The sequence below is a fragment of the Chaetodon trifascialis genome, chromosome 3, assembly GCF_039877785.1.
Source record: "Chaetodon trifascialis isolate fChaTrf1 chromosome 3, fChaTrf1.hap1, whole genome shotgun sequence".
Taxonomy (NCBI): domain Eukaryota; kingdom Metazoa; phylum Chordata; class Actinopteri; order Chaetodontiformes; family Chaetodontidae; genus Chaetodon; species Chaetodon trifascialis.
In genome coordinates this window covers 16,488,980-16,545,437 of record NC_092058.1, presented here as the reverse complement: position 1 = coordinate 16,545,437, position 56,458 = coordinate 16,488,980, and the positions used below count along the sequence as shown (strand labels likewise).

At 42.5% G+C, this 56,458-nt stretch overlaps 5 protein-coding genes across 5 annotated transcripts; all 5 read right to left on the bottom strand.

Annotated features, from left to right (window-relative positions):
- Positions 1-1,915: 1,915 nt before the first annotated feature.
- On the bottom strand, positions 1,916-12,860 carry LOC139329213 (MAP kinase-activated protein kinase 2-like). Its single transcript, XM_070959398.1, has 16 exons — positions 12,204-12,860; positions 10,847-10,986; positions 9,459-9,523; positions 9,288-9,367; positions 9,066-9,192; positions 8,781-8,856; positions 8,515-8,639; positions 7,609-7,694; positions 7,448-7,528; positions 7,185-7,349; positions 3,611-3,723; positions 3,309-3,390; positions 3,128-3,212; positions 2,781-3,042; positions 2,227-2,645; positions 1,916-2,131 (listed from the first exon to the last, which is right to left on the bottom strand). Exons 1-12 carry the CDS (start codon positions 12,465-12,467, stop codon positions 3,387-3,389), a joined length of 1,326 nt encoding a protein of 441 aa, XP_070815499.1. The 5' UTR covers positions 12,468-12,860; the 3' UTR covers positions 1,916-2,131; positions 2,227-2,645; positions 2,781-3,042; positions 3,128-3,212; positions 3,309-3,386.
- Positions 12,861-13,919: 1,059 nt separating this feature from the next.
- Positions 13,920-20,098, bottom strand: uroc1 (urocanate hydratase 1). Its single transcript, XM_070959467.1, has 19 exons — positions 19,952-20,098; positions 19,166-19,296; positions 18,462-18,555; positions 18,290-18,349; positions 17,958-18,086; positions 17,796-17,857; positions 17,601-17,667; positions 17,100-17,243; positions 16,912-17,000; positions 16,434-16,496; positions 16,139-16,318; positions 15,952-16,049; positions 15,783-15,855; positions 15,455-15,644; positions 15,244-15,342; positions 15,055-15,154; positions 14,583-14,664; positions 14,353-14,452; positions 13,920-14,248 (listed from the first exon to the last, which is right to left on the bottom strand). Exons 1-19 carry the CDS (start codon positions 20,075-20,077, stop codon positions 14,108-14,110), a joined length of 2,028 nt encoding a protein of 675 aa, XP_070815568.1. The 5' UTR covers positions 20,078-20,098; the 3' UTR covers positions 13,920-14,107.
- A 994-nt stretch (positions 20,099-21,092) lies between these two features.
- Positions 21,093-23,778, bottom strand: LOC139328937 (mitochondrial intermembrane space import and assembly protein 40-like). Its single transcript, XM_070959021.1, has 3 exons — positions 23,586-23,778; positions 22,835-22,933; positions 21,093-22,725 (listed from the first exon to the last, which is right to left on the bottom strand). Exons 1-3 carry the CDS (start codon positions 23,605-23,607, stop codon positions 22,367-22,369), a joined length of 480 nt encoding a protein of 159 aa, XP_070815122.1. The 5' UTR covers positions 23,608-23,778; the 3' UTR covers positions 21,093-22,366.
- A 1,161-nt stretch (positions 23,779-24,939) lies between these two features.
- Positions 24,940-31,864, bottom strand: sec61a1a (SEC61 translocon subunit alpha 1a). The gene is made up of 12 exons (XM_070959223.1): positions 31,770-31,864; positions 31,062-31,129; positions 30,884-30,949; positions 29,895-29,973; positions 29,682-29,813; positions 29,477-29,586; positions 28,750-28,903; positions 28,468-28,628; positions 28,173-28,370; positions 27,850-28,041; positions 27,683-27,759; positions 24,940-26,091 (listed from the first exon to the last, which is right to left on the bottom strand). The coding sequence occupies exons 1-12, from the start codon at positions 31,774-31,776 to the stop codon at positions 25,905-25,907; spliced, it is 1,431 nt and encodes a 476-aa protein (XP_070815324.1). The 5' UTR covers positions 31,777-31,864; the 3' UTR covers positions 24,940-25,904.
- A 12,957-nt stretch (positions 31,865-44,821) lies between these two features.
- On the bottom strand, positions 44,822-50,928 carry ip6k2b (inositol hexakisphosphate kinase 2b). Its single transcript, XM_070958860.1, has 5 exons — positions 49,932-50,928; positions 47,244-47,475; positions 46,967-47,133; positions 46,652-46,827; positions 44,822-46,555 (listed from the first exon to the last, which is right to left on the bottom strand). Exons 1-5 carry the CDS (start codon positions 50,143-50,145, stop codon positions 45,953-45,955), a joined length of 1,392 nt encoding a protein of 463 aa, XP_070814961.1. The 5' UTR covers positions 50,146-50,928; the 3' UTR covers positions 44,822-45,952.
- Between the last annotated feature and the right edge of the window lie 5,530 nt (positions 50,929-56,458).

Sequence of the window (56,458 nt, the reverse complement as noted above, 5' to 3'; positions counted from 1 at the left end):
ATGAATGTAGCTGAACTCCTGAATGAACTTTGAACTCTGTGTGTGTATGTTTGAACTCTGTGTGTGTATGTTTGAACTAACCTGGCCATAGAACATTAGCCAGCTTATCACAGGTCAGTCCATCCCTGCCTACATATATCTGCACCTTGCGCACTTCAGGGGTGAGACACTGAGATGAGACACCTTATTAATACATATCATACCCATATAGTCATCATCACCCCTGACAAATGTTTTTAAAACTATAATAATAATAATAACAACAACCTGATGATAATAATAATGATGATAACAGCTAGGTCGAGTCAGTTTGAATTAAAGGCATGAATCAGTTTTTCAGCATCCGACCCGGGATCCGACCGGGTACCTACCCGGGTCCGACCCGGAACTTTCCCGGGTCAGTCCCGCGTAAGTTCCGGGTCGGTCCCGGCAATGTCCCGGGAAATTTCCGGGTCGGTCCCGGGTAAGTTCCGGGTCGGTCCCGGTAAAGTCCCGGGAAATTTCCGGGTCGGTTCCGGATAAGTTCCAGGTTAAATTCCCGGGACTTACCCGGATCCGACCCGGGACCAGACCCGGGACCAGACCCGGATCCGACCCAGACACGCACACACTAATAATGATAATAACGACAATCCGGGCCGGGATCCGACCGGACACACACACACACACACACACACACACACACACACACACACACACACACACACACACCAATAATATTACTACTACTACTACTACTACTACTTCTACTACTACTACTACTACTACTACTACTACTACTACTAATAATAATAATAATAATAATAATAATAATAATAATAATTACCCGGGAAGGGATCCGACCCGGGACACACACTAATATTATTATTATTATTATTATTATTAATAATAATAATAATAATAATAATAATAATAATAATAATAATAATAATAATAATAGTAACAACAACAACAACAACCTGACAAAGAAAGGAGTAAAGGAGTCCAGCTTAACGCAGGTTTTACTCCATGTCGTATGTCCCTGTTCAATGTCGCCATCCACCACTGTCATCGGCCACGGGAGCTGACGAAGCCCTGACGTGGCAAACATAGCAGAAATTTTGCGCATCTGGCAGCGTTGGCTTCTTTTTGTCTCTCAGTTTCTTTACACCTCCTTTTCGTTTTCTCTCCATTTTCGAAGATCCTAACAGATTGCGTTACCGACGTAAAAGAGGGGAAGTGTTTCATGATATGATTGGGCGAGATGAGTCCCGTCAAATGTCAGTGAAGAAAATAACCTATAGGCCGCAGACCAGCGTGTCGAGGGCCGGTCGGTGGTTATGAACAAACTCTTGCTCTGACTATTTTTTATTTTATTTTATTTTATTTTATTTTATTTTATTTTATTTTATTTTATTTTATTTTATTTTACCAAAGCGAAAGCGGTTGGTGTTTAACGATGTGATTGGGCCAGCCCAATGTCAATCGGGCCGCTGATCGATTGTCTGGTATTATGGGCTAGTCAGACCAATATTTAAAATAAAAAAGTGGCCGACTATCGGGCCAAATAGCACGTCGGCCCACCGGGAAAATGCCCGCTATGCCAGATGGTCAGTCCGTCCCTGACCCCTGTCACATATGCTTAAAGGCATTCTGTGCATGAAACATAGTTTATCATACATGCACCGGACAGTGCACGCGACTGCACACGAAGGATCCCCAAAAGCCTGAGGTTCACCATGTGTCAGCTGGTTTTTGGTCATGCTTGAGTACAGTATCACCTAAGGTGGGTCCTGCATTAACACATAATCTGGAGACCTTATCTTGGTGGGGTGGTGTCCATAGGGGTCCAGCACTAACTTTTGTCCCAAGGGGGTCATAACAGCTTCATCTGGCCATGGCCTGGTGTGAGAGTCTGAGACAAAAAGCAGCATCTCAGCTGGATCACAACTTTTTAATCAATGTATCACAAACAAGACACAAACACACACATATTTAAAGGTGCATATCGTTGCATGTCAGTGCCCGCCCCTGTTTGACTCCCATCTGCTCTTGTGCTTTGCTGGAGCAGCTTCTTTTGACTGAACGTTTCTCTCTCTGCAGTCAGGATGAGATCACTTCTATCTGCAGCTGTTGAGGATTCCACCTAATACTGCAAAGAAAAGTTAAGCTTGTTCATTCCACACATTTGACATAATCAAGTGGATGTTTACAGAACTGTAACAGCATGTGTTTTATTCCTCTTACATGTTTGAAACTTGCACTCTTTTGAATCAACCCAGTGGGTGGAGGAGGAGGAATCCAGGGAGGGATGGGACTCCGGTGTAGTGTGTCTGTGCCCTGCGGTGTGTGTTGGGAGGTGGTGCTGCCTTTGATGGAGGGGACCAGTGGCAGAGGCCCTTTCCTCAGAGCAAGGGAGATGGAGCCTCCTGCAGCTCTTGAAGCATGAGATACATTTATGATAAAATAAGATAAAACGAACATACACTGCAGAACAGGGTTCAAGATAAAGTACCCGTTTTCCTCAGCTCTCTCTTCACAGCCTTAACTTCTCCAAATTGGTTGATGATACAGTCGACAGCTTCAGCAGCGTCTTTGTCTTTCAGGTCTTCCTCAGTGAATGCCTGCATCAACAGCCTCCTCATAGAGGGGTCTTGATCCTTAAGCTTCTCCAAGAAGGCACAGTTGGGAAAGGACTGATTCAGCATGTTATTTTCGCACGCATTAAATACGAAGTGACAGTGTCATGATGTCTGTGGCTCATGTGGGCTGTTAGTGTGTCACTGTATAATTCGACTTACTGAGCTGGTGGTTGGTGTAACTTTTGTGGATGATGCATCCACGGGGAAATGTTGCCCCCCGTCCAAATGGACCAAATGGTCAAGCAGTTTAATTCTACAGAGACCAGACACAAAAAGTGGATCGTCGCTTTAATCTTCTGCTCTCTTCTCATCTTTACATCTGTAGGGTTGTAACATTTTTGTCATCCTGAGTCAGACAGGCCACTTGTTGAGCTGTCCTCTTTGTCAGCGTTTGCTATTCCAGCCATCCTGGTCATCTTTTCTGCAATACAGAGACAGTGCAATGAGAAGAAAGGAGAGACTGATGTGTTGTTACATATGAGCCAGCTACTTGTTGTTATTCCAACCTTGGTCTATTTGGACAGCCTCCACTACAAGATAAAATTCCTCTGCCTCAGTCTCGTTTGCAAAGTTAAGGCCCACCTGGTGGTCCTGTGCAAAGACAGTAAATCCACCTTAAACGAACTGAAAACTAATATTATGACAAGCATGTTGCACACACTGATGCTTTCAAACAGTGTTGCTTACATCTGCAGGGAAAGTGTGGAAGAACGTGACAGTTGCAGCGTACTTGAATGGGATGTACAGCTCCTGCTCCCACCTTTGCTAGCTGTGTTCAAGGAAAGATGAGGGAAGGATGAAAGGAAAGGAAGAAAGGAAAGGCGTTCACAGTATTACAGTAGGTGAGAGGCAGCACAGACACACCCGTGAAACCACAAATTGAAGGAAATGCTACAAGCTGTCCCATGTGTTACTTCATTAAAGGAAGTGGCGAGTTAGTAAATGTGAGTGGGTGGAGGATCTCTCATCAGCTCTGCAGTTCCTCTTACTTTGACGCAGTACAGACGCAGGAAGTAGGAGCGAATGGACTCATCCTTAATGAGACACACGGCACCACAACCCAAGCAGCTCCAGCCTGGACCCTCACCCTGGGTTTGATCAGCTGAAACACACACAAAAAAAAAATCATACAAAAAAAATACACTTGTTCAAACTTGTGCATGTGTACAACCCCAGTTCCTAAAAGCTGGGACAATGTGACATCCTAACTTTTTTTAAATACAACCTTGTAGGAGCCTCGAATCAGCAGCCCCAAATGTTTGAATAAAGTACAAACGTGAAGGAAACTGACTCCCCACTACTTGTTTTTGTAACTATTAAAATGCAGGTTAATTAATATTATGACTAGAAAAAAAAAAATCATTGGATTTTACACATTTTTCCATTACTAAAACAGACTACAGGGATTCTGCTGTGTTGAGCTGTTTAAAGGGGACTTTAAAGTCCCAGAAAACATTCATGTTGATTCTCTTCATTTTGGCCACAGGTAAGTTATTTTCCTTTTCATCTCATTTTCTTCTTTTGTGACTCAGAGTGCCATTTGAGATGTTCTGGTTTGAGCTTCAGAAGATTACATAGCAGAGAGGCTGCTCCTCAGAGAGACCCTGACCTCTTTTAGGAGGCTGATGATGCTGGGAAATGATCCATTTAACTTCTTTTATGTCTTGTGTGAGCTTCAGGAGATCAAGCCTCTTTATTCCATCCTGCCCTGACATAATCTCGGTTTACCTCTACTCATTCAGGTCCTACATCACCATGGTTTCAGTAACCACAGGCAAATCATCATCATCCATGGTACAAAAGACATGTGCGCTGACAGGATTAAGGTCTCATCTTTTCTTTCTCAATGATTTCATTTGATCTCTGATTTTCACTGCTGTCCTGATGACACGCTGTTGTACTTAGCTATAAAACCAACAACAATCTCTTCATTCAGTTTGGAGCATTTTCAGATAGTTTTTCTTTAAAGTGGGTTTATCTTTTCTATCCAGCTTTCTTCTATCAAATTAGTGCAACTCTCTGTAGACCACGATATTCAACATTTCTATGTCATCTCTAACCTTTATCAAAGACAGGTTTTCTGAAGTCTACATTGCTTTTCATATAAGAAAATGAACATCTTCCTGTTAACTGTGATGCTCTCTTTCATATTTTCCTCATTTATGTTTTACATTCATTGCTTTTTTTCTCATTATTCTCCCTTTAACTGCTTTAAAAAGTGTCAGATGAAAAAGACGTTGTAGTCGTTGTACATGTTTACAGCTTGCAGCACCTGCTCTGGTAACGTGGTGATGTAGTGCCAGGCAATGCAAACAGAAGATACTAACTAAATAAAACAGTCCTCACAGAAAGGCCATTCATCCACCAGGCCTCCTCTGAGAGATGTTCCTGATAACATGGAAACAGCTCCCAGAAATAAAGGAATTAAAGTCGCAGTGTTAGAATACACAAGGTAATTTTTCAGAGACAGGCATCAGATTTTACAAAAGATTGCAGAGTAAAACAAAACTGTGTTCAACTTAGGGATGAAATATTACTTTTGAAATATTTTACCTGTATGACACACATTAACTTCCATTAGGTCCATTAATCAATAAACATGAAATTCTAATTTAGGGCAGGAATAATGTAACATCCATTTAACTTGGCTGTTTCACTGGTTCAAATGTTTATACATACAGAGAAAGGTGGTAGTAAATTTTTGTCTAGTTGTACATTATGGACAGTGACCTGACCTTCCAGTGAGGTTCAAGCAGAGTGCAGAGGACACCTTTCTCACGGATAGTCAGGAGGTCACTCATTGCAAGACATCCAGGAACCAGACTTGATGCCATCACAAGACTCTTGTTTTCACCTTCCACTCACTACGGCTGCCATGACCTCAGCTTTTACCATGCCATCTAATCCAACGAACCCAGTGGATACTGTCAGTAACTGTAACTGGTTTGAAGGGCAATATTTCCAGTGCAGCTGGTAACCATGCAAATGTATTTGACTTGCTGTACACTGTGTGTGCACTGTTCCTTCAGTAACAAAACAACAGTTAATGGCAAAGGATGGCAAGAGCACATTTGTAAAGGCATCAAAATTTGTTAAAGGTACAACGTGTCACCTTTTAAGTGTTTATGAGTCCACTTAGTTTCTCTGGTGTCTCTCAGTTAGAGATGAACTGTGAGTAAATAGCTATAAGTTATAATCACATACAGTACTTCACTCTGTCACTGTTTGGTCCAAGTATGGAACTCTTAAAGATGAACAGACATAATCTACAACCAGTGGTGGAGAATAACTACAAAAAGCATAAATACAACCCTGATTCCAAATAAGTTGTGATGTGCAAAACGTAAATAAAAACAGAGATTAATCATTTGCAAACAATGTTTTACAAACGACTGATTCTTTCCAGGATGCCCCTTTCATACCCAATCATGATACTATCACCTGTTACCAATGAACCTGTTTACCTGTGGAACGTTCCAAACAGGTATTTTTGGAGCATTCCACAACTTTCCCAGTCTTTAGCTGCTCCTGTCCCAACATGTTTGAAATGTGTTGCTACATCAAACTCAGAATAAGCAGATATTTACAAAAATCAATGAAGTTTAGGAGGTCAAAAATTAAATATATTGTCTTTAGTTTGGGTTGTATGTATTTACTTTTGCTCAAGTAAAATTGCAACTGCAAGATTTCTATTTTTAATGGAGTCTCTTGTCACTGGAGTATTTATTCCGTCTCTGGCTACACCTGCTATTATGATCCAGTACGCATTAAAAATTAACAGAGGGTGTTAGGTTTGAAGGCTGAACACCTTACGTCCTGCTCACTGAGGTCTTTGTTTCCATTTTCCTCAGTTAACTCATTATGTACTGAAAAAGTGGGCATTTATCTTGGAGCCAAAAACAGAAAGATTTATCAGCAGACAGCAGGGAGCATTAATGGTTTGGCAGAGGCTCTCGGAGGAAGAAATTTCAAGTGTGCGGAAATGTCTGGATAAGGTTGATAGATCACGCTGTGCAAGAGCATGATAACACCTTCAACTCTCGTAGTGAAATGTCCTTTGATTGCACGTGTTACAATACAGACACAATTAACCATTAGGAAAGTCTTCTTTAGGGCTTATTGGTAGGATGTGATCTTGCCTAATAAATATCTTTTATGACTTCCACATACAGCCTTTCTTTGTTTACAGCAAGAAGAACTAATTTGTCACACTGCCACAAAATCAGATTTTTTCAATAATAACACATTTTATAATTCTCTCGGTATCAAACTGTAAAATGATGGTTCCTGTACAAGTGACACCATACAGTTGTATAAACATAAAAAAAACACAATTTTATTTCACATGTTAGACTACTAACATTCAAAATAAATGCCATGTATTGGACGTTTGAGTGCGGTGATACAAAGAACAGTAAAAAGTGAATAAAATACAATAAGTGACATGTAGATTGGAAAATATTGCTCACTCTGCTTCACTTTCATACTTTTACAGTACTTCACTCAAATGATCATTTTCCCATGCTCTTCAGAAAATGTGACCTCTCGGTGACTATTACACACCACTCCTCCGTCTCCTCCATCACCGTCTCCTCCTGTGTCAGCTCCTCCGGGCACGGGCCTCTTCCGCCTCTTATTGAGGAGAGGGTTGTTGGACATGTCCAGGTCTTTGATCTTCACCTGGTCGTAGTCAACACGCATGGTAGCCAGGGCGCTGGTCATTTCCTCCTGGTGGAGGACACAGACATTTTGTGCTGTAAGTCTGGTGCTTCACTGCCACCCCGTGGTCATATTCTGAAAATACACAGATCTAGACCAAGTCCCACCTTCACATCGTCCCACAGCTCCTTGTCCTCTGTCAAGACACGGGAAGTGTGGAGTGGTGTTGGTGGGACCACCATGGACTGCTGCAGTATAAGAAATCATTTAAATAACAGGGGGTGACATGCAGGTCTATAGACATAGTGCTTACAAAGTGATAACTTACACTAATCCAGGGATGATTCACAAACTGTCCGATAGTCATCCTCTCATTGGGCTCTGTCTTCAGTAACTGAATGATGAGCTGTTTGGCTACAGAGGACAGAAAATAAAACACAGAAAATCATCAAACATTTAACCAAAGAAGTCTGAAATGCAATATGGACCGACAGACTGTAGATGCTGTTGTGACTGGGTCGATGCACAACACTACATTTAAACCTGAATGAATACTCTTTTTTTTGTCATTTTGGGGTCATTGGAAAGAAGCTGTAAACACTGTCATATTATTCCTTTTAAGTTCTTAAGGGGAACTTTTTAGCAAGCAGTTGCTTACTTACACACCATGCAGTTATGGAGCAACATTATCATTCATTTGTATAGTTGTGTTTCTGGTCAACTGATGAGTATACTTTTAATATTCACTTTTATCTCTATTTTTGATTTCTACCACATCATGGCTCTTCAACTGCTAAATGTTGTTAAGCAGCTAGTCGCTACCTTTGCCTGCCTGTCATCTGGCGTTGAGTTGGTAGTGTACTGGTGATTTATCAGCACTGTTTTTGCTGTAAACAGCTGCTTGTGGCAGAAAATAAGGTGAACGAGAGTGATCAACTGAAACAAAACATTAGAGTTGAGGGCCAGAAAACCAAAACTATGAGCTGAAAGTTACTAAAATGCTCTGTTAAACTGCAGTGGGGTGATAATTCTCTGTGGGTTCGTCACACAGTTCACAGTTCAGTCATTTATAGTCATTTGCTCCATTGTTAATATAAACATATTGACTATAGCAGCTTTATTTGTTTATTTATTTATTACTTATTGTATTTATGGATTCATCCCTCTTTGTGCTGATTTAACAGTTTTGACATCTTTCTCTTGTGATTTATGAATTTTATGGCCACAGCCTGACCTTCCTCTGAAACATCAGCCCACTCAGGGTTTGGGAACTCATACTGGCCCATCCTGATCCTCTGCTTCATGCCTGGAGAGATGGCCTGACCTGTGTTTGAGTAGAACGGAGGAAACCCACACAGACTAGAAACACAAGAGAAGAAAAGAGAAGAAGAGACTGTTTTTCTTTGCTCTCTTCTTTAACCAGAAACACAGGCTTGGACATCAACATACAGTATGCCACAATAACTATAAACGTTTCATTAGGTTGCACATGATACTCACAGAATGTACATGATTACGCCCAGAGACCACATGTCACATGACTTGTCATATTTCTCTGGCCCAAGCACCTCTGGGGCTGAATGGACAAATAGATACAGAAAAAAAAGACAACACAATGATGTGGAGACTGAAATACACACTCGCAGGACAATATGCAGACACACATGGACAACATGAGAGTGAATGACAGCAACTACGTCCACAAACTACGCCTGTAATAGCACATTCATTATACCTGCTGATTTCACTGCAACTCCTACTAAGGTTAGGACAGCAAACACTCACCGACGTAATATGGAGTGTAGCAGGGAGTCTGCAGAGAGTTGTGCAGTGTCGTCTCCTTAGCAAAGCCAAAGTCAGTCAGTTTAAGGGTAGCGTTACTCTCCCTGGTGGTGTAGAGCAGGTTTTCGGGCTGTAGTGTGCAGGACAATGAGAGATTAAAACATGTATTTAACTAGAAATTCTTTCTTAATTCTCTGTGAAGACTTACTTTGACAGCAGCAGTACCTTCAAATCCCTATGAGCAATGTCCATGTGGTGGAGGTACTCTATGGCCGTGCCGATGTCATGCATGATCTCTGACGCCTCTGATGGACAGACATGACACAGATGTAACATGGACAGGGCATAATATAGAAACCCATGAATCTAAACGGTTGAATGTGAACTCTAACCAACCTCTCTCTGTGAAGGCCTGGTCCCCTCTGGCCTGAATGCGGCTGAACAGCTCCCCTCCCTCCATACTGAGACAAGGTTAACAAAGAGATGAGAACTGGGGCAGCGAGGGGACTCTTGGCAAACAACAAACACAGTTCTCCACTGCAATCATGGCTTGACAACAAAGCGACTCATTGTGCCTCACAATTTACTGTTCAGATGAGTCCAGTCTTCTGAGCCACAGCAGACTCAGATGACTCAAGCTATAAGGACGCATTTAAAGGGAAAAACCACCCAAAGGCAGAAACTACAGCAAACTATTATGTTATTTTCATACCACGAAGTGAAACAAACACAGAAGATATAAATGACAGTGCTCCCAGGTGACACTTGATTCCAAAGCGCATCTTATAATGTAGCTGTACATGTGTAAAGTGTTCAAATATTCCAGTAAATATGGCCTCTGTCGAAGCCATGCTGGTGCTTAGCATAAAATATAGATATAAAATATTAAAATGTTCTGTGTGTTTGAATTGCATGTGAATTGCAGGTGTGAAGACAGCACAGCAAAACACAGTGTGTTTACAGCAGCATCCAGTCATTCAAGCCACATTAACATGTGGTCAGTGATTCAGATGAATCCCGTCAAGTCTATTCTGCGGTGAACAAAGAGGAAAACAACACTCCCAAACAGTCTGTGTCAGATTACCATCCTGTCCGTGTGTTGTTCTGTTGCACCGTGATGTCTCACTTTCATTTTCATCTTCAGTCTGAGTTTAATTATTTGCTCAAGTTGAATTTAAACAAAATAACAATGGAAACTACTGTGCACAGACAGGAAAAGAAGTAAGAATGTAAGAAGGAAAAAGAGGAAAATGATTTTTTAAAGTACATACAAAGGTGAAATTCTTTTTTAGCATTCTCTGTGGGACTTTAAGAAGGATGTAGGATCATTTTAACAAAATGAGAAAAAGATTTCCATAACTTAGGACACTGGTTCATTATTTAAAAGCACAAGCTGTGGTGTGGAAGAAGGCAGGGTGTGAACAAAAGCAGAAACAAAAAGGACAGGAGAGTACAGGTGTGCACTTCTTTTCTGTGCAGCAGTGGTGTAGTTTTCCCCGAAATCCCAAATCAAATGCAAGACAAGTGCAGGCTGAAGTGAAGTGAAGCTGGATCTCGATACCATGCAGATGCTTTGAGTTACTGTGGCTCTGAAGTGGCCATCACAGGAGCTGTTCCATTATTCACACATTAGGCTAATTGAGAATGTATGGCTTCAGCTTAAAGAGACACTTTTTAAAGTCAGAAATGAGCACAGAGCTGTGCTACTTTACAGACAACACACAAATCTGGCTTAGCATTGGTTTTCCCTTAAAGGCCTGAAATAGCAGACGATATATACTGACCACTCCATTATGATGAGGAGACATTTCTTCCCCTGGTGCATGTTCTCATACAGGCTGAGTATTCGGACGATGTGGGGGCCTCCAGAGACTCTCCAGTGCAGCTCAACCTCCCGTCTGGCTTTAGGAGTATCGTACAGGATCTGCTCCACGTCACAAAAACACACATCGATGAAATGCGTCTGTTTCCTGTTCACGTAAAGGAAAGCTTTCACATCTGCATCTCTGGTTGCAAATCACAGCCTCTAAGGCAGATGAGCTTGATTGATTTTATTAAATATCTGTCCGACATCCTTAGCCTGATAAGTCTGAAATCAATAAACACACACAGAGACAAACACGTACCCCATTGTGCCGATCCTCACTGTATGAATGGCTGCTATTAAAGCCATTAATCTGCAGCTGTTTGCTAAGCTGTCATTTCCAGTGGGAACATATGAGTGAACACTTTAAGACTGCATTTTGCAACATGCCCTGTCTTTAAAGACACAGGGCTGCAGCTGTGGTATCACAGACAGGGGAGGAGGATATTTTCCTGGACATGCAGACCCAGCCCAAACCCTTGTGGACACTGTGTAGTAAAGGCTCAAATATGATTGTTTATAAAGGTGTGACTTTGCTGCAGAGCCTCTGTGCACAAATCACAGCATTATGTTACTCACAGAACAGAAGATTACATACGCAGCGTGAGCCAGCTCTTCACATTTCATCATAGGTTTTCGGCTGTGGCTTACCACCAGAGATATTCCAAAGAAAACATGTGGAGGCACTTGTGGGGCTGCGCTTCCTATTTCGATTTTCTTGAGGTTTAGCTGCAAACCTACAGCTGCTTATTGACTTACCAGCTCTGACGTTCTCACATGTCCCAAGATGTCTTTTAAAAATCACTGCAAACATTTAATAAGATGTATACTTAATGTTGAGTAGAGGAGAAAAAAAGCATTTTTTTTTTCACTTTTGTTAAATGTCAGAGGCTTAGATGATGTAAAGTATCAACAGAGCAGATCATTGTGCACACAACAATCATGGAAACTGTGTCAAAACATCCCAGACAGCACATCACTGTCTGACAAACACATTCACTGTCTGGGCAGCGCAGTAACTGAATTCACTTTCAGATTACTGCTACATGCATCCATGGTTGAATTAATATTTCATCTGCGTCACATAAAAGCCCCCCGAACACCACAAAGCCTCACAAAAATCACAATTCTGCACAGATTTACAGTTTAAGACACCAATAAATGCTGGAGATGACAGAAGACATGAATAATTGATGGGAGTTGTCTCTTTTCCAGGGACAGCAGCCTCCAGAGGACTGCTTGGATCACACAGGATAAAGAAGCAGGCAAACACCCACCTTAAGAGCACATTTCTCTCCTGTTTTCTTGCAATAACATTCCAGCACTTTTCCATTGATGCCCAGGCCGAGAACCTGAGCGGTGATCTTATAGTCATCTGTCACTGCGTTTCTCCTGAACTCCAGTTTAGAGTAAGCAGGTGGTTGGAGGTCAGAGAGGCCGCTTCCCAAGCTGCTCTCCAGGCTGTTGGAGTCAGTGTGGCGCGCTGTCCCGTGCTGCGCACTAACTGTATTTACCGACTGCTCCTCCTGATTATGATGCATTTTTTCCCTCACTGATGCAAAGCAAACACATCAGTCTCTGCCACAGAAAATATCCGGTGTCATCCTACTTCACCCGCGTATGTCCAGAGGACTTTCAGAACATCTCGATCCCCTTCGAACACTGTAGGAGCAAAAAATGAGGTATGCAATCTGTGAACCCTCCTTGGAGTACAGAAAAGGGCGGGGGTCTGAAATCGCACCGTTATGTTGGCATAAAGAACACCAAAAGACCCCCAGCCGATCTCTGAGTGGGTGCGTAGGGATGGTAAAAGACTCGAAATGAGAGGAAAGAAAACGCTTAAAGAATCTGGTACCCCAAGCTGGTCCTCATCACGGTTATCTGCCTCCTTTTCCTGCAGGGTACAAGAACCTCTCCAATTCCCTTACGTCAGCGCGGAGCGGCTCAAATTCGTTTTCTTAAAGGCACAACCACGCGTAAAGACGCACGGCAGGGTACCAGTGGAGAGAGCAGAGGACCAAAAGCTATGACCAGAAATGGATGCGATGTACTGAGAGGGGCGTATGCATGAGACCTGGACCCCCCAGAAGAATATAGCTGTGTCCGTGAACCTCAGTCTATGTGGAATCTCCCCAGCTGTAGGACACGAGTCTCTTCACCACATCACATCCTTATGCTGCTCCCAGCACTGCCCATTATCAATGAAAGCTGTGCCCAATATGTAGAATGTCGATAAATCCATAAACTTAACGATTAAGATGGCGTTAAGGCGTTGGGAGTGAGGGGGTCTTCAAAGGACATCATGGCACAGTCAGAACGCACAAAAGGTGCCAAGAAATCCCTCAAATCTGACACTTTTTGTCTTGTATGTCTTGTGAGCTCCTCTCCTTCCCTTCAAGACCACTGATACATTCCCAATAATTCCTCATTTCTATTCATGTGTTTAAGTGAAACATTTTCATTTTTGGACTATGCTTCTTCTTCTTCTTCTTCTTCTTCTTCTTCTTCTTCTTCTTCTTCTTCTTCTTCTTCTTCTTCTTCTTCTTCTTCTTCTTCTTCTTCTTCTTCTTCTTCTTTCAGCCAGGTTGTGCCAACACACATCCAGTTCAGTATGATTGTGTCAATAATGCGTCTGCAGTTACCTAAGTCTTCTTTCAGTTCCAAAAACCTGACTGGACAGACATTAAATAAAATATAAAATATGTGCAGCTGGGAATTTGGAATCAGAAGTATTTTTCAAATAAATAAACAAACATATGTATATTATAAATAAATATATAAGTATTATTTTTATAAATGTAAAATCAGAGCTAAATTTCTTCATTGAGATTTTGACTGATATCATTGGGCAAATTATTTTTGCAGATTATTGACAAATGACTCGTGGGCTTTATTATTTATACATACTTGGAATTTAATTTTCAACGCACACTAAAATAATATATTCTTGTAGATTAAATTACTAAAACAGCCTTGCACAATACTGAAGCCTACTTTGCTTTCTGTGTATTCATTGCAAATAAGTTATGTAACAGCATTGCCACTGATTCATTAACTAGTTCTCTCAAAATGTTTTGCTGCAGGTTTTCCTTGTCACGCACTGCTGAAGCAATTACAGCAGCAGGTTTCCTTTGCTGTGTGGCTGTGCGCAGCTGGCTGTTAACCTATGCTAAAGTGTTAGCTAGCCCTGCAGGGCACGGTCCAGCACGCACTCGTCCTGTACAGGAAAAGGCATGGTGACACGCAGCTGCCTGTTCTCCTCCATGGTGCGTTGGATGGTCTCATAGGCGTTGGAGTTTCCAGACCAGCAGCGACGAGCCACCTGCAACACACAGACAGATTAGAGCCAGACATCAATCATCTGCACTTTGAGCGCATTGGAGTGGGCTGGAAGCTATTATGCCTCTCTTCTCTCTGAACTCTCACCCCATTGGAGACGTCCCAGTTAAGCATCAGACTGGCACGCTTTGCGGCCTCCTCTGAGCCGTCCAACATCAAACCAAACCCGCCATTCATCACCTCGCCCCTGTGAGTGAGACAACAAAGTAATAAACACACTGACTTTGTGACAGATAAGTAGTAATCAAATAAATGACTTTGAATCACAACAATCTTTCACACAGATTGCTGTTGACTGGGTGACCAGCCAGCCGTACCAGCCGACACCGCCACCATTGTGCAGGGCTACCCATGTGGCGCCCCTGAATGCATCACCAACAAAGTTCTGGACTGCCATGTCTGTAAGAAGGAGACATTGTGAGCCGTCACTTTGACTTTTTAAAGTTATTCCTGAAGCGTTACTGATTTAAATGAATGAAGAGAGTACGGTGAAGCTGGGAGGATGAGGTTGTATAAAGACAAGGTAATGAGTTTGTGAGCAAAGCAACAAACCTCACAACTACTTTATTCTTACATCAGCAGTCACTCTGGATGGTCATAATGCTCCCTTATTTTTATCAATATGACATGAAACTCTACTTACAGAGACTAAAAACTTCCTTGAGGGTATGTAATACTCTCAATACCAAGTTTTCTCTTATTCTTGTTAAGTTATAAGTTATAAAACAGACAAATTGTTAAATTGCCGCTAAGAAAGTTCACAGTTGCGTACAGCGATTGTCAACATACCTGCACAGAAGGCAGATCCATCATACACATTAGAGGTTTCTCTGAAGGGGCTGTCAGTGCCACTAACATCATGATGGTCTCTGCTAATAACCACGGGAGCCTGAACAAATGAAATAACAAAAAACACTGAGACTCTGATGAAAACTTGATATGATGCAGACCTCCTTAGCCGACAAATCATCCTCATACTGAAACTCTTCCATCAGCGATAGCCTGGTTGATAGCCAAAGCGATGCAGATCCTCCCTCTCTGATCAGAGTAGAGGATTCTGGCTTGGGATCCCACGACCTAAACAGACAGAATACACAGAGGAAATCAGCTCATTGCAGCTGCGCGTCTCTTCACCAGATTTGGATTGAATGATCAAATGCGGGCGTCGATTGACAAGAAACTTCCGGACCATTTTGTGCTTCCCAGCCTCTCTGATCCAGCGGATGTTGTCATTGTACTGCTGTCTGACACCATCAGTCACATTGGCGCTAATTTCCTCCAGGACAGAAGCAGCAATGTCGTCCGTTACGGCGAGATCGTTTGGGTCGCCGGATGTGCACACCCAGCGAAATGGACCGAAACCCAAAGAGAAAATGTTGCTGTGCCAAAGCAGAAGGAGGGAGATTATAAACAAGTTACTGCAAGAAGAAAATATCTGATCACCGTTTATTGGTCTAAACTTATAATTTTCTATCACAGGATCAATGCAAGATTGACTAATTTAGAAAATGTCTCACCCCATGATGTGCTGGACATATGAAGGGTAACGGAATTCAGTTGCTCCTCCACCAACCTTTTCTACCTCTGCTCCTATAAAAACAAGGAACACAAGCCTCTTAATTGGCCTGACGTGGTCTGAATGGTACTGATGAAATATTCTGAGTGTGTGAGTGTTTAATAACAGACCGGCTCTCTGGGCCTCCAGGAGGAACGCGTTGCCATAGTCCCAGAAGAACATACCAGCATCGGACAGCTTGTTGATAGCCTTAACGTGTCTTCGGAGGCTGTGATTGTATGTAAAACACGTGTTATTTCAGCGTCATAGACCCACATATTGTGGATAATATACCAAAGCAAAGTCCATCTGTTTTACCTTTCTTGGACCATGGTTTGGAAACGATTAGGATCAGTCGACATGAGCTGATTCGCCTGGCGGAAGCTGAGCTGGACTGGATAGTAGCCCCCATTATATGGGTTGTGAAGGGAGGTCTGGTCTGACCCCAAATCCACCAGGAGCTCCCCTGTCCTCTCATACTCCAGCAGCAGCCTCTCCCTGGTTAGGACGAAGCAGGGCAAAGGATTCAGGAGTACGCAACAATAGGTTTTACTGTGGCGGCAGACCGGTGTCGTCGTGTCTTGTAAGCAGAAAGTTCTCATCTCTCACTCACCACAAGTCTACGATATTGCCGTGATAACCCAGACTGAGGGCAGTTTTGGAGCTCTTGGCTTCTCTGAAAGACACAAAATAATAAGAATTTCAGTATCTCACAGCAGACATGTTCTGTAATCAGATACATCATGTTGTCTTTTTAGGGGCCCTTTTAGGGGCAGCAGTGGAAAATCTTTTTGTTGCCTTTGGACAGAGCCAGGTTAGCCGTTTCCTCCTGTTTCCAGTTTTTATGCCAAGATAAGTTAACCTTCTGCTGGACATTAATTGTATGAGTGATATTGATCTTCTCATCTAACTCTCTTCCAACAAGCGGAAACCAAAATATTATATATTAATAAATGGAGAATGAGTAGGTTTTTGTATGTATAGACTCAAAATAATCTCTCCTGACGAGTCCCACTCATTCTGCCTTACAGTAAAGGATATGAGTAGCTGTCAGGTAGTTCTACTGATATAATCATAATCCTCTTTGTTACCTGATGCATTTAATGCAGTGCTCCATGCTGCTGGTGACCTCCATCAGCCATCCCTGCTCATGTCTCTTTCTGAGAGGAGCCTCATCCACCTACACAGACACCAATTTACACAGCGACAAACAGTATTTCCTTCATTCTTTCTCAGTCAGCAGTGAGTATTAACAGGAAATGATGGGATATCAGCTGACCTCTGCAATCACGCCAACACAACCGGCAATGACGGCAGCTTTAGCCTGAGCTCCACTCATGCCCCCCAGGCCAGAGGTCACAAAGACACGGCCCCGCAAGTCCCCAGAGCCCAGGTACCTCCGGCTGGCATTCAGCACAGTCAGCTGCACAGAAAAGCACGAGGACACTCAGAAAAACAGGAACTGCATCATCCAGGTAAACTGTGCACTAAATGTGAATGATTTAAAGCAGTAGATCACATGAGTTCAACTACTGAGTGATTTTCCCTCCTCAGATTGTTTCATTTATGTTTTTAGAGGTCTAAAGGATGGAAACTGTCTAGAATTTCCAACTAAAAAAAGCAAAAAAGCAAACACTACTTGTTTCTGACACAGAAATCAGCTCCCGACACTCTAAGGGAGGACCTGACCCTCAGTTTGGGAACCACTGATTAAAAGTAACACATATTTCATATGAGGAGTTACTGGAGCGCTGTGTGCACATCTGTTTTAAAAGCATACCATGGTGCCATGAACAATCCCCTGAGGTCCAATGTAGCAGTAGCTGCCTGCTGTCATCTGACCATACCTGAAAACAGACAAACAAAAGAAATTTTTACATCAAGATATCTGCACCGTCACAGGAAGCTTAATGTGGAATCATTTTTGTCCTGATGAAACGAAATACCAGGATGAAAAGCACCTTCAAAGACTTACATTGACACACCGAGAGCAAACATCTTCTCATACTGATTTCTGGAGGAGTAATTTGGAATAACCTGAGAGATGAAAGAAAAAGGGGTGAGTATGTCAGTACACAGGGACGCACACAGGCTGCAAGCATCAGCTTATTAAATCAGGTGTGCGCTGGGCAGTCACCATGCCGTTGGTGATGATGGCGCGAGGTGAGGAAGGCAGGCTGGGGAACAGGCCCATCGGATGGCCGCTGTACATAACCAGGGTTTGCTCCTCTGTCATCTCACTCAGGTAATGCATCACCAGGCGAAACTGCACTCAGACGCACACACGCATGCACGCACGCACGCACGCACGCACGCACGCACGCACACACGCACACACGCACACACACACACACACACACACACACACACACACACACACACACACACACAACATTAAAACTCTTCTGTTCAGACTCTAGACATCATTACCAAACACACTGGTTGAACAGAGGCTAGCTCAGGGCTTACCTGGGCCCAGTTACTAAACACCTGGCCATTCCCTCCATAGGTGACGAGCTCCTGGGGGAACTGAAGGGTGAAGAAAACGAAGGTGTCATTGAGACATTAAAACGAACAGAAGACTTCAGAGATTCAGTGAGCTTAGTTAAAAAAATGATTGCAAGCTGTGTTAGAGGCTCACCTGAGCAACCACTGGGTCCAGGTTGTTCATGATCATCAGCATCATGGAGGCTGCTTGACGTGTGCGGCATGGGTACTGATCGATGGGGTAAGCCCTGAGGAAACGGAGAGAAACTCACATCACTGCTGTGGTGGAACAAAGAAAAAGCATCTTAAAGTGAGACACGGTGGCCACGAGTTTTAACTTCATGATGACACTACACATCTAAACTCATGCAGACAGCAGAAGTGGAACCATGTGCTGGTTACACAGCGATCTCCAGCTAAAGTTTTGAAAACATCATCTAACATGAGCCACCATCAGCTTTTTATGGTAACAGTGAGATTAGATTGTGTGATTTCATGCATTCGGTTTGGTGTGCACGTCGTGCAGCAGGGACTGTCATTAAAGCTCTATGGACAGATTTATCAGCAGGTTGATAATGTTGCTATTATTTATACAGATTGATTTATCAGTTAACCAAATTAAACATTCTTTTGTTCATCTTTTGTTTACTGTTGGTCATTTCTTGATAACAACACTCACTCATGCATCTTTGAAACTAATGACCACATTTGAGGGATTATTGTCAAAATGCTTATATTCATTGTATGTTAAAAAAAAAGGAATACCAGCCAATATACATTTATCAGACTCATTTTCATATTAAATACTGATATGGATATGGCCTAAAAGATCAGCTGGACTCCCCCCATCAGCCTCACCTCATGCGCAGCGTGGGGCAGAAGCGGTACATGTAGATGTGCCCGTACTGCCGCAGCTCTTGAGCAAATTCAGGTGCAAGTGTCGCATGGTGGGAGGGCGGGAAATAACGCAGTGCGTTCCTCAGCGCCAACTACAGGGAAGAGGCATATTTACAGCAGATTAGTGAACACACACAGTTCAGTTTCAGTGAGGTCAGATATACAAGTAGATGTTTTGGCTTTCGGGCCCCTCCTTATATAAGAGATGGAGCCCTCACGGTGTCTCTTAATTATTGACTGGAGCCTTTGCTCTAACTTTGGGAAATCAGTTGAGGACCTTAGAGAATAATCAATTCTTTAGGGCGGCCCATGAGCCGACAACGATGATGCAATAAGTCAGAGCACACAGCTTGGCACGATGGCTGTTCTTCCACTGACACATTATAGTGAAGCTATTGTCTGACCTGACAGTGAGCTGTGCTTCTACAGGTAGCCAACTTTCTCCTTTTAAGAGTCGTTTGCTTTGACTTTTACCAAGCTGGTCCATGTGCAGAGCGTTTCCTACCATTAGACACATAGTTTCACAGAAGGTATTCTGACGCGTTACAGTGGAAAAGCACACATGCCATTATTAATATTATTTACACTTGTATTTAAGAGGTCTAAATGTCCATTGTGAGGTCTGTTTTGTGCTTAAAATGAACTGCTGCACTTCATTCAGACGTATCATAAAATGTATCACTATTCAACAAATTACTGAGTGCCAAGAGTGGTACAAATTTGAACGCACAGGAATTGTTCACTCACCCGCTCCTCCTCTGCTGTAAGGTTGGGGGTGCGTATAGGTGCATGTGGCACACTGGGGTCTCTTCCCCGGTTAGGGGGCAAAGGGTCCAGGGGTAAACCGCTGCATATCTCCTTTAAAGACGACATCCTGTTGAGTATTTCTTATACACTTGAGCTGAGACCTGGAGTCGGGGATCACGCTGGAGACTGACGGCAGCTCTCGCACCCTCACAGCCAACAGACCTCTGTGCAGAGAAAGGCTGCGCGCTGTGTAAGATCTGAGGGCGAGCACTCTTCATCTTATTGTCTCATTGGCTTTTTGGTTGTCTTTTCCCTTCACAATCCACCAATGGTACGGCGAGGATAGAAAAGGGTGTTTGGTAATTATTGATCCCTGAGGGAGTTTGAAGTGGCGCATGCTTCAGTGGACAAACAGTGCCACTGACCTCTGACCCCAGAACCTTTGGACAGGTCAACAGCTATTATGTAGAATCATGCTGTTTTCCTTTTCAGGTTTACTGGCATCAAGATGCACATTTACAACTCAATATCATACTTTTTGATGAGGTCCACTGGGTGCATGTTACGACTAAATATATAATCATACAATTAGACATGAATTACAGAAAAGTGAATAATAGCTAGTCAACCCATCGTAATGGCTGAATCATACTGTACTGCAGACAGCATAGTCGATTTTATGTGTCAGCCTCTACAGATCCAATGACTTTTGTTAGTATGTGTTGACATTAACCTGTTTACTTGCTGTGGTTACAAATCTTTGCATTCACACTGCAAACAGCTGACACATGGAGTACATGACAGGACAAGCCTTCAAACTATTACAGCTTCTAGGTTTCCAGCATAGTTACCAGCAAGTAACTGGAAAACTATGTATTTGGGTGACGTTACTACGGTCCATAGAATCTGTAGTCTGCTTGAATTAACTGAAACAAGATCAAATTTAAAGGATGTAATGATATTCGTGCGAAGAGTTTCTTCTGTGACTCACTTCTGGTCAACCCCAAGTTACTGTCTGCTATAGCCGCTTGTGATTTCTGGTGAGGCAAACACACCTGTAATATGCCGAGGACAGTAGAAGGTCGTTACTGCAACGTCAGGCCTGGGAGATATTACAACAAGAGCACCTCACAAGAACCAATGAGGCATAATACATTTTATTATAAAACCTTCAACAGTATGCACTTCAAGTCACCCCAATCAGTCCTGTGTTGCACACAAATTGTTCTGTTAAGTTCAGCTGAGGTAAAAGTTTTGAGTCTGGTCATAAATTAGCAGAGGAGACGCAGTACCAGAGGACAAACTGTGGAAATACACTACACACTGTTTCTTCAGGTGTTCTTCGCTGGATTCTTCACATTTCCATGAATTCAGCAACTTTATCAGCAACGTTACTGATATAAACTTTGAGTCATAACGGACTATGAATACAGAGTTTGTACAACACACAGTGTACATGTGCAATGCTGAACATGAGAAAACAGCATACATGAATGGAAATGAAAAACGCATGAATAAAACATTTCTACTGTAATCTTACAGCTCTAGCACTTATATTTAGATCACAGCATGTCGAACCGTCGATCTTGAGACAAAGGAAATAAAAAATGTACATTATACACTTCAGTGTGTATCCTTGGTCCTCTCAGCTCTTGATGAATCTTGAATCTCAACACAGCAGACATTTTTTTCATGAATCATATTATATTAGTTTTACAAAAGTATAAGCCCATCTTATTCAGTACAGAATGTTTAACGTCCAACTGAAATTACAAGTCATCGTTTTTGTCTGCCGCAGCTTATAAACTGCATGTCCCGTGTTCCCCTCAGAGGACAAATCAGAAAGCTTAAAGGGGAAATTTACATTTTACTTTTTTTGGGGGGTTCATGATGGCGCCCCTTACATGCTGTGCTTTTGCATAAAGCAGCAGCAACAGGTTTTGTAAGAAATGTTCACTGGGGAATACATATGCACTGAAAAATGTCAGTTTGCAGTCAAGACAGCTAATTAGCTAATCAAGCTGCAGGACTTTTAGTAGCATGTAAGCGTACCTGCAAATACTACCTCAGTCTGTTTACATTACGGTGTGTTCCTTACTCTTCCATACCACTAACAAAACACTGTATGCAAGTGATGTAAGCTTCAGTATGATGCAAGCTTGTTTACTTAGTCTGTTGGCAGCTGTCAATCAAACACAGACACAGACACAGAGACACGGACACGCCTTCCAGCCACTGAGAGTAAGATGAGCATTTCTTCAAAAGCGTTTCTTTTCTTTCTTTTAACAATAAATCCATCTGTTAGTACTAACTCTGAAAACATATTGATGCTATTTTGGCCGCAAAAAGGCGTGGGTAAATGTGATTTCAGTTGGACTTTAAATGTGTGACTCTCTTTGCCACCAGGGCTCATCATTAGCTTTCCACTGCACCCTCTGTGGTGGGTTGTGTGGTGTTAGGGTCTTGCTCGGTGATAGATGTTGAGTTTGCACCTGACATTTCTGCAGATGCAGATGAGTCTTGTGAGGTCTGGACTGTTTCTGATGACTGTTCTTGTGGAGCCTTCTCATCTTCTTGAGGATAGAGCTCCGGGTAACGCTGCATACACTCCTGCATGGCCCTGAACTGCTCCAGGCACTCGGAGCCCTTCACCTCCTCCGTACTATAGTGGAAACAGGAGAAGGCGTCCTTAAATTCAGTTCCACAGGGACCACTGGCCATCCCGCCCAAGCAGGGACAGTTCCAGTTGATTTCCCCACTGGGAAGAATAAGACCTAGGACGAGAGAGGAGGTTTTAGTTAATAAACATGCATTTTTCAAACTTCACCGGTGCTACACTTTAGCCTGACGACAGGTTCCTCTTGGTAGTTTCATGCGCCTCACCTTGCTCTTCATACGGGTCCTCAGGATCTTCCTCTACAAGCTCGGCACTGCTGGGTGTTTCATGATCCTCTTTGGTGACAAAGATGATTTGGTCTTTCCCTGTTGTGTAAAATGTGGAAGGACAACACAAACAAACCAATGATAAGAATTGTGGTCCCTGATCTAACACAAAGGCTTGCTAAATGACATCTGCAGCCTCTCTAACACAGGTTCAACAGCTGAAATCTGGACATACTAAAGCTGAAGTTCACCATTTCAACAGTGTCCTCCACTTTCCTTATTAGACCCTGACGGATAAATAGTCCAGGCTGATATTTATGGCCCATATGCCTTATGTTCACTCGGCCAGTTGACCAGTTCAGGGGTGGAAGCAGTGTTCAGATCATTTGCTTAACTACAACTATCAACAAAACAATGCAAAAGGTACATTTGCTGCATTCAAACTACCACTGAAGACTCAAGATGGCTTTGAATGGAAAATTAGCTTAAGGTGACTCATTGTTTGACATGCAACATGCCATATGACACACATGTACACTACTGCTGCTGGTCAAGGTTAAACACTGTGATGGTCATAGCTAGCTAACAGCCCCGTTCACTGATGAATAACGGCCACAGATTTTAACAGTCAGACGTGATAAGAGACTTTTAGCAACTCGCTTCTACGCCGACACTGATTTTTCATTCAGACCAAAATAAACTTCAGAGTTAGCTTTCCAGAGAAGTTAGCCGGCGAGCACAGTATGGTTACCTTCCTGTCTGACCGAGCTCATTTCTTCACGCTGGAGCAGATTCAATTCCTCTTTTTTATCCACTGCAACAACAGCTCCGAGGAAAACCACTCTTACTGACAGACAACACGACACATGGAAACGTCGGAGGGTTTAGTCCAGCATCTGCTAGCTTGTTTCACAACTATCCTTGGTAGAGCGTGAGTCTTCTTCTTCTTCTCTTTTCATATTTCCGGCAGCGTATACGCTCCAGGTCGCGTTGCTGCCCCCAAGAGTTAAAAAAAAAAAAAAAAAAAGTCAACGCTGTCTTTTCCACAAAATGATGCTTTTAATTTCTCAGGAGCAAGTTATATAAATAAAAGCAGAACATTTTTTATGTACGATTTTCATCTTACTCTGTGATAAGATATCATTTCTCTCTACTTCTTTTTTACATTTAATAAATTAGCATCCTGACTACAAAATTTCCAGCAAGAAAAGAGGAAGAATGGGATAAGGGAAAAACAAACATATTTCTTCTTCTTTCTCTGAGCGACAATCTATTTATGTCCTACGATACATTTATTTGCAGTGTGCACCGTCACACTTATTTTACACTTTAAATAAAGCTATTAACAATAACCCTGCTAACCTATAACAAATACTCCTTTTCCAATCTTCTCATTTTAGGCTCTGGAGATTTGGATAAACATAATGCTTCTATAACACTAACAATCCCACTGTCTTTTAAAATGTTTTATTCTTGTCATATTTAAGACCATAAAATCATGTAGTAAAAGTTGGATAAATGCTTTCATCTTATTCAGTCAAATCAGTCTCTAGTGGTCAATTCAACATTTGTCAACAAAATAAATTCTCATGTTGTGCAGATCAAAATAAATGGACTCAGTCCTCATATGAAGGGGATCATATTATTTATTGAGCCACCCTAACAGTAACTACGCCATGCCATACGACAAAAGGTCATACATGAAATCAAATTATGTTTTTGTCAACAACTATACCCCCCCATAAATGGAGGCTGATGTATATACAGATAATGTATGACTTTATAGTAATATTATGTATAAAAATATATGGTATACATATAGTACATATATAAAAGATGTTTTTAACTGTGCTTTCCAGCTCTTCTAAACCATTAAGTAAATGTTTATATAGTGCTTGTACATGCTTAATGGGTGGGAAGAGGGGTGGGGGTTAAAGTTAAGTGTAACCACTGTCTTATAGCAGCAGGAAAATATAGAAGTAAAATTGTCTTAAAAAGAAATCTCAGACATAAAAAAATTGTATAAAACAAGACTCAACCCTTTACTGGACAAAAAAGGTGACTTTTCCTGTGCTTCTGAAAATTCATTCACTTCAGACAAAAGATTGAGCCTTTTTCCACAAAAGGTTTTATTGAGAATGTTTTTCTATAAGTTTGTTCTGAAATGCATTTATTTTTACATATTCAAAAGTCTTTTATCTTACACTTAAGACAAATTCAAAGTTATTCAATGCATGGCCTATGTACAGAAAATCAGAATTTGTCAGTTGTGGAAAAGTGATTAACTCGTATGCTTAGAGCAAACAATTAAAAGAACAGAACAAAACAAAGATCTCAGGAAGTGTTAACAAAAGTGAACGTGACATGTGAGTTAATACTGCAGCTCCCTGGGAATGTCGGACAGTAAAACAGCAAGGACCCTTTTTTTCTGAATGTTTCATCAGATGACTGTTCACAAAAACAGTTGAGCAATTTCTTTTGACTGGCGGAGCCCAATGTGAGCTCCACATCCTCTTCTTACAGGACCCTGTTGATATAGGAGCTATAAGACAGGGTCACAAATCAAAACGACAGTACTTGATTCGGCGTTTGACAGTTCACCTTCCGGTCCACACCTTCACACAATTGGCAGGTTGACAAATAAAATAAAGCTGAAAATAAAAGTATAAACGTTGATAACACCAAGCAGAACATCAAGTGCTTTTATGCACACAGCAGGCAGTTGACCACCACGTCGAGTATGCCTGCATACTGAAGCACTTCGCTGCCACACTCCCGCAGGACTTCATCTCAGACACAACATGAATCTTGGGGAGCTTTAATCTCGAGTCGGTTGGAAAATCTGATGGAGTACAACTGAAATGTCGGATGGAAGATTTGTGGAGGGAGCGACAAGTCATGCAGCCCCACCAAGTCACAATATCCAATTTCAGCTGAGATTCCTGAAGATTCCTCAAAACATCCTGAAACTCGAGAGCTGACTATGCAGGGGCTTCACACAGATGGAAAATAAATGCAAAGTTGGTGTTCCCAATGAAAGTTGACTGAAGGTGGGAGGATATCGGCTCTTCTAGAAGAGCAGGGCCCCCATGCTGCCGACTTCGCTCTGTTCTTTCACAAAGATCTCAAAGTACTGATAGATGATGGTGACGGCCAGCAGGATACCGGTGCCGGAGCCAATGGCTCCGAGGAAGTCAGCCATTACTGATAGACCACCGATACACAGTCCACCGAAGGCAGCAGCTGTGGGAATATACCTAGAACACAAAACAGAGACATTGAGGTGAATATTAATACACAGAGTTTCACTTTATGGCCTTTCAGAAGAAAAGCCAAGTAGCGAGAATGACAGATATCTAAATAGATTCACTGTGACTGTAAAGTAGAGATTAACTGAATAGTTCTATGTTTTGGGAAATACATGTATTGCTGTCTTGTCAGGAGTTTGTGAAATATACAGCCACAGCCAGCGGTCGGTTAGCTTAACTTAGCTTAGCATAAAGACTGGAAAGAGGGGTAAACTTGAAAAGACTACTCCTCAAAGTGGTGCATGTTATGAAAGTACACCAAAGTGACAACACCTTCAGCAATAAGAAGGTATCACATTCTTGAACAGCTGCCATACTTTTAACTTCTCAGTGTTGCTCAATAATTGACATCTTTGCACTCTGTATGTTCAACCAGGCACTAAACTTTTCTTTTTCTTGGAAGCTACTTCTTGGCCTTGGGATCAGTATGTTTAAAAAATAATCTCAACTCAAAATGATGACATCTCAGTGACACCTGAGTCATGGCATGTAGTTGAAAGCTTTGAAAAGGGTTATAAATGGACATGAATTTGAGTTTAATTACTTTAATTGAAAGTCCTCCTGTTCTGTGAGACTTCTCACAAGTGTACAGTACAACACCGACAGACCCATTCAGACAGGAGACAGGACTGATTGACTGCGTTTACATGCAGTCAATATTCAGGTTATGGTCAATATTCCGGTTTCTGAAACATTCGGAATAACCTGTTTACATGCGTGAGCAAACAGGGGTAATCAATTGCGATATCCCGATCAAAACAGCGACGCACGGACAACGTGTCGACGCACGGAGAACGTCATGACGCAATGCGCGTCATTTCAGCTTCTTCTTCCTGTATCCAAAAACAACAACTGCGGTAGCGCCCGCCTTCGTTTGCGCTTTGGTGCTGGTACTGACCCACCACCAGTACTTGACACTACTCTGTCTCACTTTCTTCATTAATGGAAGGCGAGAACGTGAAGAAATAGGAAATGGAGCCTGAGCTGCGAATAGAACATGCGCAGAATTAATGTTCCGTTCGATGGGGATATCCTGATAGGTGTATACATGACCAAATATTTAGGTTAGAAAAGGAGTAACCCAGGGGTCATATTCGGGTTTTTCAAAAGGGTTACTGGTGTTTACATGGCTGTGCGCAACCGGGTTATTGCTGATATTCCGGTTATGAAAGGGTTACTTGACTGCATGTAAACGTAGTGACAGACTGATATTCCTTTTTCAGGGCAGACATGAAAAGCACAGGTGTTTGTAGTAACATTAACGACAGCTTTATTCTGTTTGTCCCGGTGAGCCATGACAGAGCGACAGTGAGCCGGCATGCAACAATACCAGGACTGTGAAGCTGAAGCAGCTAAATGAAATTCAATCATAATTTATTTTATTCATTCCTTCACATATTTCACATTTTCTATTTTATACCTGATGCTGACAGCTTTGATCCGCCCTCATGATCCATTTTCTGATAAGCAATCAGAATCCAGTGCCAGGCACCAGGTGTGGCAATAAAGGATCTGCACATGAAAAGGATTTGGATCTTACCTGTTCAGCTCATGGACCATTGAGGTTTCTCTGTGTCCCCTCATCACCATCTGCTGCTCCTTCAGCTGTTTCGCCACCTGGATGACAGTGAAGAACAGAGCTTCAAAATACAGCCTGTTTGAAGTAAACCCAAAACACCACCTTCTCAAAAAAGGCTTGCAACTCACATCTTTCGCAGAAGAACCTGAGACTTCGATCCAGGTTTTAGAGAAAAAGGCACATGACCCCAGCATAAAGACAATGTAGATGAGCGCATGGACTGGGTCGTCCAGAACAGAGCCAAATGACTCGGGGGGAGAGAGGTAGTAACAGAGTCCACCTACAGGGTAGGCACGGGCTGGACCACCTGATGATGTGTCCTACAAGCACGACAAAAAATACTAGCTTTAATGGGCAGAAATGTGTTGTAGCATCTGGTAACAAAAACAAACACCAATAGGTCGTCTAAGTAATTTGTGGAGGCAGAAAGCTGTGTTTGATTTATACTTACAGACCAAGTACCGAGCAGATTAACCAGAAAATTGCCGCTGAAGCGCGTGGAAAGCATCTGGGAGATAACATACAAGTTGGAGACCAAGGCAGACTGCAGGATGATGGGGATGTTGGAGGTGTAGAAGAGCTTGATGGGGTAGGTGTTGTACTGGCCACGGTAACGAGCTGACTTGATTGGCAGATCAACCCTGAATCCCTGTGTGAAGAGATAAAAATGTCCCTCCCATCATCATCTTGTCCATTCAGCAGTTTCTATTTGAACTATGACAGAAGTCGCATGTTAAGAAACTCACCTGAAAGTATATCACTACAGCAAAGACAAATACTGTAGCGATGAGGTTCATGAGGTTGGGCAGGTTCTGTCTGTAGAAGGCCTCTCTCAAAGCGCGCACTTTGTCTGTGCGAGTGGCCAGCAGGTGGAAAAGCGCAATTATGGCTCCCTCAAACTCTGTGCCTACAACACAAAAAGCCGCAAGAATGAGGCCCAGCGGCGTGGAGTGCAGAGGAGCAACACAACAGGATTTAAATGTATTAGCCAACATCACATTTTCAGCGGCCACTTTGTGCTTTCTTACCTCTTCCGGTGTTCACAGTGGTTGGGCTGAAGGCCTTCCAGACAATCGTCTCACAGATGTTGGTGGCTATGAACAGCGAGATCCCTGAACCAAGACCATAGCCCTTCTGGAGCAGCTCATCCAGCAGCAGCACAATCATGCCAGCCACAAACAGCTGGAGAACAATACAGCAGATTCAGTCAGCTGAACAAGTACTGAGGCAGTCGTGTGTGGACAGTCTTAGCTGTGCAAGTAAGACAACAGTGTGACCTTTAAAAAGCCATTGCAATATATTTTACTTTGTGAGTAGACTCAGTTAATCCAAACAACCCAGTTGGTCATGCAATTCTAATTCTAACCAATGAACAGAGACTATTTGAATTGTATGACTTGGCATAATGAGAAGCTTCTCCTTGGTGCACCTCAGTGAGATGTCTATTTATAGCAGGGGCCTCGCTTTCAAACTATTTGATTCAAGGGAAATTACATGTTTGACAATGACTAGTTTAAATGTCGACATCACAGTCGGGATTTGTCTGTGATAAGAGATGAACAGGACTTAATTTAAAGAACACACAGAAGAAAAATGTCGCCATAATCCACGTTATAGTTCTACATCATTATGTTCTTTTTTCACATCATAATATTTTTATTTTAATGAAAGCCTATTGTGATGATAAGACATATATATTTAAAGTCAAATGACACTATTTGTTATGACCAATCTGAACGAAATTCTTGTTCTCACCTGAATGATGATGAGCAGACAGATTCCTGCACCCATCTCTGAGGGATCTCCATACATGCCGGTCATCACATACACAATGGCCTGGCCAATGGTGATGATCATTCCAAACACTGACAAACATTAACAGGGGTTAGACAATCTATGGACGTAATTCTGAATTACAACCATATGCTCACAAATCACCACCTGATGAGAGCGTCCTTACATTTCTGGGCTCCATTGAAAAGGGCTCTGTCCTTTGGTGTGTCTCCGACTTCAATGATCTTAGCTCCAGCAAGCAGCTGCATTATCAAGCCTGAGGTGACAATAGGCGAGATACCCAGCTCCATCAAGGTACCTGGAGTAAGATATTCAAGTTAGAATATACCAGCAGGAAAGCAGACACGCATTTAATCTCAGTTATTAGCCAGATCAATACCTCTGTTTGAGGCCAGAATCACTCTCATCCAGTAGAACGGATCTGCAGAGTCTGAGGACATGATGCCAAAGAGGGGGATCTGGAGGAAAACAGAGTTCACACAGAATTATATTTTTTTCCAATTATATGGAAGTTGTATTGCTTCAATTAACTTAAAAGTGTTGAAACCAAAACTACAAGTCCAACTACAAATGAAAACTATTCAGTGTAATGCTAATTGCTAATGCTAAGTTTGGACAGTTTGACACACACATTCCTAAACAGACCAAGTATTTATTCTATGCAGATCTGATCTCACTGTAGGTGGTTAAGGACCTCATCCTTTTTTGATTAAGCGACAGATCAATTAACAGAAAATCCATCAATGAATTTTGACTGATTAACTACACACCATTAAAATGATTTAAAAGCACCATGCGTTCTCTTGCTACACCTCTAAGAGAAAGAGTTGCTTCCTTTTCTCTTTTTCATCCTACATGAATCACTTCGAGCTGTTGGATGACACCAGGACACCATATGAAAAATGAAGGTATAATTTGGGGCTGTGATTTGTTGTGATGGGCAGTTGTCAGATTTCTTAACATTTGTTGTACAAAATTATTATAATGGATAATTCAACAAATAATGAAAGTAACAGTTTTCTAGACTCAATTCTACATAAAAAAAAAAATATGCGGTTGATTTTTACTACAGCGTTCTTTCATAAAAGAAAGTCTTCCTGACAGGTCATGTTACATTTAAAAATAAAAATAAAATACCGCATCCTGTGACCCCTTGCATATTTTGCTCTTCAGACCATCGTTGAAGGTCATTCAAGGATTTTATCTGATGAAGGTCTGCTGATCAGCTTGTTATTAATAAAGTGAGTAAAGGTGATTGTAGTGTGACTGAATATGGATTTGCACATTTAGAGTAGCTGGTGGACAACTAACCTGACTGAACAAACAGATTATGTGAAACTAAGGACAGTAATTACTTGTGACACGTACCTGGCAGCACACCAAGAAGATAAAGAGAGTGATGGCGGTCCATAACACCTTCTCTCTGAACTGGATCTGTTGGACAAGCACATTATGATGGTTTTATGGCAAATAGCTAAAGCAATGCTGAGATAGGCTTTCTGTAATGAAAAGACAAATGTACAAATGAAATGAGCGTAATACACACCTTTCTTTCAGGTTTCTGGATTTCTGGCAGGACTGCACAGAATGGCTTTATCACCTCCAAGAATTTGACTGGAAACGAGCAGACATGAGTTTTTGCGTTAGCTCACGGGACATAATCGCTGTTCGTCAGGGGGACGTGGCAGTGAATGGTGGGCGGACCCAACACAGATTTGAATTGACAATAACCAACGCTGATGTTAACCCTATTTGATTATCAAATAGGACATTTTGTATCAACACGTTTCTTGCTAGATCTTTGTATTATCTTCACCAAATGTACCCTATCAACATTAGACAGGTGATTTAGGAACAGCAAGCTGAAAATACACCGGTTGTGTTATGCGTCGTCATCACTACTCTGTCAATGTCTTTGAATGAGTGGCTAACGAGTTAGCTTAGATGTGAGATGTTTCCAGCCAACAAGAATCACCAAGGCGCCTCTAGGATCACACCACAAGCAAGGACACCATCTTACAAACATACTGCCTAACTGTTCAACTATACCCACACACAACTCGTCCTCAAAAAGGGATCAAAATAGTGCAAAACAGCCAACCAGCTAGCTAGCGATGTAAGCTAGCCTGCTATCAGTGCCAGCGCGAGCACCGTTAGCTCACGAAGTTGTCCGAAACATTACAACAGCGTTTAGCTCTTACACAGACTCCGGATATGAAGTATCATACGACCCGTGTGTCAAAGTCATACTCACTGGCCATGATGTCCCGGCTGTCCACCTCTGTGCTCCTTTACTGGGTAAATCTGACCACACTCAATCTCACTACTGAGCCGCCGGGAGGGGAGGAGAGGAGAAGGAGGAGGAGGAGAAACTTTAGAGACACGTCACCACTACAGACACGAACACCAACGATTTAAAGAGCCAGCCTCCATCGATGCGTTGTCAGACGGAGACAGACACATCATTTCAAGGTTGATGGACCCTGCTGTATTTGATATATTGTAAATTGTATTTTGTTTTCCTCCTCTTCCTTGTTTCAGCTTCCTCCTTGTATTTCTTCTTCCTCAAAATACCAGCTCTGACTTCTACTATAACTATAACTTCTTGTTTTGAAAACTCAGGTAAAAGTATAGACCATAGTCAGTTTTATTAGAAATCTATCTATCTATCTATCTATCTATCTATCTATCTATCTATCTATCTATCTATCTATCTATCTATCTATCTATCTATCTATCTATCTATCTATCTATCTATCTATCTATCTATCTATCTATCTATCTATCTATCTATCTATCTATGCATGAATGCATATGATGTATTGCAATAGATTTGTTAATCAGCAGTACAGTGTATAAAACATTTAACATAAGCTCCACCTTGACCAGCCTCTGATGGTTTAGACATCTATTCCATTTTACCTTTGATACCTGATAATACTTCTGTACTTTTACTTGCATCAAATTTTGAATGCAGGAACTGTTTTGAACTGATTTCGCGTAAGTGAAGAACCCGACTACCTCTTTTACCACTGCTGACATGGATGAAGAAGTAAAGAACAATTTGCTGGCAAATGGGCAGCAAATCTTCTGACTGGCAGGTACTTGTTACTCCAGCCTTCTCCACCAGAGAGCAGCAATGGCCTAAAAATGATTAAGTTCAGTAAACGCAGGCTGGCGAAGACAGTTAGAGACAGATCTTAGCTGAAGCCTGCTTGACTGTCAACAAAGGAGGACCCACACACGCATGAGGGGGTGGACAAAATAGCAGGAACACTTGTATTTACCATACAGTATGAATGCAATAAACCCTTCATTTGCAGAGATTGTCAAAGTTAATGGTTGTGTTAGAGCGATGCTGTCTGGCATCAAATAAGCATAAGAGAAAGTAATAGGCAAAACCATGAATTTGAAACAACAATGAAAGAAGCATCACAAACAGCAGTATGGCGAGTGCATTTCAAAAGCGGCATATATATCAAACAGATGTCTCAGCATATCTGTGAGTCCTAAGCTGATGCTTTGATTTGAAGTTCTTTATACTCCCTAATGTTTGAAACATTATAGTTCAAATGGATTCATGATGTGAAGATTTGATACAACCACTCATTTGTAGTCAAATACTGTACAGGACCACAAAAACCTCAGCATAGCTGTACTATTCTTGTCCTAAATGAGAGCTATGAAGAGGAGGTGCGTTGTTTGTGAACAGCTTACTTTCCTGTTGACCACAAGAAAAGAATTTAGCCAGTATATCGTTAAAATAGGGACTGTTCAGCTGAGATCCAAAGGGGGAAAACTGAGGTTGTATCAAGGTTGTATTTATGAAGACAGCGGCCATTAGCAATATATTTTCTTTCTTTCTTTCTTTCTTTCTTTCTTTCTTTCTTTCTTTCTTTCTTTCTTTCTTTCTTTCTTTCTTTCTTTCTTTCTTTCAAAGCAGTGTTAATTTTATCAACAAATATTCAGATGATAAGTATTCGTTGACGTCATTGTATTGCATGACTAAAGTGTAATAAAAATGTTAATTAAAAAAAAAATACTGATAACAAAAATTACAGTGAAATCTGTGTTCATTACGCCCTGACAACTAAAGACGAGATGAAAAAGTTGTCTGTGTTCGGGACGGACGACCTGGTTGTTGTTTTCATTTTTGCCAATCACCTCTTCAAGTGCAAGTCAAATTCTCTCACTGCCCCATCTCATTGGATGTCTTTTCCCCCTGCTTGGTGCCCGCTGATAGATAACAACAAGGCAAGCTAACGTTCACATGTCGTCTAATCTAGCTAGCTTAAAGCTGAAAGAAACAATAAAAACCTATGGGATGAGCTGAGTCGCTGTGCAGAGGCTTGTAACTCTGTACCCCAGGACCTTAATGTCCAGCGAGCCGCCCTTCAAGAAGAGTGGGATGCCATGCCTCAGCAGACAAAAAGTCAACTTGTGAACAGCATGAGACATCGTTGTAATTTTTAAAGAATAAAAATGAATTTGAAATTCTCGTCAAAATTAAAACTTTCTTTCTTTCTTTCTTTCTTTCTTTCTTTCTTTCTTTCTTTCTTTCTTTCTTTCTTTCAGGAGCGTAGTTAAAGGTGATCAGTCAACAGGATATCGTAAAAAGTCAGCGAAGCATTTCTCACATGGATGAAAGAAAAAGACGGCACACACAGTGTAGCAGAAAGTAGCTCGGTCTGTCAGAGTACTCTCTGATAACAGATGCCCACAGTGTTGTGGCACAAGGGAAAAGATAAGTGAGAAGTTGCTACAACAGAGGGTTTTATCTAAGGTTTTGTCTGTTGATAGCGAGGTTCTTCATTTGGTTCTTTCACAGCAGGACACAGATGTGCAGAGGCCAATGCAACCTCTCAGGGGACATCACTGACATTCTTTCTGAAGCAGTGTCCACACCTGGCAGGTTCTTGACATTTTTGGACATCAACTCTAGAAGCAGACAAAGGACTTTAAAGGTCAACAGCCCCAGGCAACATGGACAATAAATATGGTGGTAAACAGAAAAACAGGTGTCACTTGTCATCACCACGGTGACAGTATGAGTAAAGCAACAACAATGTAGCTGCAATAAAGCAAGTTTGATCCAAAACGGAAGTCTAAGTGGGACCAAAAAAGCAATGCTTATTTGCTTTGGATGAGAATAAGATGAAAAGATTGATACCACTCTGCACTTTGGACTGAGTGAAACAACGAGCCTGCTGTCCAACGTGAGCAAACGCCTCCCACCGGCACCTCAAAGTTGTATCTAACTTGTTCAATCCGCACAAAAACAAAATATATGCAGTACAATTTGCCGTAGCCAGTTGACACTCCAGGAAGTAAATTCTACTACCCAAGCAATAGACTGTTACATAACCCCTTCAATTGTTGTTTTATTTTTATTTTTTTAAACAGATAAACATCATCATCAGAGAGCTTCAGGAGGTGTTTGTAGCTGCTGGCTCCAGCTTCACACTGAACACACAAACATGAAAGTGGTACTGATCTTCTCATCAAACTCTCAGGAAGAGCACACATTTCCAACCATCCATCCATTTTCTAGTTTCTAGTAGCCAGTTGATTGCAGGGTACAAACACACAACCATTCACACTCACACCTAGGGGCAATTTTACAGTCACCAATCAACCTAATGAGCATGTTTTTGGTCTGTGGGAGGAAGCCGGAGCACCCGGGGACTGCATGGGAAGAACATGCAAAGTTCACACAGAAAGGCCTGACCTGGGAATCGAACCGGCAACCTTGTTGCTATGAGGCACACACACTACCTGCTGCGCCACCGTGCAGCCCGCACACATTTCCCACAATGTCAAAATTTTCCTCAAAGTCATTAAAAGACTGCTATATTTTTTTCTTATATTTTGGCAATTTTAAATCTTTTTATACTTCCAAGTATGTACCAAGTATGACAGGAAATGAGGGAGAGAGAGAGAGAGAGAGAGAGAGAGAGAGAGAGAGAGAGAGAGAGAGAGAGAGAGAGAGAGAGAGAGAGAGAGAGAGATGGGATCATGTAACAAAAAAAGAACAAATTATTTCACATTTACTGCGCGTGTACTGTGTAAAAGTAGATGTTTTATGTTGGCAGTATCTAATGTAGTGATAATATTCACCCAAGCAGAGTGGACATTGAACTGAATTAACTTTAAACTCTCATTTACAGTATTTATTAGTCTCAATCAACAGAGGCAGCATATTTTCCTACAGTCTCTTGGTTTTAAGCAATGGCCGCTTTAATGACAGCCGCAGTCTGGTCTATCTCGAGTTTACACACCCTTAACACATCGCTCCTCTTTGCTTTGACTTCGGTGTGCCGTGAAGAAATGTTGAATTCGTTTGACCGTCTTTCTTTTCTTCTTCTGCTTTTTTTTGGTCTCACATTCATCTCATTCCTTGTTTGTCTCGGAGAGTCCGTCATCCTCTGATACAAGAGATGAGCATTACGCTTTCTTGTTCTGTACGCCCTCCACCCAAACCAGGTCACCCACATACACAATCCCTCGCTGTCTCCATAAGTGGGATCAAACGACTCACATTCACATCTGACCTGTGTTTGTTTTATGTGTGCTTGACTTGTTTTGTTTGTGTTTGGCCTTTAAGATAATCACAGTAGTAGATTACTGGGAATCCTGATGTAGGCAGGTAATACCGGTTGTCAGTGGCTTTGGAAAGTCCATAATCTGATGTTTACAGCGATGGGATAGTACTACGTTCTCTGCCATGTCCCACCTCCCAGGATTGTCCATGAGATTCTTGAGGGAAGGGGGGAGGGGGGCATGCATCCACACAAGAACCCGAGTGGGAATGAAAAGTCATAAGACCACCATGAGACCAAACAGTGTGAGTCACTCCCTGCTCAGCTGTGCAATTCGTCTTCCTCTGTTTTCTGTCTGCTGTCACTCTGGAGAAACCACAGCAGTACAACACTCATCTTTCAAGACAAACTTGTTTAGACGTCTCCGTCTTTACATCTGCGTCTCTCTACAAGTTCCCTTGCTTTTGTATTTTCTGATCCTCTAATGACTGATTTTGATTATACTGTGGACTGTTTGTGTTCACTGGCGGCTTACTGTTGACCTGTTGTCTGAGCAGCCTCTGATCCAGGAGGTCGTCTCTGCGGAGAACAGCTGTTCTGATCTCTTGGCGACCCACAGACTGCTGATATACATCACCGCCACAGTAATACAGTATCTGCCATTCTATAGGTCAGTGGTTAAGGTCGGTGGGTTTTAACTGGTGGATTTGACATCCCCTTAATCCACTATGGTGATCCAGCAGACAGAAGAACATTGTGTCCTCGACTTCATGCTCCAAGTTACATAAACATCTACAGATCAAAGACAACTAACTCCTCCCAGCAGACGTTTTCTCACACAGATTTAGAGGGTTAATGAGGAACAGCTCAGCTCTTCAGCTTTAAATAGACACGGTAGGTTCATTCCAGCAGTTGCGTTAAATATGGAGGAAAAGTCTCTTTAAGCGAAGCTGAACATTTACCCTAGTTGTGTCATTCATATCCAAATAATTGGAATAAGAGAGCCAAAACTGAGAGTCTACAGCCATTCTAGCACCTCTGTGAGGCTGTATTTAGGTGCAGTGGTGCTTTGAGCCCAATGTTAGCCTGATTACATGTTCACAATAACAGTGTTTGCATGCTGATGTTTAGCAGGTATAATGTTTGCCATGATCACCATCTTAGTTCAGCGTGTGAGCATGCTAACATTGCTAATTAGCATTAAATGAAGCACAACTGAGAAAGAGGGAGATGTCATTAGTTTTTATGTTCAATTCAATCACACACCAAAGCAGGTTGGACACAATAAATTTAGACTTGATGGCACTCAAAATGTCAAACGCTAATCTTATAGGGGGACAAGAATGTCTGCTGGTAATTGAATCACCAAAGTCAGTAAGATACACTTTGGGAACCATAGATGTCAGTTTCATAGCGATCTATCCAAGAGAAATTGAGATATCAGTCTGGATCAAAGTGATGGGTTGACTGAGATGATCATGGCTGCAGCCATGCAGCTAGCATGGCTAAGACAGGTCACTATCCATATGCTTTTAATCCAGCTCTATTCATAGAAAGACAGAGTGGACAGTGTGAGGGGGATACAGAAAAAAGTGACATGGGACATCTAAATTGGAGATAAAGCTTGGCAAATAATAGCACCTTTAAGTCCCAGAGGGCTGGGGGAAGCTGTTTGCTGTTTCTGCTTTTGTCATCCTGCTAATCTCACTCTAACAGCTGTGCTCAGTGCAGCGTCAATGCATCTGTTATGTAATCTGTTTAAAGGTTCCTGACATGAGATGTGTTCTGAACAAAATGAAATGTAAAATGTCTTGAAAGAGCAGTTGTTCCTCGCTGATAACGTTAATGTGAAGGACAAAACTATTACTTGTTGCAAAAGCTTCAATAAATAGATTCAACAAAGGTGTACAGCTTTATCTGAGCGGAATACATCAAATATTTCTAAAAATCACTCCATACACTACAACACACAATGAAAACCTACTTTGTCTTGTGAAAGCAAAACGAGCTGAAAACGAACAAGCCATAATGACAGTTAACCATTGTCAGTGAGCGCTGCTATAATCTTTATTACAGTAATTTAAAAGTATCCAGTGACATAATTATGCTGCAAATGAATGAGAACAGCTACTGAGGACTTTTCACTGAAACACACCTCCTCTACCCATGTACAGACACACTCATTCATTATAATTCATCAACAGTTGCTGCAATTACTTCAGGGAAAATGTCTACTGTTACAGCATGTATGTGGTGGAAAATGTATGTCAGAAAGATAAATGGAGTCATGACTTCACCAGCAGAGGACCAAAACAATCCCACTGAGTGACAAACCTCAACATAACCCTGCAAGAATGAATCTTAACTGGTCAGTAGTCATCAGGCTCAGTCCAGATTATTCCAGAGTCCAAACTGCACTAACAGCTCTGTCTGCATGTCTTGTCTGGTCTGGGTTTTTTAAGGACACACACTCACACACTTCACTTCGCTTGCTGCAGGGAGAATGAGTATGCGTATGCTGAAATATGAACACAAATATGCCAAATATTCCCCCCTCGTCTTATTGGGTGATTAGACCGGCAGGATGAGAGTTTTAAAACACGCACGCAGGATTCACTCAGTCATGCACATCATGCTCACATACTTGCTCACGCTCACATCAAGTGCTGAGAAATGTCCTCTTCACAGTGGATGGGATGGGAACAGTGACTGGAGTGACATTAAAGTCTACAGGTCTGAATACTTGACGCCAACAGTGAGGGGGCTCTTTTATGTTGTGTTGAGTCCACTTGTCCTCATAGAGAGCAAAGTCACAGCAAACCAGCATAAAGTTATTCTGTTTGATCAGTTTTAGCCTAGCATGCAACGTTTCTGTCCAAGAAGAAAATGATTCTGGAAATGATGGGAATCAAACATCATGACCTTTGCAGTGACCAGAACTAAACCCAATTGAACACCTGTAGATTTTGGGCTGATGTGATGGAGAGCGGCATAGCAAACACATTTGTGTTATCTGCTTCTTTTCAGAAGATTAAACTCCAGCAGACTAGGATTACATATGATCTGATGGCCAAGATCAGATCTGAAATGATGAACTAGTTAGTTGATCAACAAAAAAAATGACCTTTTTTTTTTGATCGAATTCATTTTTGTCATTCATCAAACATTTGCACAAATGTCAGTTCACAGTTCAACAGTGAAGGCTTGATGCGACCTGGTACATTTCTGACACACTGTATGCTGTCGTTTTTTTTATTCTCTACTGTATCACCTATCTGTATAAATGTGTGGAATAGATTATGTGATATATATGATATATTGTTGAACAGACAACAAACCCCTGCTGATCTGGTGACATATATAATGCCCTGATGGCAGCTGTTGAGAAATAAGACAAAACATTCTGTAAAACCACTGAGGAGTTACATAATCCCAGCGCTAACTGGGATCCTGTCCAAAGGAAAACTGAGAATCAGATAAACATACTCCCTCAACTCTATATGTACACTGTGTATGTAAGATCAAGATTCATTGCTCATTGAACGAGTTCACCAAATGGGATTTGAGAAAAAAAATCTATCTATCTATCTATCTATCTATCTATCTATCTATCTATCTATCTATCTATCTATCTATCTATCTATCTATCTATCTATCTATCTATCTATCTATCTATCTATCTATCTATCTATCTATCTATCTGTCTGTCTGTCTGTCTGTCTGTCTGTCTAGCCGATACCTTATAAGGTCATTCATTTCAGCTGATGTTCATTAGGCCTTCAGGGACAAAGGTTGAAGAGGTAATAAGCCTCTACATTAAGATATTGTGAGCAGGGTTACTAGTAAAGAGGTAAAGCTGTGGTACAACAGGCCTGATAGGAAAATGGGCCAACAGTTGTGAGAGTAGAGCACAGTGTGTTCAGGTTTATTGTATCATAAATCCTCCCTCTGATCAACTGTCATTTTATTCCTCCTGATGGCCGTGTGTTGTTATCTGATCGATCTGTTGACCAGGGTTCAAGGAGGACTTGCATAAGAGGCTGTGACATCACAGTCTTTGAACATATGACATGTTGTGTGTGGTCCTTGTAGGAACATCACAGCACAGTTGTTTGGAGAGCAATAACCCATAATTTCTTTTATGGTTGCAGTTACACCGTCCCAGAAGGGCTCTCATTCGGTTAGTATGGTTGGCCTCCAGGTCGCCACGTGGCTGCTGGGTGGTCAGCTGTCTGCTTTTGATCTGGGGTGTTATGAAGAACCTGGTCAGACTCTTCCAGCCAAACTCTCTCCATACTCATGTGTTAGTGGTAGTTTCTATGTAAAGCATAGATAAAAAACAAAAAGACAGAACGCAGTCATTTGCAAACAAACTGTGTTTACCAACAACGATTTTACAAAGTGTTCCTGACTCCATGTCGTAATATGCTTTATACACTCTTGTGTTCACAGAGTGGTGAACCTCGCTCCATCCTCACTTGTGAACAACTGAGCCTTTCCAGGATGCCCCTTTCATACCCAGTCACGATACTATCACCTGTTACCAATCAACCTGTTTACCTGTGGAACGTTCCAAACAGGTGTTTTTGGAGCATTCCACAGCTTTCCCAGTTTTTAGTCGCTCCTGTCCAAACGTGTTTAAAACATTTTGCTGCATCAAATTCAGAGTAAGCAGATATTTACAAAAATCGATGAAGTCAGTGATGTCAAACATTAAGTATATCATCTTTGTACTGTTTTCAATTGATTATATGTCAAAAAGGATTTATGTTTTACACAGCACCCCTGAACCTTTTTGAAATTGGGGTTGTAAAAGGCTGAAATGACATGAGGTCTGGCGTGATTGTATGCATCCACAGCAATTTAAATCATACTGTTTATACCCAGCACCTCTTTCATAGAATAATCATGTAAAAGAAATATCCTTTTTCCAGACCATATTTTACCTTTAGGTCTTGAAAGCTCGTATACCATAGAGAACCAAACAATCCCACTGAGTGACAAACCTCAACATAACCCTGCAAGAATGAATCTTAACTGGTCAGTAGTCATCAGGCTCAGTCCAGATTATTCCAGAGCCCAAACTGCACTAACAGCTCTGTCTGCATGTCTTGTCTGGTCTGGGTTTTTTTAAGGACACACACTCACACACTTCACTACGCTTGCTGCAGGGAGAATGAGTATGCGTATGCTGAAATATGAATACAAATATGCCATATATTCCCCCCTCGTCTTATTAGGTGGTTAGACTGGCAGGGTAAGAGTTTTAAAACACGCACGCAGGATTCACTCAGTCATGTACATCATGCTCACATACTTGCTCATGCTCACATCAAGTGCTGAGAAATGTCCTCTTCACAGTGGATGGGATGGGAACAGTGACTGGAGTGACATTAAAGTCTACAGGTCTGAATACTTGACGCCAACAGTGAGGGGGCTCTTTTATGTTGTGTTGAGTCCACTTGCAAAGCTCATATACTTCCAGACTCATACACCTCTGGTCAAAATACTTTTCATATGACACAAACTCATACCTCCCTGTGTCGCTGTGCTCCTGTCTGGGTTATTTTAAGCTCACATACAATTCTCTGCTGTTGCTGAGGGGAGGGGGAGAGGGCACATGCTGTACTGCACATTTTCACATCCTATTTCCCTGCATGGTTTCACAGAGAAGTGACTTCTCTTTCTCAGCCTGAGAGCGTGTCTTCAACAGAATGCCTTTTAAAGCCATCAGGCTGACAAGCTCAGGTAGACAGAATGACAAATAATCAGGTAAGAATTCCAACCTTTGAACTGTGATGACTGTCATGCAATGTGATCAGACAGCACCGTGTATGCACTGCAGGCCCCCTTCTGGCAAACACTAACACCTGTGTGTGCAGTCCCACGTAAGAGCTGTGCATGCATGTGTTATCATCAGAGCCAGATTTATCAAACCGGCTCTGACATCATAACTTGCACTTTCCTGAGTGCTTATTGGGGTCAATCAGGCTTTACTACATCTCATAGTACACAGCAAAACCACTATGTTGAGCAAATAACTGATCACACTTGCAATAATCCTGAGTGCAGTGCTGTGCCAAATGGTGATTTTCTTGCAAGACTCTGGAAATCAAGAAAGCCTCCTAATCCAATGAAAATCAAACTGATGCCTTTTGGGTCATTTACTCCAAAGCATGACATCAGTTTAAATTAGTTCTATTCCAGGTGTCCTTTGTTCAGGTTATACTAATATTTTCATGTGAGCAATGAGGCCAAACCACCCCTGCATTTCCTGCTGCCAAAAATACTGCTGCTGTTGCCATAGTAATGTGTCAATGTTAAAAAAAAGTTCAGTCACCAAGGTAACTGTCTCTGTCCCACTCAAGCACACCTACATGCATACAACACAGACACAACACAGACAGACAAGCCCATTCATCTGGGGGGTGGGGGGTGGGGGGGTGGGGGATAAAACAGAGCAAATGAAGTGATGAAATGTCTCGGTCCACAGGGGACAGAGCACAGTCTTCTTTCATCATTCAGTCAGATTTGTGGGCTTCATCATTAAAACCATGTGAACAAGCTTGAGCTGGTGCCATAGTGAAGCAAAACATATTCATCTAAATCTGTTTTGTAGCAGGCAGCAGATGAGCGGGGGATATTTGGTTATTTTTAGATCTGAAAAGAGGAAACTATAATCCCTCTCATCTCGTGCCTCATGCTGGCATCTGTCCTGAACTGCCCGTCTCTCCCTTCGCCTTCCTCTGATGAGTTCACTGCACCAAACTGCACCAAACATCACAGACGGGCCGACAGATAAGAGATAAATCCTCACAAATATCAAGAGAATGTCTTGACAGCTCTGCAGTCATAACCGGTTTTGATGATCTGCCCATATGTATGGTGTTTGGGAATGAATTTTTGTTTATTTGCATGCATGAATAATTTTGTAACTGAATATTGCCCATGAAGTGTGGATATGTGGGACATATTAAGGCTTTGAGTCACAGCCAGTTGTCACTGACCTGCGGGTGTGATGATGGATGGCAGACGATTGCTGGTTGAAACCCCTGAAGGCCTGCAGTGTGTTTATTGGGCATCATTAGTCAGACCAGTGTGTCCTGTCAGCTAATATAGACAAACAAGTGTCGTTTGCAGCACACACACAAACATCAGAAAGACTATAAATCCTGGTATCATATTTCAGTTTTTAAAAATAAAATATTTGTTCACTCCACTATGAGAAAGTCTGTGTATTCTTTGACAGCCTAGGTGTAGGTATACTTTCCACACTGCCATGGGCTTACCCTCCTTAGCTCAGAGTGCTTTCCGTTGCTGGAAAGCCGATTAGGCTGACCATAAAGCTGCTGGTTTTGACAGGCAGCATCTTTCAGGGTGCATGCTGTGTATTGAAAAAACAGAGGTCATCTGAGGTTGTTGCTTTGGAGCTGTTTGTGCGTGTAGCTGCTGGCTAACACCTTGTAATGCTTCCTACTTAATGGAAGTTTTTCTTCTTTTGTTTGAAGTGCATAATCTGAGCCCTGCTGCAGATCAGTCACCGATGTCGCAGTTGAATGGTAACCGGGCCAAAACCCTCCACTAAACTGCTTAATAACAAACTGTGTAATTACGATGACGCATGCAAAGCGAGGTTTGCGATATTTGTATTCATGCTTCCTCTTGAGAAAACAAAGGAGTGAGGAAAACCTGTTCCCCTGGCAGAGGCTTTCCTGTGGTTCAATTTTGTGTAAATTATGTAATTTACACACAGAAGAAGAAAGCAGTACTAGGTCCTCATGTCAGGGCTGATAATCACATTATAACTCATGGTTACTGCAAACAAACTCAGGTCCCAGTGTTCAGCCATGTTGACCCTAAATACTGCCATCGTCTCAGAACCAAATGATGTCATACTTCCGTTGTTTGAGAAATATTCAACCACATCTGTGTCTGATGTAAGACTGAAGATTACGTCCATCAACCTCGCATAATATCACCACATCACGTTCTCATTTTGGTTTTTGGGCTCTTAGCAATCAAACTGATATGCAGTAGGATATCAAATCATCAAAAGCTGTCTCACGCCAGAGAAGAACTAATGTATTAAGTACAATCAGCCCTGAGGTTGCTGGCTATGTCCTGACTCAACTGTTGACCAGGTTTATATAGGACTCCATACGGGCATGTTTTATTTCATTGCAGTATTACGACTTACAATACGGCTTCTTGAATTTCCATTCTATTTTATTTGACTTTTTTATTCTTATTATTTGTGTAGTAGCACCTTGGGCCTGTGAGGAACATTTCGCTCAGCTGTGTACTTTGTATTTGGATGAATGACAATAAACAAGACCATTTTTTCTTCTTTTTTCTGTTTGTTGTCTCGTTCTTCTGCACCAGCTGAAGCATTTTGACTGTCACATTTATTTATTTATGTTTTACAGTGCCCCAATTTTTTTGGAATAAGGGTTAAAGGTCCTTCATTCCTCTTTGTGTGTATTGTGAGGAAGAGATAAATCACTCAACAACAAGTGTTTTTAGTTGTACTGTGGAGGGTAAAGATGACGAGGTTATGGTATATCGTCAATGTTTTCTGTAGTATTCAACACAAAGGATGAGTCATGTTTTCAACAGCACTGCTTCCTTTTGTTACAACACTCACATCTGGTGTCAGCATCCTGCTCACGTTTCATTTTCCTTTCCCCACTTCACTACTTCCTGTCCAGTGAATGCATATTAGTCACAAACAGTATATATTGTAAATGAACACAAGACGGACGGCAACTTTTACCACAAATGAATGCCTTTATTTTCCAAGACACTTAACACACAGGTATACAAGAGAGGTATCGGCTCTTGCAATATTAAAATAAATCAAAGTCGGTATCAGAACAGAACATTTTGAGTGGTAATATGGAATGTAGCTGTTTCCATTTTTTAAGCTTTTAAACAATCCTTTCAAATAAATAGTCTCTATATAGTCTTTGTAGCTAGTGTTTTTAAATCAATATATTCTCTTTGTTTAGTCAAAGTTTCAGGAATGAAGAGGAGAAAATTAGACAAAAACAAAGACAGTGACAAAACAAGGACATTATCCCCGTAGCAAAAAGTCTTTCGTTTATAGGCAAAAGGGTACAGTTGAGAACAACTGTTGAAAAAAGGCAAATCCCTTCTTCTAGACCTAAATAATCTTGTTCTTCCACCAGAAAAAGTGTAAATCCCAGTGCCCGGTGGACTCACAAACCAGGTTTGTTATGAGGGTCATAGGAAACACCAGTAGAAACACAAAACCTCCTTCCCACAAGCTTAAGTTGTCAATTGCTACAAAGCTGTTGGCCTAGCCAGCCACGGTCAGCTTGTACAGTCAACTTCGCCATTAACAATGTGCTGTGCTGTTTGGGACCGGTAGTCCAAACTTCACCCCCACCCCCCCAAAAAAACCCCTCATGTCATATCACAGGTAAAGCACCACGTCAGGCTCCTACAACTACACTTCAATTATCTCTGCCTCGCTCTTTCTCTCTCAGAGAGAACATAACAATAAAAAACTCATCTGTACCAGAGGAGGAGAGGAGGAGAAGGGTCCCACGATGCTACAGGAGTCCCTGTGTTTGCTGAGAGACCACCGCCTCATACAACAGCTCTCCTACCACGTATGACAAAGAAAAGAAGCAGTCTCAGAAAGAGAAAAGTGCAAGTGAGGGCAAAGGCAGCCCTGTCCTCTGGCAGGTAAGAGAGCACAGCAACGACCACACCGACTCCCCCCTGACCCCGAGGTGCCTGATCTTCCCTCCGAGCAGAGGAGGGTCAGACCCCCGTGTAGGCATAAGGACGATGCACCTTATGGTAGCGGGTTTTCAGCTCAGTGAGCTCTTCCCGTGCTTAAAATTTATACCAGGTTGGCTCCAGTGCAGCCTCAGTCAGTACTGTGATCCTCCAGCTGGGAGATGATGGTGATCAGGTTCTGGAGGCCAAAGATGAAACCACTGTCCTGGCCTTCATGCACCACGCTGTCCTCTCCATAGTGCCGACAGGTGGTGTGAGCAAAATCAATCATGCGCACATCGACCACGGGGCTGCTGGCCTCTCCGGCGCCGTGAGAGGAGCGACTGCTGCCACTGTTGCTGCTCCCTCCGGGCACACCAGCACTGCCACCGGCGGAGGAGGAACGAGGGAAACCGAAGGCCCCTTCTTCTTCCTCCTCCTCTTCCTCTTCATCAGAGGGCTCATCCTCATCGCCTTCTTCCCCGCCACGGTGTCTGGGTCTACTGGGAGTCCTGGGAGGGTCTCCGTCGTAGATGATGAGCAGGGAGCTGGAGTAAAAGCGGTAGGACTCGCAGGCCTCCAGGGCGGCTTGCATTTCTCGGAGACGGCGCAGCACCGGGGACAGCAGCTCTTGACGCAGGCGACGCCCATCATGGAAGAACTGGTAGAGAGCCTCCTTGAAGCCTGCAAGTGTCAGCTTACGGCCATGGTACTTATTCATGAACATCAGCTGGGCCGAGTCTGACTGGTACACCTGCAGGTGACACAGAAACATGAGCACTACAGCTGCACACGTAAACAATATTTACGAGCATTTATGCAGAGGAGCCGTGCCGCATCTCTACCGTACCTGCATGCCACAGAGTCGCACGCCAATAGAGGCAGATGTGCTCTGTTGGCACTTGCGGATCTGGTGGGCTTTCTTCTCCTCTGATGCATCATCCCCATGTTGGCGAGTTCCCATCTTCAAGTCTAAAACACACGGTACTGTGTAACGCCATGTGAGGTTCTCCAAAAGGATAAATTCTGTGAAAGGGAGTCAAGGATCACACAGCAGCAAAGGACTTAAACTAACACAATGTGTAAACATGCTCGTGTTATTATGATAAGAGCCGTCCCTCTTCACTGCGAACCCAGGTACGTCTGTTCATTCATGAAAGGATACTGTATTGGTTGCGATGCTTTGCATTCTCCTTCATCCTCTGAAGGTGCTGCTGGTGACATTTGAGACTCCAGGGGTTGTGTTTGATCTGTGGCACCACGTTGCCCTTCTCCAGGCTGAAGTAGAGAACCTCCGCCTGCTGCTGCTGCTGCATGTCATCACGATTATAACTGCAACGGGGACAACACAGAAGACATGTCAGGTTTGGTGTTACAGATCTCATTCATGAAGTGTCTTGTTGTCTGTGAAAACATCCAGCTGCCATGACAAGCCCCCTCACCTTATGATTTTGTCTTCTTTACGGCTGTGTCGAGCTCTCTCTTTGCTGTAGTTGTCATTTTCCAGGAGCAAGGAGGACTGCTTCTTGTTGCTCCACTTCAGCATCTTGCTCTTGGGCTCGCAGTCTGCTGAGGGATCTTTATTTTCCAGGTCCCCCGATTCGCTGTGCAGGGGGTACGCGATGAGGCACAGGTTCCCTTCCTCATCCTCCTCGAAGCTAACTGACACCACACCTGAGGGAGGGTGAGAAACATTGAGAAGTGAGACACTGACACATTCATACAGCCATTTGCACAAAAACACACATTAATATGTCATATGGAAGCTGCGACTAGAGAGTGACAGAAAGATGGAAGTGGGACATTAACAAATGGAGCATTTCACATCAAGAGCAACATGTCAGAGCACAAACAGTGTTTATGTGATTCATTATTGAGGAAAGAACAGGCATAAAATACCACAAAAGACTGAAACGTGTCAAACTGAGCAGGACGTTTATTTAACAATTGTGAAACACACAGAAATTTCAAACAGTCTCAATCAGTCTGCAATGAAGTACAGTTCTGACTTTCCACATACAAAACAGACATGAACAACAGCTAAACAAGCTACAGAGAAGCATTGCTGAACCACATTACAGATAATCAACGCTACACCATCATTTATTGACACTCAGTCTGTCTACACTGCTCACAATACATGAAACAAGACCAACAATTAAAGATGCAGTTTGTTCAAAGGTGTCAACCCTGAGAGGGGTAGAGGGGCTTAAAGGAAACACAGTGTACTTTAATGTCAACACTAATCTACTACATGATCCACAAACAGGCACTCGGGTAGACCCCCTTCCAGCCCCCACTGAAAGTCCCTAAAAGGACCTGTGTGTTGCCCATCTCTGTGCGGGGTGGGGGAGGTGTTGCACTGAGAATAAACATCACAGCTGCAGCGGCTGATACAGATAAAATGCCAGACAGGAAGGAGAGATGTGGTCGAAACTGATCGAGAGAGAAAGTCACAGAGATATGGACGCACAGCATCCCAGTCGAAAGGCAAATATTTTGCATCCAACATGGCAGAGGCATACTGCAAAACAGCCACTGAGCAACAGAATACATCGCAGAGTACTCTGGTGACAACCTGCCCAAATGCAGCCAGTGTTTAAAAATGCATTGTAGTGTCTTTGCATGAGGCGGCAGGCCTGGGGACCCAGCATCCACCTTTCTTCTGCAGGCCAAGGCCTGGCTGATGTCATGTGCGCTGACGTCACCACCCTGCAGGAAGCCCTGCCCTGAAGTCTGTCCTTATGGATTGCGTTGTCCATTCACTGCTGCTCTGTCATCACACCACCTTAGCCAGTGTGGGAACTTGTGAGTCACTCCATCTTACTTCACAAGAAGGGCTCATAAATCAGTCAATCAATTAAGATTTTTTTACAGCCCAATGAGCATTAATTGACCTCAATATATTAGCAGGGGTTGCTGGTCATTATCAGCATCTATAGCTTTATTGGATCCGAAGTTCTGGTTGTCCAATCCTTCTTTCATGTCTGTATCTTGGAATTCAAACCCTCTGTCTTAATCTACATCTACATCTTTGTGAACACTGAGTGTACGAGAATGAATTTCTTCCTTATTCTCATTACAGGCCACTGCAAGGTGTCCCTGAAACCATCAGATACTGTTGAAATTTCTTTATCTCAATGCAAAGGTAGTGAACACAAGAAATTACTTTTTAAAAAGCAGAGCAACAAATCTTCTTCATACTACTGTGTGGAACGCAAGACACAGAAGAGCGTCACTGCTGAGGTGCATTTGAAGGCCCCAGAGGTCTTCTACTACCTTATCTCCAAATCCCACTCCTCGTGTGGCTCTTTTTATAGTCCCATGCTGCATTACTGAGGAGTCAGATACCACCCGTGCGTCTTACCTCCGTCACACGGCCGCATAAAGTTGAACGTATCAGTATGTACTAGGTTTATCTGTGTCTGTGCATGAAACCGTGAGAGGCTGTGGGCCTTGACTCCACCAGGACACATGATATTCCAATTAAAGCATGTGTGTAGGTGAAATGTGTATTTGTGTCCATGTTTCTGTTGTGCACCTGTAACCAGACCTGGAAATCTCCTCGACTGACTTGTAAACTACTCCCCTGGTGATCTGCCTAATTTATTTTTGATCCCTTTCTCATCCTGAAACGGCAGCAGTCTTGAAAGACAGACACGGCACTTGAAAGATGTCTGACGGCTCATCCTGGCAGGTAGACCGACCACCAGCTTGGATGCCACTTGAAACCCCACCTTGAACCCTGTGGTAGCTGCCAATTTCTTCAATACGGGACACTGTACTCCAGTCACATTATGAGGCCTCTGCAAACAGGAATGTATCTATCTATAGATATGAAAATACATTTTGTGGTGTGATGTGTACACCATGTTCTGTGAGTCCTTGCACCAATCTGTTACAACCACACTGTACCCAAAGCACAACAACATCCATATAATTTTAACCAACGCATTTTTGTCTCAATGTAATATTAAATCCAGCAAATAAAACATATATTACAAGCAGTATTATATAGGACATAAGGAAAAAGAAAAAAGGATTAAAGCCAGGCCCCAACACACCATCACACACACGCTGTTTGGACAGACAGCTCGACACTCCTTCCAGATTTGGGACGGGGGTCTTACCTTTGTACTGTGGGGTGAACTTCCTCATCTCTGGAGGGAGGCTCTTGTAGAACTGGTGCTCCCGAGGGATGAGGGGCTTGCAGATTGTTTGCTCCCCAAACCGTAGCACGCAGGAGTGGCCTCCCACCTGGTGCACGAAGGGCTCAAGCATCACCCCTTTTCCGGGATAAGGAGTCCCGTCCGCCTGCATGAGGGCTTCCAGCGCGGGACTCATCCTCACTCCGCATCGGACAACTGAGCTGGGGGGACCCACGTCGCTCAGGAGGCAACAAGCTCGGCCTTTCGTTTGGCTCCCTATCCTCGAGCTCTTCTCTGTTGGCTCGCACGGGGGCGCTACTTGTCGCCTGCTCGAGCGCAGCAGTGAAAAACAAAGGGCTTGACAGGAAGGACGAAGGCAGCGACAAAATCCCTTATTTCCTTTCTTTTTGCTTGTCGGAGGACAAATAATAAACCTCCTCCGTGGGGCTGGATAATCTCCGTGTTTGTATGTGTAATAAAAGACGATATATGTGCAGCCTTGAAGCTACTAAAAACGTTTGTAAGCAATGACTGTCCTTGTCCTCATCGCCTGGCTGTTACCGAAACTGACGATTGAGCTGATCCACCAGCCAGAAAAACAGCACGAGCAGTCAGCAAGGCCCGCCTCTCCCCGTAAACAGCCAATCACAGAGCCGCGGCTGTCGCTGGGAGGAGACAAGGCACCTAGGAGAGGATCAAGCAGATCACGCAAACAAAGAGGAAGGAGAGAAAACAGGGGGGAGGGGAGAGCAGGAAAAATACTAGACACAAACACAAAACACTGACGGCATTTTCTAATTTTTTTTTTTTTTTTAATGTACATGCAAGTTTCATCGCTCTTGTTACTCTGGAGACAGGCTGCACTTTAATTTTCATCTTGACTTGCAACATCACATGTCCCTGTTAGCAAACTGAAGGAGAGAACTGAAAATGAAGGCAGGAAGGACACTGAACACAAGCCATTTATTTTTCATTTTGCAATTTCGACTCATGTTTTTATGTCTCACTGATAAGAAGGTGTGTTTGGTAGTAGTGGATGTCAAATATCATTTCAGTTTAAATGTGTTACCTGTGTGGATTTTAAACATCAGTTTAAGTGATAATAAATACCTTGCACGATTAGTCTTTAATAGAAGTATGGCTGAGAGAACCTTTAGAAGGAAAGAGTTTGTATTACACCATTGGCACAAAAAGTGGACGGCACCAATGGGGGTCCATGTTTATGACTTGGAAGCGTAGCCTCCAGCATCAGAAGACACAAACTGAGTAGGTCATATGAGGAGGCACTACATGATGCCAAAACAACTCTCGGGTTTAATTATGCTGAACAATGAAATCTGAGGTGTGACTTGGATAGGAATGTAAACTCTCTTTCCAAGTAGGGCACTTGTCATTATGATAATGGGCTCAAGATGAGGCCGTGTTTGGACCAGAGCTAGGCCTGTATTAAGAAAGCACAACGGCTGCATCAGTGTTGCTACAGGTAATAGTGGGAAAATGGTGTACGGCCCAGGAAGTCCAGTCATAATAATAATTCCCTGAATCTGAAGCACTGTACTACTTCAAGATAACTCGAGTGAAAGTTACACACACAGAGTATGCCCAAAACCCTGGTAATACAGGTTGTACAATGGATTACACATGCACATCCCTGTCTTCTTCCCCAACATGATCTTTGGACATATCAAATATCAAATATTATTTGAAGTAACGGCGTTGGTGTCAGTAACTATGGACACTGGTGGCGTGGCTTTCCAACAAAGAAGCATGAAAAACAGTGATCCATCATCTCATCCTCCAAGCAGGCTCTGGGAAAGTTTTGGTTTCTCCTGTTAACAGTTTTTAATATGTTTCTTTTACAATGGTGATGTGCAGTGATGATGCATTTTGGTCCACAGGGGATTTTTGTGTTGCAGTATTGCTATTGGCCACTCAGAAAAATGTGCACTTCCAGGTGTTTCACTGACCATAGCATGTTATTGCCAATGATGTTGCATTATGCAGTGGCAATGGTGGAGCCTGGCCCAGCTGTTTTTGCTGGCCAGTCTCATTAAAATAAGCGAGAAGACAGCATTTTTGAACAGGATCTAACTGTCTAACTAGCTGTGTGCAACACTATAGACAAAGCAGAGCACCGTTAAAGCACTTTTCCTATATTCACAGAGCATCATCACAACATCATTTTGCAATGTAACACAAATTCAAAGCGCAGACAACTGAGTTCGTAGTCACTGATACAAATAGAGCCCTGAGAGCAATGTTTGTGGGCATCTGTTACTAAGTTTTGTTTAACTTTGCCAGACACTGTGAAATGGAACATTTCTCAGTGGTGTAAAGCCCTAAAATCTAGTTTGCATTTTCCCCAGCGTTAGTATTTTCCAGAGACAAATATATTTGGTGTTGGCTGCGAGTAGTATCTGGAAAGATACTGTACCAATGGCAAGGATTTAAACTTAAAGTAAAAAAAAAATGCAGGTTAGTGGGTAAGATAACTGTGAAAGCTCTATATTCTGGTGTGCCAGCCTTTGCTACCTTTATTCTGGACCAAAGTAAAGTAAGGGGTCATTGCTCACCCAACAAGCTTCAGATGTGGAGCCCAAACTGGATATTCTTTGTGAGTGGCAGTCGACCTAATGAGTCTGACTGGTGTGCCAGGCCAGACAAAGCTGAGGTACAGTAGGCAGGCTCAGGTCACTGGACGGTTACAGCCTAATCACACTCTAATCTCTGATGTTCCAGTTCTGCAGTGGGATTACCAATGCGAACTTGAACAGGGCACCCACTCTTCTCTTTCTGTGGCTGTGGTTAGGAGGTTCACCCTGGTCTTCCCAGACATTCTGATCCCAGGATCAACAGAACAATACTGACTTAATTGTGCCAGTTTGTCTTTCGGGAAAAAAAAACGCGGGCGTTTCACGTTACCGTGTGAAGGATTTACTGGTGTGATTGCAAAGGTGTAGAATGGGCCTCAGCAGTGTTTCTGTGTGTGTGTGTGCGTGTGTGTGCGTGTGTGTGTGTGTGTGTGTGTGTGTGTGTGTGTGTGTGTGTGTGTGTGATCTAAACGGCCTTCAGTCAAATAAAGACGCTCAGAGATCTTATTCTAGATTCTTTCAGAATGACAAATGTGTGTTTTAATAACTTAATTATGGTGCCATTAATAGTGAAACTGAGTTAAGGTTAATCATTAAACTATTCGACCTTATTTCTTTGGACAAACCATGACTCAGCAATTCCCACTAAAATGACAGAATGAAGGTCCCAAGAAAGTGTGTGTTCATGTGTGTGAGTTGAGGTCTTTCTAGCCTAGTCACTCTGGCCTCAGTGATGCGTCAGTGTTATGTCAGCTTTGCACGGAGTCCCCTCTCATGTTATGGGTCTGTGCCCAAGGACAATAGGTCCAGGCTGTGACACAGGGCCCTCAAGCCAGCTATGAAGCACAGCAGTGATGCAACGTCCAACGACCTCCTCCATGCACATTGTATAATGGGTGGCCTTCTACAAACATGGCAGGCATTGTAAACTCAGCCCACCATAGATGCAGCAGAAGTCAGCCTTGTACAAACGCATCAGCACTTAGAGAAATAAAATGGAGAAATATTTTCATTTTCCTAGGGATGCACCAGTTGTCCCCAATACTGACATTTTTACAGACCGATCCACATTAGATACAGTTTTTTGACAAGGCCATTGTAACATTGAGTGTTCATGCCATTACTTTCTCCCTGATCTAGTTACAACAATTACAACAATTTCCAATTTCCAATGATTTTAAATTTGTTGGATCAGGGCATCCCTAGTTCTTCCTTTTTTTCTGTGCCGTGCTCTGCTGCTGCTAACTGATCCGGCCTTATCTCACTGATATCAATAAGATACTACTGACTGTAGACAGTATATGGTTGATTCACCATACAACACTGTAAAGGTGAGATGTAACATTGCGTAGGGGAATCTATTAATAGCTGACCAAATCAAGCCCTTACTGAATTAATGAATTTTGTGTGGCTGCTTTTGTATAAACTTGCTTTTGTACAGAGCATAGACAATACTGAACTAGACTATTGTGACCTAGAGAGTGTGACCCATCTCGCTCTGCCATGTTATCCCCATGACCTCAGTGATCACTCTGCAGTTGATCACTCATCTGTCTGCAGTTTAGCCCAGTTTCTCTAATGGATTATTCTGAATACTGTATGGTAATAGATGGCTGCTTTTTGCCTGGTTCTGTTTTTTGTGGGAACCACAAAAAACCTCCCTTCCCACACAGTGGATGAGGCAGCCTCAGTGGTTCCCATAGAAAAGCTCAGGAGAGCGGCCATGCTGCTCTTCAATGGAGATTGAGAAGACATGCATACATTTTTCTTGAGGTTTCGCAATGGACAACACAGCATCTGCTACAGCCTCAGTGAGCAGGTCTGCCAGCTCTTTGTAGACCTTGGTCCTGAGGGAGCTGCGTGCTACACTGACGGGGGTCTCTCTGTCTTAGAGCAGACTGGAATGATTGAAACTGGGATACAGTGATGTGCGACTTAAAAGTATTTGGGCTGTTGGTGTCAGGTTGGGGGATGGACGGCTGCATGGGTGGGGGAGGGGGTACATTTTTGTGACTGCATTATTGTGACATTATCATGTTGACAAAATCTGTCCTCAGACAAACATATAAACACTGCACATGGTACTCAAAACCAGGTTTGTGGTGGTCCCTGCTACAACAGATGCTCAGGACTTCAACGAATGTGAAGTTTATCTCTTATTCCAAGTGTTTTCATACAGTATTTTTTGGTTTTATAAGAGAAAAGAGACAAACTGGTTGCTTCCAAATGGAGCTACTATTCACCGTGTCATGTACTTACATGTGTTGTAGGCAACGTCAGGTCACTGGGCATCTATGGCCTAATCATAGACTTTTAGTGGACTATTTGTCCACTGAGGTAATGAGTGAAGGACTGTGTGGTTACAGCAGAGTACAGCCAACATTGGGGGGTAAAATTTATACTGTGAGGCAAGGAGTGCCTTGAAATTCCTCTGTGGGGGAAATCACAACAGTGTTTTTCTGCCAACTTGACATCCCATTTTCCACTGTATCCAGAGGCCCTCCCCCTCAATCTCAGACACGTGAGGAAGTGAAACATGGGTGAGGGAGCTTGTTGCAGAAAGGGGATGGGCCCGGGTGCTCCCTCCTTCATTTAAGCTACAGGCCAGTCTAGTACATAAGTGTGTTGATAGTGATGAGTGTTGCTGGTACTCTGACACCCAATGCCAAGTCAAGGACAGCCTTGTTTACTCCTGCAATCGTCTCCACCGCCCACACACCTCACATCATTCCTTCTGTTTTTTACTTTGTTGACGATGGAAAAAAGGCTCATCTGATCATTGGACACTGACTGTTTTATAATGAAATTACAATCAAAACACCTGTTTGTCATCTGGTGGTTATCTACCAACATCATAAAAACATACCAGTGACAAACATTTTCCATAACAACTTATCAACTTGGTTTTACAAGTGAAGATCTCCATGCAATTTTCAGAATTGTCTTCAATCAAAGAATGTGGATTGTTCCACTTGTATCAAGAAAATGACTATAGTAATAAGCACATTATTCTATGAACAGTTCATTTAGTATCAGTCATTGACAAACATGAGTGATTCTTGGATGGCAATGAGGATGTTTGGTTTAACCATAAATGCAATCATAAAACGTGAGGCAGGGTAATATACAGTAAGTAAACAACCCATTGTGGGGATATGACTTCCTCTATTGATGAGACATATTTTCATGCGAATATCAAAACTTGGCAATGGCCTGGCTCTGCAATAAACCCTCTCACGGCCAAGAGCCACAGTATGTCAGAAACCGGCCAATTAAGGATTGTTTACACAGGGAAGGGTTATCAAAAGCAGAGGCTGAAGAGTGAAAAAACAGACAGCAGTTTACACAGACTGATAAAAATAGAGGTTGCGGGTTTATATAAACTCTATCATTTTGATACCAGTGATCTTCAAAGTAAGTTGACAGCATTGGAATATGAACCCAATCAATGTGCCAGCTTCATTGATGATAGCTTTCCTTTACTTTCTCAAAACATGGCTTTGGAGAGCACCTCAGCAACCTCACAACTTTAACTGCGTTTAACAAATTCTTCAAGTCCATTGACACCTTCCTCAAGCGCATTCCTGACTCCCATTAAATTGTAACATATATGTGTGCACAGGCATGTGCTGCAGTGGTCTATAGCCAGAGGGGAAAAGCTGTTGGCCTGGATAATTCCTATAAACCAACTTCCTCCAGGATACATGCAGTGGGAGAATTGAAAACACATTTATGTAACCTAACATAAGTGAACTCAAGTTAACTTGAAGACACTGATAGTGCAGAAGTGAGCTGTAGAATCTTCTGCGTATCATGCGCATATGAGTGAAAGCTGAGAACATGCTTAACTTTATGGTGTGCCAACATTAGCAATGCTTAGTGCACTGAGCACCAGCAGGAAAGCTCCTAACAAGTGCA

What these genes read in the sequence shown, in the direction of transcription:
- LOC139328937 (XM_070959021.1), bottom strand. Translation starts at nt 23,607, where the DNA reads ATGAGCTCGGTCAGACAGGAAG. An exon ending in GAGCTCGGTCAGACAGGAAG is followed by an intron (nt 22,934 to 23,585) that starts GTAACCATACTG and finishes TTTACACAACAG; the next exon opens with GGAAAGACCAAATCATCTTT. An exon ending in GGACCCGTATGAAGAGCAAG is followed by an intron (nt 22,726 to 22,834) that starts GTGAGGCGCATG and finishes CTCTCGTCCTAG; the next exon opens with GTCTTATTCTTCCCAGTGGG.
- uroc1 (XM_070959467.1), bottom strand. Translation starts at nt 20,077, where the DNA reads ATGTCGTCTTTAAAGGAGATATGCAGCGGTTTACCCCTGGACCCTTTG. An exon ending in TGTTTAGTAACTGGGCCCAG is followed by an intron (nt 18,087 to 18,289) that starts GTAAGCCCTGAG and finishes GTCTGAGTGCAG; the next exon opens with TTTCGCCTGGTGATGCATTA. An exon ending in CCTGGAGGCCCAGAGAGCCG is followed by an intron (nt 15,856 to 15,951) that starts GTCTGTTATTAA and finishes TTGTTTTTATAG; the next exon opens with GAGCAGAGGTAGAAAAGGTT.
- LOC139329213 (XM_070959398.1), bottom strand. Translation starts at nt 12,467, where the DNA reads ATGCATCATAATCAGGAGGAGCAGTCGGTAAATACAGTTAGTGCGCAG. An exon ending in TGAATCATCCCTGGATTAGT is followed by an intron (nt 7,529 to 7,608) that starts GTAAGTTATCAC and finishes CTTATACTGCAG; the next exon opens with CAGTCCATGGTGGTCCCACC. An exon ending in AGCTGTGGGACGATGTGAAG is followed by an intron (nt 7,350 to 7,447) that starts GTGGGACTTGGT and finishes GTCCTCCACCAG; the next exon opens with GAGGAAATGACCAGCGCCCT.
- sec61a1a (XM_070959223.1), bottom strand. An exon ending in GTCTGCTCATCATCATTCAG is followed by an intron (nt 28,904 to 29,476) that starts GTGAGAACAAGA and finishes ATTGTTCTCCAG; the next exon opens with CTGTTTGTGGCTGGCATGAT. An exon ending in CAGGTTCTTCTGCGAAAGAT is followed by an intron (nt 27,760 to 27,849) that starts GTGAGTTGCAAG and finishes ACTGTCATCCAG; the next exon opens with GTGGCGAAACAGCTGAAGGA.
- ip6k2b (XM_070958860.1), bottom strand. Translation starts at nt 50,145, where the DNA reads ATGAGTCCCGCGCTGGAAGCCCTCATGCAGGCGGACGGGACTCCTTAT. An exon ending in AAAGCATCGCAACCAATACA is followed by an intron (nt 46,828 to 46,966) that starts GTATCCTTTCAT and finishes TCCCTTTCACAG; the next exon opens with AATTTATCCTTTTGGAGAAC. An exon ending in TGCGACTCTGTGGCATGCAG is followed by an intron (nt 46,556 to 46,651) that starts GTACGGTAGAGA and finishes TGTCACCTGCAG; the next exon opens with GTGTACCAGTCAGACTCGGC.